Source organism: Lactuca serriola, chromosome 4, assembly GCF_051521515.1.
Source record: "Lactuca serriola cultivar US96UC23 chromosome 4, Lser_US96UC23_V15, whole genome shotgun sequence".
In the NCBI taxonomy this organism is placed as follows: Eukaryota; Viridiplantae; Streptophyta; class Magnoliopsida; order Asterales; family Asteraceae; genus Lactuca; species Lactuca serriola.
The window spans coordinates 270,368,099-270,440,187 of record NC_136411.1 but is presented as its reverse complement, the minus strand read 5'-3'; the positions used below and the strand labels follow the sequence as shown (position 1 = coordinate 270,440,187).

Here is a 72,089-nt window from a genome sequence, read left to right as displayed (position 1 = left end):
GGGCGAAATTCCCTTTAACGGGGGGATGATATGACAACCCGAAAATTTCTAACTTGCATTCTTCATTTCTTATCAATAATAGACTCGTTTTGCTATCTTGTAGTACCATTTGGGGTCTATTGGAGCGTTCTAAACGTGTTATAATCAAGGTTAGAGTGTGGAAATGGGTTAACTCAAAGTGTAGGGATCAAAAAGAGGCCAAACACTCCAACACATGGTAGAAGACTACATTGAGAACAGTTAAAGTCTTGGTAGAAGACTCCTTTTGTTACTAATAGGAATCATAGGGATTTCTAGGACTTTTCAAACGTTTACAGTTGTTTTACAAACATTTTTACATTTACAGTTCATATACATTTTCAATACTTACAATTCGTATACATACAAATACTTACATTTCAAATACATACAAGTATTTACAAACAAATTAAGACACTAAAATACTTATGATTTCACCAGCTTCAAAGTTGATACTCGCTTTCAAAATTACTTGTATCCTCAGGTCATCATAGATAGGTACCGATGCAAGGACTAGGGAAGATGGAGCTCGTTGAAGACTCATCTTTCATTTTGCTTTATGCTTTAGTGTTTATCAAAATTTAACAGAACACACTTGTATAATAATTCTATTATTAATGCAATGGATGATGTTGTTGCTTGTTTACTACTTTACATTGTTGTGATACTATACATGACGTCCTCCGCCCCAGAACGTTTCCGCTGTTCTTGGTTTTGGGGTGTGACACTATACAGAGAGCACATACAGGCTAGACAGAGGGAGAACATACAATATAGCTAGCATACATTACATATACATTACTACAGTTATATGGGCCATTAAATGGGGCATGACACTACATGCCTTGACTGTTTTTGTATTCAGAATCTCCTTAATTGGGGAGCGTATGAGTTTGCGTATAGATCTATACTGGATTGACTATCCTACACCTTGCTGCTCGCTACAGTTGGACTTGCAAGTCTATGGGTGCCAAATGTCATTTCTTGTGGCGTCTTACATCGTTGTTTTACTAGAGTCGGTAGCAGGATACAGGCCGATCACATGTTACTTTAAATTAGAATTGGTTTAAGGTAGTTAGTACAGTAGTAGTTACTTATTAAAATACTACACTACTATATTATTTGCCCATTACATTCACTTCGTGAACATTCACATGATGTACGATAATGTAAAAGCTGTGTTTTTGGTTAACGATAGTCGGATTTGGGAAAATACACACTCATACAAGAGACACACACAGACACTAGATGCCTTGGTAGAAGGCTACTTTTAGTAGGAAACATAGGGTTTCTAGGAGGTTCAAAACTTTTACATACTTACACTTCACATACTTAAAAATACTTTCTTACAAATTCAGACACTAAAATACTTATGATCTCACCAGCTTTAAAGCTAATACTCTCTTTCAAAATAACTTGTATCCTCAGGTCAACAGTAGACAGGTACATATGCAAGGTTTAGAGAAGATGGAGCTCGTTCAAGACTCATATTTCATTTTCATTTATATTTTAGTGTCTATTAGACATATCAGAGCACTTGTATTAAAATTATATTATTAATGCAATGGATGATGTTGTTGTTTGTTTACTACTATTCATTGTTGTGATACTGTACATGACGTCCTTCGCCTCAGAACGTTTCCGTCGTTCCTGGTTTTGGGGAGTGACACAAAGCCATATTGAATTCCATTGACACATCTTCCCAAGAACGAATAGGAACCGGCAAAGGAGTGTAAACACCATGCTTGAAAGTCTTTTTCGTCATCCGACATATAACACACTTGCCCGCTATGTTGGTAACATCCCCAATATCTTTAGGCCAGAAGAAATGTTCTTAAACCACCTCCAAAGTTTTGGTAATGGAAAAATGACCCGCCTAACCACCACCATAAGCTTCACGAATCAGCAACTCCCGTATTGCATGTTTAGGGACACAAAGGTGATTGCCTTTTGATGCATTTATGGGCTTGATTAAGTGAGTAGGGTTGTGTTTAGGTAAATTAAGTTAGAATAACAACCACAAATGATAGGTGTATGGGAAGAAATGGATAGATTAGTAACAAATCAAGACCTACTAAGTTGTATACCGGTGAAAACTATCCAAGACATAATATTTGATTGAATGCGTATCAAGTCAAGAGCACATCTCGACTACGACAAGTAGTGAACTATCACTATAATTCAAAGTGAACAAAGGTTCTTTTGATTAAAATTTCATCTATCTCTTTTTCAATGCATATGTGGCTTATATGAAGCCTTTATTACAAAGTTGGTAGTTACAAGCCACCCACCCAACAACTCAGTAAAACTAATAATGAAAACTAAAGTAACTCACGAATCCACACAAAAAAACGTCTGACACACAAATGAATGAAAAAGGTGTCCATGATCCATTAAGGAGCCACAAGAAGCATCAAAGTGTAACCCTAATCCACCAAAGAGTATCCAAAAAGGCTAGGAGGCTTGATGAAGCAAAAATTAATGGTTTTGAGCACTTATGAAGCCTTTAAAATGTTGCCCTAGCCTTCATGCGACCCTAATTCAATTCGTAGGTTACCATGCACAACCCAACCATTAAGGCCAAACCACCTTCTAGCCTACTAGTAATCACTAATCCATCACCTTTTGGGCATTCATGATCCATGCGTCGATCATCCCCTCCCCCTTTGATAGGAAATGACCTCAATTCATCAAGGCCATCCTCAACAAGATACAGTCAAAGGTCTCCCACATTAAAGGTAGCATGCACTCCATGGTATCCTCCTAAATCCACCTTATAAGCATTATCATTGACATGCGACACCACTTTGTAAGGACCTTCAGCTCTTAGCATCAACTTTTGTTCTTCCTTTCGTTAGGAAAATGTTCTTTCCTCATATGCACCTAAACCAAGTCACCATCTTAAAAGTCACGTGGTTTCCTATGCATGTTGGAATTTTGTCTGTACACCTCATTCACAGCTTCAATCATCACATGAACTTGATGGTGTAGTTTCGTCATGGCCTTCAACTTGTCATTAGCATCCTTGTGAACCAAATCATCCATTGACAATGGAATCAAATCCAAAGGCATGTAAGGATTCACACCATACACCACTTATAAAGGAGAGTGGCCTGTAGCATAAGTAGGATAACGATTACAGGTAAACACAGCATGTGCAAGTTTGATGTTTAAATGTTTTTGAGTTTTGCTAACCAACCCCCTCAACAACGTACCCAAAGTTCTATTAGTCACCTCGTTTGCCCATCAGTTTGTGGATGATGGGATGTACTAAAAAGTAACTTAGTACCAACTTTCCTCCACAAAGTGTTCCAAAAGTAACTCAAAAACATGTAATCCCTATCAGAAACAATGGTTTTAGGAATAATATGCAAGCGAACCACCTTTTGAAAGTAAAAATCAGACACATTAGATGTGTCATTGGTTTTATGACATGGCCCAAAGTGAGCCATTTTGAAAACCTATCCACCACCACTATAATGGAATCCTTCCCCCTTTGAGTTCTCGGAAAAGCCATATTGAATTCCATTTACACATCTTCCCAAGGACGAATAGGAACCGGAAAAGGAGTGTATACACCATATAACACACTTGGCTACTCTGTTGGTTACATACCCAACATCTTTAGGCCAGAAGAAATGTTCTTAAAGCACCTCCAAAGTTTTGGTAATGAAAAAATGACCCGCCTAACCATCACTATGAGCTTCACGAATCAGCAACTCCCGTATTGCATGTTGAGGGACACAAAGGTAATTGCCTTTTGATGCCTTTATGGGCCTTATTAAGTGAGTAGGGTTGTGTTTAGGTAAATTAAGCTAGAATAACAACCACAAATGATAGGTGTTTGGGAAGAAATGGATATATTAGTAACAAATCAAGACCTACTAAGTTGTATAACGGTGAAAACTGTCCAAGACATAATATTTGATTGAATGTGTATCAAGTCAAGAACACATCTCAACTATGACAAGTAGTGAACTATAACTATAATTCAAAGTGAACAAAGGTTCTTTTGATTAAAATTTCATCTATCTCCTTTTTCCATGCATATGTGGCTTATATGAAGCCTTTATTACAAAGTTTGTAGTTACAAGCCACCCACCCAACAACTCAGTAAAACTAATAATGAAAATTAAAGTCACTCATAAAACCACACAAAAAAACATCTGACACACAAATGAATGAAAAAGGCATCCTTCATCCATTAAGGAGCCACAAGAAGCATTAAAGTGTAACCCTAATCCACCAAAGAGTATCAAATAAAGGCTAGGAGGCTTGATGAAGCAAAAAGTAATGGTTTTGAGCACTTATGAAGCCTTTAAAATGTTGCCCTAGCCTTCATGCAACCCTAATTCAATTCGTAGGTTACCATCCACAACCCAACCATTGAGGCCAAACCACCTTCTAGCCTACTAGTAATCACTAATCCATCACCTTTTGGGCTTTCATGATCCATGTGTCGATCATCCCCTCCCCCTTTGAAAGGAAATGACCTCAATTCATCAAGACCATCCTCAACGAGATACGGTTAAAGGTCTCCCACATTAAAGGTAGCATACACTCCATGGTCTCCTCACAAATCCACCTTATAAGCATTATCATTGACATGTGACACCACTTTGTAATGACCTTCAGCTCTTTGCATCAACTTTTGTTCTTCCTTTTGTTAGGAAAACGTTCTTTCCTCATATGCACCTAAACCAACTCACCATCTTAAAAGACACGTGGTGTCCAATGCATGTTGGAATTATGTCTGTACACCTCATTCACGGCTTCAATCATCACACGAACTTGATGGTGTAGTTTCATCATGGCCTTCAACTTGTCATTAGCATACTTGTGAACCAATTCATCAATTGGGAATGGAATCAAATCTAAATGCATGTAAGGATTCACACCAAACACCACTTATAAAGGAGAGTGACCTGTAGCATAAGTAGGATAACGATTACAGGCAAATACAACATGTGCAAGTTTGATGTCTAAATGTTTTTGAGTTTTGCTAACCAACCCCCTCAACAACGTACCCAAAGTTCTATTAGTCACCTCGTTTGCCCATCAGTTTGTGGATGATGGGATGTACTAAAAAGTAACTTAGTACCAACTTTCCTCCATAAACTGTTCCAAAAGTAACTCAAAAACATGTAACCCCTATCAGAAACAATGGTTTTAGGAATAATATGCAAGCAAAACACCTCTTGAAAGTACAAATCTGACACCTTAGATGCATCATTGGTTTTATGACATGGCCCAAAGTGAGCCATTTTGAAAACCTATCCACCACCACTATAATGGAATCGATCCCCCTTTGAGTTCTAGGCAAAGCCATATTGAATTCCATTGACACATCTTCCCAAGGACGAATAGGAACCGGCAAAGGAGTGTAAACACCAAGCTTGCACGTTTTTTTCGTCATCCGACATGTAACACACTTGCCCACTATGTTGGTTAAATCCCCAAAATCTTTAGGCCAGAAGAAATGTTCTTAAAGCACCTCCAAAGTTTTGGTAATGGAAAAATGACCCGCCTAACCACCACCATGAGCTTCACGAATCAGCAACTCCCGTATTGCATGTTTAGGGACACAAAGGTGATTGCCTTTTGATGCCTTTATGGGCCTTATTAAGTGAGTAGGGTTGTATTTAGGTAAACTAAGCTAGAATAACAACCACAAATGATAGGTGTATGGGAAGAAATGGATATATTAGTAACAAATCAAGACCTACTAAGTTGTATACCGGTGAAAACTATCCAAGACATAATATTTGATTGAATGCGTATCAAGTCAAGAACACATCTCGACTATGACAAGTGGTGAACTATAACTATAATTCAAAGTGAACAAAGGTTCTTTTGATTAAAATTTCATCTATCTCTTTTTTCCATGCATATGTGGCTTATATGAAGCCTTTATTACAAAGTTGGTAGTTGCAAGCCACCCACCCAACAACTCAGTAAATCTAATAATGAAAATTAAAGTAACTCATGAAACCACACAAAAAAACGTCTGACACACAAATGAATGAAAAAGGCGTCCATGGTCCATTAAGGAGCCACAAGAAGCATTAAAGTGTAAACCTAATCCACCAAAGAGTATCAAAAAGGGCTAGGAGGCTTGATGAAGCAAAAAGTAACAGTTTTGAGCACTTATAAAGCCTTTAAAATGTTGCCCTAGCCTTCATGAAACCCTAATTCAATTCGTAGGTTACCATCCACAACCCAACCATTGAGGCCAAACCACCTTCTAGCCTACTAGTAATCACTAATCCATTAGCTTTTGGGCTTTCATGATCCATGCGTCGATCATCCCCTCCCCCTTTGAAAGGAAATGATCTCAATTCATCAAGGCCATCCTCAACGAGATACGGTCAAAGGTCTCCAAAATTAAAGGTAGCATACACTCCATGGTCTCCTCACAAATCCACCTTATAAGCATTATCATTGACATGTGACACCACTTTGTAAGGACCTTCAGCTCTTTGCATCAACTTTGTTCTTCCTTTTGATAGGAAAACGTTCTTTCCTCATATGCACCTAAACCAACTCACCATCTTGAGAGACACGTGGTTTCCTATGCATGTTGGAATTCTGTCTGTACACCTCATTCACGGCTTCAATCATCACACGAACTTGATGGTGTAGTTTCATCATGGCCTTCAACTTGTCCTTAGCATCCTTATGAACCAATTCATCCATTGGCAATGGAATCAAATCCAAAGGCATGTAAGGATTCACACCATACACCACTTATAAAGGAGAGTGGCCTATAGCATAAGTAGGAGAATGATTACATTTAAACTCAGCATGTGCAAGTTTGATGTCCAAATGTTTTTGAGTTTTTCTAACCAACCCCTCAACAACGTACCCAAAGTTCTGTTAGTCACCTTCTTTTGCCCATCTGTTTGTGGATCATGGGATGTACTAAAAAGTAACTTAGTGCCAACTTTCCTCCGAAAAGTGTTCCAAAAGTAACTCAAAAACATGGAATCCCTATCATAATCAATAGTTTTAGGAATAATATGCAAGCAAACGACCTCTTTAAAGTACAAATCAGACACATTAGATAAACCATTGGTTTTATGACATAGCCCAAAGTGAGCCATTTTTGAAAACCTATCTACTACCACTATAATGGAATCCTTCCCCCTTTGAGTTCTAGTCAAATTCATACTGAATTCCATTGACACGTCTTCCCAAGGACGAATTGGAACCGGAAAAGGAGTGTAAACACCATGCTTGAAAGGTTTTTCGTCATCCGACATGCAACTCACTTGCCCACTATGTTGGTTACATCCCCAAAATCTTTACGCCGGAAGAAATGTTCTTAAAGCACCTCCAAAGTTTTGGTAATGGAAAAATGACCTGCCAAACCACCACCATGAGCTTCACGAATCAGCAACTCCCATATTGCATGTTTAGGGACACAAAGGTGATTGCCTTTTGATGCCTTTATGGGCGTGATTAAGTGAGTAGGGTTGTGTTTAGGTAAATTAAGCTAGAATAAAAACCACAAATGATTGGTGTATGGGAAGAATTGGATAGATTAGTATCAAATCAAGACCTACTAAGTTGTATACCGGTGAAAACAATCCAATACATAATATTGGATTGAATACGTATCAAGTCAAGAACACATCTCGACTATGACAAGTAGTGAACTATAACTATAATTCAAAGTGAACAAAGGTTTTTTGATTAAAATTTCATCGATCTCTTTTTTCCATGCATACTTGGCTTATATGAAGCCTTTATTACAAAGTTGGTGGTTACAAGCCACCCAACCAACAACTCAGTAAAACGAATAATGAAAATTAAAGTAACTCATGAAACCACACAAAAAAAAAATGTTTGACACACAAATGAATGAAATAGGCATCCATGATCCATTAAGGAGCCACAAGAAGCATTAAAGTGTAACCCAAATCTACCAAAGAGTATCGAAAATGGCTAGGAGGCTTGATGAAGCAAAAAGTAACGGTTTTAAGCACTTATGAAGTCTTTAAAATGTTGCCCTAGCCTTTATGCAACCCTAATTCAATTCGTAGGTTACCATGCACAACCCAACCATTGAGGCCAAACCACCTTCTTGCCTACTAGTAATCACTAATTGTGACAACTCGAGCCTTTTTCCGTTACCGTTAGCCAATTTCCGTTAATAAAAATTTGAAATTTTATTGAGTTCCATCAAGTTCATTTGGTTTGGGAAATCATTTAATTATATAGTTAAATTTTAGATATACGAGTCGAAACCAATATCACGCGAAAAACCCAAGAGTTCTTTTTGTTTTCGGCCTGAGCGACGTTTGCGGCCGTAAACTTGTGTACGGTCGTACAACTGTTTACGACCAACGACAGGTGGCCCCACCACCGACTATACCCCCCCAGCCTATATATATGAGACGCCCACCTTCATTTGAACTTTCTTAGCTGAAAAATCTCTCATTCTCTCTCTCTCTCTACCTCTCGACCGTAAACCCCAAAACACCCTTATTTCTTTCGAAAATTATCGAGAATCACCTCTGGAGGTTGTCTTGGAGCATCTAAAACACGTTTTTCATCGAATCCAACATATTTGTTCTTGAGTTTATGACCATACACACTTCAAACCTTCAAAGGCCATAAACCCTTCAAGAGGTTGTTCACGGCCGTAAACCCCCTTCACGACCGCAAACCCTCCCTAAGTGGTGAATTAGACTGAAAATTCGTTTTCCCCGATTCAATCAAATCTCGGTAACATTCCTTAACCGAAAGCAAGTGTTTTTCTAACACTTTATCTAATGAAATTGCTAATTTAGATACATATATGTATTTAATTGTTATTAGGATTCCATTAAGTGCCACATAACTCGAGGGTCTTCATTTCCAGTTCGTTGATTTGACACTTCCACGCAACCAACTGTGAGTTCATACCCCTATGCTTTTATGATTTTTAACATTTTCAGGGGGGATATAAGCCAAACACAAATGATTTTGTGAACCAAAAAAAGGATTTCAACAAGTTTAAAACTGATGCAGTTGATACAACCATACAATTTCCGCATTTTTATAAAATATTTAGATACTTTATCCCTTTTGTAACATGCTGAGCATAAGGGGCGTTTTCAACTTACAACCAAAATTGCATGGTTTTAGATCAATACATAAACCAAGTACGTATCATACAGACAAACTATAATAGGTATAGTTTTGGGATCTCAATACACAAGTTTTACGAATTCAAAGTTATACATTGACAAACATATAAACTATGACAGACTTAGTTTATGATATGCATTACTACTTTTGAACTTCAAGAGTACAACATTAAATAATTATTTAAGTATAATTATTATTACTCTACTGGGTATTCAAACGGATTCAAATACAATAGAACAATACAGAAGCTACACGTAAACTAGATTATATAGAATTGTGAGACTCTACTTCAACATTGTACCCTTTGGTGTACTGAACTAAATCCTATGATAGTATAACCAGAGTCTCCTGGAGGGAGAGCGTGAGATTTGTGAATAGATCTATTCGGGACTGACAATCCCACACCTGGCTGCTAGCTACAATCATACCGGCAGGTCTACAGGTGACAAATGTCATATAACCGACACTTGAAGAACGTCGTAAAGATCACTAGGTCATATCAAGCATGGTTATACGACTCACAATAGTATAAAGTAACCTTTTGTTTACGAGATTTCATTCTTCTTTAGTTTTATTATAAATAATAGAACTACCACACTGTCACACCCCCAAACCAGAATGGCGGAAACGTTCGGGGGCGGATGACTTCTTGGGCAGTATCATAACAATGAATATAAAAGTGAAGAAAGCAAACGCAACCATCATCAATATAATTGAAAAAGTTACATCGTAGTATGTGTTTACATGTTTTAGAAATCAATTACATCATGATGACAAAATATGTTTTAAACTTAATGTCTTAGCGTCCCTGTCTTCAAAGCTGAGCATTACCTGCTCACTGAAATCCTGAGAATACAAGTAGTTTTGAAAAAGTGTCAACAATTAATTTGGTGAGTTCATAAGAGTTTTATCTTGAAACGAAATTGTTCTCCTTTGTAAAAGCGATAAATTTGTTCCAGAAAATCCGATATTTTCCTTAAAGAGTGAATTGAAAGTTTCTATGTTATGAAATAGTGCATCCTAGAATTTCTTATAGTTTCCTTCTATAATTTCTAAGTGTATATAAGTTATATAAAATTAAAGTTAAATAGACCTTCGAATGTAATGGGTCTGCCCTAGGCCCACAACCAAACAAGGAACAGGAAATAAAGCGGACCCACCAATTCTAAGTCGATCACGACTAAATTCTATATAACTCTAGCATATGCACTTGGTAATTATGGCTGAAAGCTAACAATTCTAGATAGACTGTAGTCTTAAAAACCAAAGACCGAGACTATGCCTATCATAGTTCTTCAAGTAGTAATAGTGGTAGTGAACATAAACTATACATATCATAGTTCATCAAATAGTGGTAGTGATAGTGAACATGAGCTATGCATATTATAGTTTATCAAATAGAGGTGGTGGTAGAGAACATAAACTATATATATCATAATTCACCAAATAGTGGTAGTGATAGTGAACATGAATTATGCATATAATAGTTTATCCAAAAGTGGTGGTGGTAGAGAACATAAACTATACCTATTATAGCTTATCATATTGTTTGTAATGTAATGCGACCTAACTATACCTACTATAGTTAGCGAATTTGTTGGTAGTATATACTTATTATAGTTTATTGTAATTACTTGTAGTAGTGGAAAACCTTGGTATATGATTCATACCTTAAAGATAAGGTAAATAATATGTATTATCATTTACATGTATTCAATTGGTACTATCCTTGTCATGGTTTACCAAATGTTTGTATGTAACGGATGTAAACTTTGTTTATGACAATTTACTATTTCACCATACTTAATATAGGAAAAACCCATTTGTTTTCTGATGTATGTCTACATACCTTGCTCAATAAGTTACAAGGTGTGAATGAAATTGATGGCATTTTTCTAGTGATAACATTTCTATTCCTGTTCTTAGAAAATTTATAGAAAATTCATCAAAGGTCCAAACCAGAATCCGTAAATTCTGAGAGTTTGGAAAATGTGTCTAGTTTGTTCATAATTTTTATTATGATTTTTAGTGACATCCAACTTGAGTGAAAAAGTCCATAATCACAGACTGGTCCGGATTTGTTCTTGAAAAGATAGGCAGTTTTGTAAAAATCACCATAAATTGTATAAAAATCGTATGGAGATGTGCAAGTATTCATTTTAAAGGTATTAACCTGAAATATTTTCACCTTGTACAGTTTTGAAAACTAAAATGTTTAAGTTGTCCAAAACAGTTCGTGAATGGAGTTAAACTTTCCTGATGAAAGTTGTTGGAAAAGTTTAGTTGAGTTCTTGGTGTTTTAACTTGTATCCCCCCCCCCCCTTAAAACTTAAGAAAACATGAAAAGATAAGGGTATGAACTCACCTTGTGTGATTTCAGTAGATGGATGATGAAGAAAAGGAGTGTTCTACTCAAGAACACTTAGAAGATGCCTTGAAGGTTCGAAGATTTAACATGAAAGTGATGATGTTTGTGTAAGATATCTATGATTTGAGTATAAGGAAGTGAAATAATCATATGGAGGATGATAATACTTACCAAAAGTAGAAGAAAAACTTGGAGAATAGCCTTGAATCTCGAAATGTAGAGAGAGAATTGAGAGAGAAAGGTGTTTGTCTTTTGGAGGAAAATGAGAGGAATGAGAGAAATGTGAGGAGAGAGGAGGGTTTTCCAGCCCTTGACCAAGTGTGTGGCTAGAAAATGGTGGGAAAAGTACTATGGAATGACTAGGTATAGTGGAAGGACAAGGGTGGGTCATGGAGTGGGCATGGGGTGGTTGCTTGTGTCATATACTAAAGTAAAGTCAACACTCCACCAATAAATCTTACCTACTAGATTTTATTCTTAGGCAAGGATTTTTCCCCAAAATAAAATTAAAATATGCATATTTAGGGTTTATTATGTTAAAATACGAGTTTGGGTGAAAATCCCGCGTTAAAATCATGAAAAACGAGCTGAAAACAAAGTTTGGGTCAAAAACCGGCAATATAGACCGAACCTGCGAGGTTCGGCTCTAAGGGAGTAAGAACCGAGAGAAGGGAAGGAAGGAACTGAGAGTAGAGAAGGGGACCAAAGCTGCGAGGGGGGACGGACCGAAGGTCCAAGGTTCGGTTCGGTCTACTAAGCTTCGGTCTGAGAGGGTGTAGTTCACTTCTGACAAGTTTGGTTCGGTTCGCAAGGCTTCGGGTTCGGTTCGCAGGGCTTTAGGTTCGGTCCTCATGGTTTCGCTTCTAAGAGGCTTCGCTTCTAATAGGAGGGTTTCGGTTCCTTAAGGGTATTTTACCCGCTTTTACCCTGTTTCAAGCGGTTTTTGACCCGGTTAAGGGTTGGGATGACCTAAATGATCACAAAAACTTAAAGGAATTTTTTAGAGAGATTTTCATTAGAGTGAAAGAGATTGGGAGAGGCTTCTTTTGGGACCTCTTTGAGTGTTTGGCTTCACAATGCAAGGTTCGTACACCCCGTTAAGCCTCGTTTAAGGATCTTTCACACCCCCGATGGGTATGCAACAGTGTTTTACCACATTTACCCCGATTAGGGTTACAGAAATCTAAAGATACGAACTTTCCAAGTGATGGTTTCTTATTAAAATAGTGAGTTGTACAATAAATATATAACGTAAATCCTAGTGTACGAGGGTTAGTTGAGTTGACCGGTTTGACTTGTTGACTTTGTTTAACTTTGACTTGACCAGAATTTGACGGTTGTCACACACACACATACTTTATACTGGAGGATTCCAAATGATAAAATACATGGTTTTATTTTAAACAATGAAACTACTATACATACTGGTGGTAACCAGTGTGTTCCAACAGAACGTTTATACATACCATTGATGACCTGGGTTTTCATACTTACGAATACATTGTAACAAACTCATACATTAGAAAATATTGGATTTTCTTAGAAAGCATACAAACATTTTATAAATTTAAAGGACATGTTTTCACTTCATTAACATGGTTATGAACTCGCCAGCTTTTATGTTGATACTCTCTTTTCAAAACCGCTTGTATTCTCAGGAAATTAGTAGACAGGTACCTCAACAGACTTTTGAGAAGATGGAGCATATAGAGACACGTCTTTTACTTTTGATATACTTTTGATGTGTATAAAACATGAATCAAACAGATGTAAATTTCTATATAATCCATGTAATGGTTGTGTTTACTTTGATTACTATGATTCAATTGTTGTGATACTACGCATGACGTCATCCACCCCCGAACGATTCCGCCGTTCTGGTTTAGGGGTGTGACAGATTGGTATCAGACCTCTTGTTTATAGTGAACTAAGTATACCGAATCTTACATGGTATACAACTATAGACACCAAGGGGCCGAAGTGCTCTGAACTAAAAGTATAGTTTCAAAAATAAAACTATTTTTACAAGAAGTATACAAGAATATATATATATATATATATATATATATATATATATATATATATATATATAAACATACCAGAAACCGTGTCGCAAATAGAAAAGAACAAAAGTATTAAGATTGTTGAGCAGCACAAGTAGGCCTGGGGATGTATAATTAGGTTTGGGAATGACATAGCCTGATCAACTATGTCTATCCGAGAAGTGATTAGCATATGCCCAGGAATGGTTGTGGTGTTGAAACAAGTCTAAAACTTACCAACTCTATCTACAAAGAAATATCGAGAGAAAAAAGTATACAACTTAAAATACTGTAGGAGTATTTTAGCTAGAGTCGAATTCAGTGTAGAGCTTCATTTCAAGTGTTACTACTTATCCTTTTCCCAGTATTAGGTTACTTGTATGGGTAGTGTTTCCTTGTATATCACTTAGTAGAACACATTATCTATCAAGGTATGATATGTATGGTTCCATATCACTTGATTCTAAAATCTATGGGATTTACCATCCTCTTCTTCTTGGTTATTTTAAGAGAAAGATGCCTCCCAAGAAGAGACCGGCAAAAAGAACAACAACCCTCCGTCAGATGCTCCACCACCACCTCCCCAGTTCGATCATGTGATGTTCCAAGCAGCGGTTACAGCCACTGTGGTTGTCGCTATGTCACAGATAAATCCTGGTGGCACAAGTGGGTCAGGAAGTGGCACCCATCTCCTCAACCTTGATGATGGTCAGGGACACCCGAAGGAGTGTTCCTACAAAGATTTAATGAATGCGAAGCCCAAATCCTTCGACGGCAACGGAGGAGTCATTGCCCTAACCTGGTGGTTCGAGAAGATCGAATCGATATTCGAGATTTGTGCATGCTCTGAGGCTAGCAAGGTGAAGTTTGCCGCCTGCACCTTCACTGATAGAGTGTTGACTTGGTGGAATAGTCGGGTCAAATCCCTAACTCTGCTGGTAGCTAATGTCGTGGGTTGGTAGAGTTTAAAGGAGCTCATGCTTGCTGAGTACTGCCCAAGCGACGAGATGCCGAAGTTGGAACACGATCTTTGGAACCTGAAGATGAAAGGTTCCGAAATTGCTACCTATACAGCTAGATTTTGTGATCTGGCTCTTCTCTATCCGGGAATGGTCACCCCGGAAAGCAAAAAGATAGAGAGATATATTTGGGGATTGACGCCCCCAACTCAAGGAAATGTCTTGGCTGCTAAGCCCTCCACTTTTGACAGCACCAAGTACCTGGCGCATACCCTAATAATAGATCACGGGGTTGAGCTTGATGAATTTACAACCGTTCCTGAACCACCAATGGCGGGTGGTGGGAAGAAAAAGTTTTGGAACAAGCGTAAGGGACAGTCTTCGCAGGAGCCGTCCAGGAAACAACAAATGGTGGCAGTTCATGCCGCTACCACTCCTGCCGCTGCCCCTACCACTCAAACACCTACCAGTAGATATGCTGGAACCCTTCCAAGGTGTGACAAGTGTAACTTTCATCATCACGGACCCTGCCATGATTTGCAATGCAACAACTGTGGAAAAAAGGGCCACACAACTCGTTTATGCAAGACACCAGTTCAACCATCTAATCAGGCCTCTAGAGCTGGAGTGAGTCAAGGATGTTATGGTTGTAGAGAAACTGGGTACTTCAAGAGGAATTTCCCAAAAGCGACAACTACAAACAGCACAGGGAAAGTTTTAGTTATGGGCCAGGAGGAGGCAGTCGCTGATCCCACCGTAGTTACGAGTACGTTCCTCCTCGACAACTCTTATGCATGCATTCTTTTCGATTCTGGTACGGAGAGAAGTTTTGTTATCCATGCATTTAAGCATCTTCTCAAGCATAAATCCCAACCTTTAACCGAAACATTTACCATCGAGATGGCTAACGGAAAGAAAGAGAGCACTAACGACGTATTCATATGTTCTACCCTTACCCTAAACGAACATTCTTTTCCAATCGACCTTATGCCAGTTTCCATAAAAAGCTTCGATGTCATCATCGGCATGGATTGGTTGAGCCCCAATCGTGTTGATATCCTTTGTTATGAAAAAACCATACGTATCAATCTGCCATCTGGCGAAGCCCTTATTATATATGGTGATAAACTTAGCTCCAACCTTTGTATCATTCATGCATCAAAGCCCAGAAATATCTGCGAAAGGAGTACAATGCATTCCTAGCTCATGTCATTAACAGAAAATAAGAAATTAAAGACCTCAAGAGCATCCCCGAAGACTGCAACTTTCCTGATGTTTTCCCCGAAGATCTTCCCAGAATTCCTCCCGAACGCCAAGTCAAGTTCTGAATCGACCTAATCCCCGGAGCGACCCCCGTAGCCAAATCCCCTTATCGTTTAACGCCAGCAGAAATGCAAGAGTTATCCAGTCAGCTTAATGAACTACTCAGCAAGGGATTCATTAGACCAAGTTCCTCGCCTTGGGGAGCCCCGATCTTATTTGTAAAAAAGAAGGACGAATCCTTTTGAATGTGCATAGATTATCGCAAACTGAACAAGCTTACCATCACAAATCGTTACCCTCTTCCCCGAATCGATGACCTTTTCGATCAATTGCAAGGATCCAGCTACTTCTCTAAGATAGACCTGAGATCAGGGCACCATCAATTGAGAGTCCATGAGGGAGATATCCTTAAGACAGCCTTTCGGACTCGGTATGGTCACTATGAGTTTGTAGTGATGCCCTTTGGTCTAACCAATACACCGGTAGTATTCATGGATATGATCAATCGGGTGTGTCACCCTTTCCTAGACAATTCCATGATAATATTCATTGATGATATACTTTTCTACTCTCGGAGTGAGGAAGATCACAAACAACACTTGAGGCTAGTATTGGAAACATTAAGGTCGGAGAGACTATACATAAAATTTTCTAAGTGTGAATTCTGGATCAGAAAAGTAATTTTCCTTGGTCACGTGGTTAGCGAGGAAGGAATATATGTGGACCCTTCCAAAATCAAGGCGATTGAGAATTGGTCAGTGCCGAAGACACCCACAGAAATCCGTCAATTCTTGGGTTTCACTGGCTATTATCACAGGTTTATCCAGAACTTCTCCAAGATTGCTAAGCCCTTAACCACCCTGACTCAGAAAGGTGTATCCTTTAGTTAAGGAGAAAAGCACGACATTGCGTTTCAAACATTGAAGCAGGCCTTATGTAGCGCACCTATCCTGTCTCTGCCTGAAAGGACGGAGGACTTCGTTGTCTACTATGATGCATCCAATCAGGGTCTAGGCTATGTACTCATGCAACGAGAAAAGGTTATTGCTTATGCCTCGAGACAGCTGAAAACACACGAAGTCAATTACACAACTCACGACTTGGAGTTGGGAGCAGTGGTCTTCGCTTTAAAATTTTGGAGACATCACCTTTACGGGACCAAGTGTTCTTTAAGCACCTCCAAAGTTTTGGTAATGGAAAAATGACCAGCCAAACCACCACTATGAGCTTCACGAATCAGCAACTCCCATATTGCATGATTTGGGACACAAAGGTGATTGCCTTTTGATTCCTTTATGGGCTTGATTTAGTTAGTAGGGTTGTGTTTAGGTAAATTAAGCTAGAATACCAACCATAAATGATACGTGTATGGGAAGATATGGACAGATTAGTAACAAATCAAGATCTATTAAGTTGTATACCGGCCAAAACAATCCAATAGATATTTGATTGAATTTGTATCAAGTCAAGAACACGTCTCAACTATGACAAGTGGTGAACTATAACATTCTTTTGATTAAAATTTCATCTATCTCTTTTTTCCATGAACAAAATTGGCTTATATGAAAATTAAAGAAATTAAAGAAACTCATAAAACCACACATAAAAACATCTGACACACTAATGAATGAAAAAAAATGTCCATTCTCCATTAAAGAGCCATAAGAAGCATTAAAGTGTAACCCTAATAAACCAAAGAGTATCAAAAATGGCTAGGAGGCTTTATGAAGCCAAAACTAACGATTTTGAGCATTTATGAAGCCTTTAAAATGTTGTCCTAGCCTTCATGCGACCCTAATTCAATTTGTGGGTTACCATGTACAACCTAACCATTTAGCCCAAACCACCTTCTAGCCTACTAGTAATCACTAATCCATCACATTTTGGGCTTTCATGATCCATGCATGGATTATCTCCTCCCCCTTTGAAAGGAAATGACCTCAATCCATCAAGGCCATCCTCAACAACATAAGGTAAAAGGTCTCCCACCTTAAAGGTCGCATGCACTCCATGGTCTCATCCCAATTCCACCTTATAAGAGTTATCATTGACACGTGACACCACTTTGTAAGTACCTTCAGATCTTGGCATCAAATATTGTTCTTCCTTTTGTTAAGAAAACGTTCTTTCCTCATATGTACCTACACTAAGTCACCATCTTGAAAGACACGTGGTTTCCTATGCTTATTGGACTTTTGTTTGTAAACCTCATTCACGGCTTCAATCTTCACACAAACTTGTTGGTGTACTTTCATCATGGCCTTCAACTTTTCATTAGCATCCTTGTGAGCCAATTCATACTTTGGCAAGGGAATCAAATCCAAAGGCATGTAAGGAATCACACCATACACCAATTCAAAAGGAGAGTGACCTATAGCATAAGTAGGAGAACGATTACAGGCAAACTTAGCATGTGCAATTTTGATGTCCAAATGTTTTTGAGTTTTGCTAACCAACCCCCTCAACAACGTAGCCAAAGTTCTATTAGTCACCTTCGTTTTCCCATCAGTTTGTGGATGATGGGATGTACTGAAAAGTAACTTACTACCAACTTTCCTCAACAAAGTGTTCAAAAAGTAACTCAAAAACATGGAATACCTATCAGAAACAATAGTTTTAGGATTAACATGTAAGCGAACCACCTCTTTAAAGTACAAATCAACCACATTAGATGTATCATTGGTATTATGACATGGCACAAAGTGAGCCATTTTTGAAAACCTATCCACCACCAATATAATGGAATCCTTCCCCCTTTGAGTTCTAGGAAAAGCGACAAGGAACAAATTGATACATCTTCCCTAGGACGAATAGGAACTGGCAAAGGAGTGTAAACACCATGCCTGAAAGTTTTTTCCGTCATGTAACATGTAACACACTTGCCGACTATGTTGGTTACATCCCCAACATCTTAGGCTAAAGAAATGTTCTTTAAGCACCTCCAAAGTTTTGGTAATGGAAAAATGACAGACCAAACCACCACCATGAGCTTCATGAATCAGCAACTCCCGTATTGCTTGTTGTGGGACACAAAGGTGATTTCCTTTTGACATCTTTATGGGCTTGATTTAGTGAATAGGGTTGTGTATAGGTAAATTAAGATAGAATAAAAACCACAAATGATACGTGTATGCGAAGAAATGGATAGATTTGTAACAAGTCAAAACCTATTAAGTTGTATACCGGTGAAAACAATCCAAGACATATTTGATTGAATTCGTATCAAGTGAAGAACACGTCTCGACTATGACAAGTAGTGAAGTATAACAATAGTTCAAAGTGAACAAAGGTTTTTTTTATTAAAATTTCATCTATCTCTTTTTTCCATGCATAAACTAGGCTTATATGAAGCCTTTATTACAAAGTTGGTGGTTACAAGCCCACCAACCAACTACTCAATAAAACTAATAATGAAAATCAAAGAAACTCAAGAAACCACACAAAAAAAACGTCTGACACACTAATGAATGAAAAAAAACACGTACATGCTCCATTAAAAAGCCATAAAAAGCATTAAAGTGTAACCATAATCAACCAAAGAGTATCAAAAATGGCTATGAGGCTTTATGTAGCTAAAAGTAGTGGTTTTGAGCACTTATGAAGCCTTTAAAATGTTGCCCTAGCCTTCATGCGACCCTAATTTAATTTGTGGGTTACCATGAACAACCCAACCTTTGATCCCAAACCACCTTCTAGCCTACTAGTACTCACTAATCCATCACATTTTGGGCTTTCTAGATCCATTCATGGATCATCCCCTCCCCTTTTTAAAGTAAATGACCTCAATTCATCATGGCCATCCTCAACAAGATAAGGTGAAAGGTCTCCTCCCAAATCCATGCATGGATCATCCCCTCCCCCTTTTAAAGGAAATGACCTCAATTCATCATGGCCATCCTCAACAAGATAAGGTGAAAGGTCTCCTCCCACATCCATATTATAAGCATTATCATTGACACCTGACACCACTTTGTAAGTACCTTGAGCTCTTCGCATCAACTTTTTTACTTCCTTTTGTTAGGAAAATGTTCTTTCCTCATATGCACCTACACGAAGTCCCCATCTTGAAGGACACATGGTTTCCTGTGCATGTTTGACTTCTGTTTTTACACCTCATTCACGGCTTCAATCTTCACACGAACTTGTTGGTGTAGTTACATTGTGTCCTTCAACTTGTCATTAACATTCTTGTAAACCAATTTATCATTTGGCAATGGAATCAATTTCAAAGGAATGAAATGATTCACACCATACACCACTTCAAAAGGAGTATGACATGTTGCATAAGTATGAAAACGATTACAGGCAAACTCAGCATGTGCAAGTTTGATGTCCAAATGTTTTAGAGTTTTGCTAAACAACTCCCTCAACAACGTACGCAAGGTTCTATTAGTCACCTTCGTTTTCCCATCAGTTTGTGGATGATGGGATGTACTAAAAAGTAACTTAGTACCAACTCTCTTCCACAAAGTGTTCCAAAAGTAACTTAAAAACATGGAATCCCTATCAAAAACAATAGTTTTAGGAATAACATGCAAGCGAACCACCTCTTTAAAGTACAAATCAGCTACACTAGATGCATTATTGGTTTTATGACATGGCACAAAGTGAGTCGTTTTTGATAACCTATCCACCACCACCATAATGGAATCCTTCTCCTTTGAGTTCTAGGCAAAGTGTGACAACCGTCAAAATTCGAGTCGGTTCTAGATTTGACTAAACTTAGTTGCACATATGGGCACGACACATACTAGACTTTGTAACTAGATGCTAAGTTATAATCTACTAAAAACTATGAAACAATTAGAATGATGGATAGTGTACGTAGATTTCACATTGATATGTGAGTTCTACAACTACTTAACTATAGTGACTATCCATATTCGGGTCACTCTTTGACTCGAACACCTTTTCATGAATCATATACACACATCATGCACTTGAACTAGTGGTATAAATTAGGTTCAAGTCTCATAGAAACTTAAGTCAATGTTGAAAACTAGGACTAGTATACTTGATTCCTCAATCTTGCTTGAATCTCGAAATCACTGCAAAGAATGCCAATAAATCAATAAAAATAAATTACAAGCATTATTTCTAACATTAATAAGATTTGGGAAACACAAAAATAATTTGAAGTCTCAAAGGTTCAATTTATGACATACAAAGACTTACAGACTCCTCAAAACCCTAAAAAGCCCTAAAAACTCAAATTTATAAATTTGAACACCCAAAATTACATAAAATTTGTTATGAACCACATAATATCCATTTAATATAACTAAATTAAAGAAAATATAATAAATGGAAAATAAAATTTAGATCATTAATATCTAACCTTATTCTATAAGCCCAAAACCCAAGTGCCATAATCAAATTATTATTTAAAATGTATATTTTAGAAAAAATTGGGAAACAGTTTATAAAAATAAGAGGGAAATGATTTAAATGAATAAAAGAGGAGAGAATGTCCCTAATCTCTCACCTAAAGTCGGCCATACTCTTCCCAACACTCACATAATCACTTTCACTCTTTCACACATTCCACCTCCCACTTCTCTCTCTAAAAACTTCTCTCCTACTTCTCTCTAGAAATGACGAACTTAGAAGTACAATTTGTGTGAGAGATTTAGCCATACCATTATTCGTAAGTTGATATACGTTTATGTAGATTGGCGGCTAATTTTGGTTGTGTATAACCCCAAAGAGATGACGAGGGAGATGAGCTATCCAGAGAGATAGAATCTCTCTTTTCTCTCTTTTCTGCTCTCTAAAACCCCCACACATTTTCTCTCTTCCTCTCTCTATGAACCATGAAATTTTCTAGAAAATAAGTCCAAGAACACTCAAGATACTCAAAATCTTCATCATCTAGTGGTGTTCATTAAGGTAAAACACGATTTTCCTTCATTTTCCTTCAAGTTTTCATGGATTTTCTTGCATTTCCTTCTTCTTCTACACCTTTCTCTTAGAAAATTTGTGTGCATGTTCATGAACTTCAGTTTTGATGATCATGGTGGTAGGATTTCACCCAAAAAGCAACATGCATGTTGCAAATGGTGAAGTCTCATGACCCAAATCTATGTCAAACTCAAAATAACTCATTTTGATGCTAGTTTTCATGAAGAAACCACAATATGAACCTAAGTTTTCTTTCGAAAACGATTTTAGACCATTTCAAACTTATGAATGGCCTTCAAAACATCATGCATGTGATGATCTTCAAGCTTAGATGCTAGATGGTCAAAGTTTGTTGTTAAAAGCTTTCAAATAGGTTCATAAAGGATTTATTCCCAAATAAATATCCAAAACTTCTTTTTTGATCAAATCCGATGCTTTTATAGAATTCCATCAACAAAATGAGAAGTTCTACCAATTTTCAGAAAATAATTCATTTTTCTCGAATTACTATAATTATTGCAAGAAAATAGGGAAATAATTCATATAAAATACTTTCTGAGGTCTATAAATCTTATATAACCTCATGGATGACCCCTAAAGTAAATGATGACATCTCATTAGGTTTCATCGATTTTTGTTACTGTTTGGTATGGTTTTCAATTTTCTTTTTGTTTAATTCAAATAAATCATAAAACCACATTAAGGAATTTGAAAAGACTATCTAACATTTTTCACAGATCCTATCTTATGTGGAATACTCAGAAAAATATTTTTAGATTTTTCATTATGCGTACCTATTTTTCCCTGATTTTTGTATTTAGAATGGACTAATAATGGGAAAAACAGTTCTAATTGTCCAAAATTCATGAAAACTTACCAGAAGACCTTGTAATACATTATACCTCTAAATTAAAATTTGGATGGTTTTTCTTTTCAGTATGCTATTTTTCTTCTATTTTCTAAGACTAAACACACTTAAATCCACAAAATTGGATTATAGTACATAAAAATCACCATTGATAGTTTTTCCAGATTAAGTACAATGTAAATGACGTTTAAAAATATTTTAGTAATTTACTTTAACTTTTTGATAATTATTCACCAATTAATGATTATTCAAGAGAATAAAACAAAGAAAAATACCAAAACTAATTGAAAAATATCTTTTATATTTTTCACAACTTTTATATGTATAATAACAATATTACAAAAAGTTTAGGCAATTTTGGAAACTGTCTTCTATTTAGTTCCATTTTTGTTAGAATAAATGCACAAAAATCATAATATCGGGTTAGACTGTTTAGAAACCCATTTTTTATATTTTTCCCAGCTTAAGTATATTTAATGGCAGTATTATAAAAGGTTTAGAAATTTTTATCATCTGGATACTATTTTTCATGAATGTATATTGTTATGAAGACTTAAAAATCTAGAAAAATAGTTAATCACATCAAAAATTCAAGGGAAAATTTTTGGAAGACTTCTACTCTATTTGGAATGAAAATTTAAAATTTGATGAATTTTGGAAACTGTTTGATAATATTTTTAGATTTTTAGGAGTTTAAAACACCTTTAAATGTATTGAAATACCCTCAATTAATATTACAAAAATCTGGAAAATAATATTGAAAATTATCTTAATCACACGAGTTATAAAATTTCACCATTTCAGAAAAATGTTTATAACTTAACAATATTAAATTTTGATGCAATATTGGCATAAATCTATTTTAGTAGTAAATATATTAGTGTTAGATTTTGATTAGAGGCTCACTAGTATATACCATTATTGTAGGAATCGGTAGTGGAACGTGGTTCAAGGCACCATTTGCATCATCTCAATGCATTGTGAGTATTCACGACTCCCCCTATTTTCGGTTTTTATGTTTTGGGGTGGAAAAGCATGTCCGAAAAGCTGTTCAACATCCTGTTTCCTGTCATTTCTAGGCCGTCGGCCGGAAGTCAATTGTGTAAGGCTTTGGGCCTTAAGGAGGCAAAGTTCAATCCTTGTGGAAGGAGGTAATGTTAGTTAAGAGATTTTATCCTTGAATTGTGTTTTAGGCCGAAGGGTAGAAAAGGAAAAGTCATAGGTCGGGTTCTTGCATGAAATATATAATTTTATTCGAGAAGTTTTTAGTCCAAGATATTTAGATAATATTGTAGAGATCTTCTATACCTTTTCGTGGATATAAAGAACGTTGAAAATGAAGTTAAAACAAAGAAGTTACGACCGTTTGAAGTTAGATAATGTGACAACCTGAAATCTTAACTTTGTAAGTCAAGCAAATCAATTGAAAGTCAGACATGTTTCTGCTATCTGTTTACAACGATTAGGGTCAGTTTGAGAGTCTCCAAGCCTAATATACTCGAGGATTTATGTTAGTAAGTGTTAGCTTGAGATCAGTAGTGTTGGGTCAAAAATATGGTTTATACTTTACTTTTCTAGGCAATTATTTTTATGTAATATTTTATTAATTTATGGCCATGTTTACGGCTATAAACACCTTACGGCCGTAAACTCATTTACGGCCCATGTGTGTCCGGCCCATATTCAAGTATAAATAGAGGTGTTAGGGTGAGGAGTAGAGATTGATGATTTGATGAACCCTAGAGAGTTTAAGGCCAAAGAGAAAGGAACGTTTGTGTGTGTGAATCTTGTGTAAGGAATTTCATTCATATCATTAATACATTCAAGATTCATAATATTCTTCTTCTTCTTCTCTTCTAATTTTATCTAACATCATCCGTTTGATTGGGATTCCGCACCATCAAACGGATCTGACTGATACACGGGCAGTTTAGGGACTTACAATTGGTATCAGAGCCAAGTTGTATCAGTCAAAAGGTTTACTGTTTCATCCAAAAATCGAATATTCTGTGTTTACGGTCCAAGCTTACGGCCGTAAACACCGAGTTCTTGGGCCGTAAACTCTATTTGGGGCAATATTTGATCTTATTTTCGAAATATTTTTGCGTTTTTGGATAGATCTCGCAAAAATAAGGGGGGGGGGGGGGGGTTGTTCTTTGTGTTTTTCATAAAAAAGGGTTTTTGATTGAGTTTTGGAGCTTCAAAGTCGAATTTTCACGTAATCTTAAACTGTTTTCGGCCGGAGCTTACTGCCGGAAACAGTTCACGGCCGGCGGCGGATTCCCGTTTACGGCTAGGGTTTCCGGAAGTATACGGCTCGGAACTTACGGCTCGGCTCGGCAGATTGGCTCGGTATATCAGCTCGGTGGAAGACGGCTCGGCTCGGACGTGGCGGCTCGGTTTGGTGAATCGCGGCTCGGCTAGGGAAGCCGGCTAAGCAAGCTGCACAGCGCTTCAGTAAAAATTGAAGCGGTTTTGGGGGTTGCCGGGGTTCAAACATAGGACCTCTAGTTCACAAGGCAGCGGACTTAACCAACTCAGCAAGGCAACATCTTATGATCTAACTTCGATTTTTTGAACTTAACCCATCCCTGTCGATTCCAACTTTCGAATTTTGACATTTTTAACCCAAAAACTCAATTTCTTTTAATTTTAAATTCCTTTTTCATCCATAATAAAAAAAAAATTTAATTTTTGAATTTTATTTTTGACTTTTTAATTCAAGTTTTGATTTTGACTTCCAAGTTTGACCTTTGACTTTAAACTTTGACTTTTTTGTTTAACTTTTAAAATTTCAAATTTAGCTTTTCGGTTTGACTTTTAAGTTTGACTTTTAAGTTTGACTTTTTAAGTTTGACTTTTGAGTTTGATTTTTTTTTAATTTGACTTTTAAGGTTGACTTTAAAATTAAAAAAAAGGGCATTTTAAATTTGACGTTTAATTTTTATTTTAGCTTCTAATTTTTTTAATTGATTTTAAGGTCTACGAGGGAGTTGAAAATATGAAAGAGAGTCGTCAGGATATGTTAAGACAAAATTTCAACTTTTTCGATTATGTCCTTGGAGAAACGCTCGAAACTCAGTTGCAGCGGTTTACTACACTTACTACTGAGATGAATATAGTCGGGATCTTCTTGTCTAAATCTGAGACAAACAAAAAGCTATTGAATTCACTTCCAAAATCGTGGGATATGGACGTGGCTGACATCAAGAAGACAAAAGATCTCAATCGTCTTAGTCTGGCTGATATAATTGAAGAACTTAACGCTTTGAATTGTCGAAAAACAATGAGTTCAGCAAACCTTCCGGTCAATGAAGAGTCGTGTTCTCATTCATGTGAAGTTTCATGTTCTCAATCATGTGAAGATACGATTAAATTTCTTCGGGAACAAATTGATTTATTTAAAAGAGAAGTTGAGGACCTGAGATATGAAGGATATCAACTCAGGAAACGACAGAAACCCCTGAAGGCTGAGTTAGAAGCTAAAACCAAGGACTTTAGGAAACTTCAGGAAGAGTACAGCAACAAGTGTGAAAATTATGATTATGTTAAGAGTCAACTTGCTGCTGTAACTGAAGAACTTGACGCTTTAAAAATTAAGTGTGGAAAAACTGATGTCGGTTTCAAAAATTATACCGCGTCAAGTCAGACAGTCGAGTCCTTATATGAGACCCAGTTAAAATTCAAAGAAAATCAAAGCAAGGGTCTAGGGTATGATAGTGTACCTCCTCCTTACAATCATAACTACACATCCATCCCTATGAAACAAGAAGAAATTGACAGGGAGGCACATCTTAAATACGGAAAACCAGCTGGAGTTGTGTCAGGAGGGGTTATTAATGTTGAAGATACTAATGTTGCTACTTCATGTGCAGGTAAAGTAGCAGAAGATGAGAACAAGGAGAACACTATTGAACAAAAAAATGTCTCTTTAAGCTCTGAGTCTGTTGCCTCGAACTCAACTGCTTCTGATCAACCTGCTGTTGAGAAATACAGGCCTCCAATTCCAGCGCAACAAAGTGCCTGTTGTAAGTGTGCATATGGGAACAACAAGAGACAAGGCAAGGATACGCCACCAGGGGCAGGAAGAAATAACTTCACAGTGAAGAAAAAGACATGTTTTCACTGTGGAACACCTGGACACATTGCCTGAAACTGCCCAAATCGCGCATACGTTCCCTACTATGCACAAGGCTGGCAGAACGCGCCAAGAGGGAGATTTTTCAAAAGAAACCCCTCAAAGTCATGTTCAGACCATGATGACTGGAACGCGCAGAAGGCCAAGAATCTGAATGCCAAGGGAAAGAAGGAAACGTCGGCCCAGAAGTCTAGTTCAAGACATGCTCCTGTGAAGCCAAGACCGGTTAGGTCAAAGTCATCTCGGCAGTCGGCTTCTAGTTCCAAATCAAGTACTGAGCCACCCATAGGATCGAAAAAGAAATGGGTTAAACCCAACTACAAATGGGTTCCAAAGGCTCACTCTCCCAAATCTCCCAATGCTTCTAACGTTTCTACATCTTCTGTTTGTGATAAACAGGATATGTCATGGGAGAGAGTATCGTGCGTTGATGACAAAGGTCGACCCAGTTTCAAAATGGACTGGGTTCCAAAGACCAATTGATCCAACTCTGTGTCGGAGCAGCTATGGAGGCATATCATCAGACTTCGGTTTGTTGGTAATGGCTGCTCCTGGCATATGATTGGGGACATCTCTCAACTGTATAACATTCAGACCTTTGTTTGAGAGTATGTGTCCTTGCGGGAAAGGAAGAAAGGAAGGGATCACTTGGGGTTAGTGCTTAATGACATGAAGAATTTTCGGATCTGTTCTGAGATTATGCTTGCTGTTCTCAGACCTTCTGAATGCATATTCAATCGGTGATTTATGGTTTGCGTTTTCTTCTCTATACTCCTGTGTTTTTCTTAAGTTGATTCTCTTTAAAGACTAATTTTTGTTTTAGGATAGTTTAAATTTGCGCATTTACTTTCGTTTCTCTCCTATGCACAAATTTAGGGGGAGAAATAAAAACAAAACAAAAATTAGAAAATTAAAAATAAATCCAAAAACATCAGAAAATCAGAAAATAAAAAATATATTGGTTATGAAATGTACTTGTAAGAGATGTTTTGGGAAGTGATATTATCAAGTGATAACAGGCAACCTGAGTCTGCGTAACGTACCCAAAGTTGAAGGGTCTATGCTCTGACTTGATGTGTCGGTAGGCACGAAAAATTTTAAAATGGACTTGACTAGGCAGATTTGAACTTAGGAAATTTATAGACTTGACAAATCTTGACCTAGTTAGATCCATTCAGCCTGACAATACGACGCTCAGATAGGTTGAGCAGGGAGATATATATGGGAATCTACTTGTCACATTAATTGAACCCGTACTTGGAACCGTGGTTTAACTTTTCCTCGATGTGTGGATTCTGTCCTTAATTCCGGTTGGATGGGGCGACTGGTAAATTCCGATAAATTAGGTCTGTAGAATATCATTTTCTTTCTTTCCTTCTGTTAGTCATATGTTGTCTCCTTTGCGTGACTTCTAATCCGACCTGGTACACAACATATGCAACTCTATTTCTCTGCAGGATATATATATATATATATATATATATATATATATATATATATATATATGTGTGTGTGTGTGTGTGTGTGAAATACTTCTCATATGTTAGCCATATGCTGTCTCCTTTGCGCGACTTCTAATCCGACCTGGTACACAGCATATGCAACCTTCTTCTTCTCAACCCCTCTGAAGTAGTTAGCAATAGAATTCTGAATCTCTTCTCTCTCTGAATGGTTGTCTGCTTACCCGGTGTAAGGAGTACTCTGGAAGTTCTTGATGGCTGGGGCATATCAGGAAGCGGGAAACACGTTCCAGTACAATTAAAATTGAACACTCAAAGATTGTCTATAGATCTCGCTGCTCAATTTAGGTGGACAACAATATCCCTGGTCGTCGTCAGATGAATGGACCTTAAGATATAGTATCTAAGAAATTAGGATCAAATATAAATTTTAGGTTTTTAAGTTCACCTTGTCTTGTAACAAATAGTATGTCCTAAATCTGTCACAAATTTTTCGTGTTTAAGTGGACCACAATACCGACGATCGACCAGACAAAGATGTGAATATCGAAGGTACCGACAAGTGGATAAAGGTTGTCTAAAAACTTTGATCTCAAATCTCTCTTAAAGTTAGATATCATTTTTATTTTTGTTAAACTTGTCATAATTTCTTTAAATATTAGGGGAGAATTAAAATTTAAAATTAATTAAAAAAACAAAAAAAATTAATTAAAAAAAAACAAAAAAACAAAAAAAAACAAAAATTAAAAATCCAAAAATAGTGTTATTTCCATTTTATTTCTTGTTCAGAAAAATCAAAAAATCCAAAAATATTTTTGTTTCTATTTTAATTTTTGTGCTAAGTTTTCTTTTAGTTTTGTTTTGTCTTGGAAAGTGATTTCAGGTATAGATAAGACTCATGGAGTTTGTGTTGAAGATTTCTGAGCCAAAGGTTTCGTCCGTGAGCATCGAAGAATTCTCATTCGAAGGAGCAAGAAATGAAGATTATTCTTTCAACATTCAATCCTTCAACCCCAGAAGCAAGGTGAAGCTGAAATTGAAGATTATATGACGGATTGCATTGAAGCCTCCTCAATCAGTCTGCTGCTATCTATGAACCTGCTGAAGTGATCTAGAAGTTTAGTTCTCTTTGATGTTCTCTCTGAAGATTCTCAAGCTGAAAGCGCCATCTTTCAAGAATCAGTACGTCAAGCCTCCTCACCCAACGTGCGTTCAATGCCAAATTCTGAAGAAAAGCCCAACTGCTCAAGATGAAGTCATTCATTGAAGATTCATCAAGTTCATCTTGAAGTCGTGAAGAATTTGAAGATTATTGTTGAAGCCAAGTTCCCAATGAAGATTATCAAGAAACCAAGGGGGAGATTGTTGGGTCAAAAATATGGTTTATACTTTACTTTTCTAGGCAATTATTTTTATGTAATATTTTATTAATTTATGGCCATGTTTACGGCTGAGTTTACGGCTGTAAACACCTTACGGCCGTAAACTCATTTACGGCCCATGTGTGTCCGACCCATATTCAAGTATAAATAGAGGTGTTAGGGTGAGGAGTAGAGATTGATGATTTGATGAACCCTAGAGAGTTTACGGCCAAAGAGAAAGGAACGTTTGTGTGTGTGAATCTTGTGTAAGGAATTTCATTCATATCATTAATACATTCAAGATTCATAATATTCTTCTTCTCCTTCTCTTCTAATTTTATCTATCCGTTTGATTGGGATTCCACACCATCAAACGGGTATGACTGATACACGGGCAGTTTAGGGACTTACAAGTAGATTGCATTCGAACCAGGAACCTCTTCCAAGGAGGTTCGCGGCAGCAAACATGGTTCACGCCTCACTGCCATGAACCCTTCTTAGGGCCGAGAACTCATGCTATATATATAAAGTTCACTTCATTTTCCTTCATTTTCTTCTCCCTTGGCCGTGAACCACCTCTATTCTCTCTCAAGAATCATCAAGTGAAGGCTTCTTTTCTCCTCAAAAACATAAGTGTTCATTCCCTATACTTGTTCATACTTGAAACCCCTTACTTCCCTCCTTTGATTCATCACTTTCATCATCTTTTCAAGACCTTCAAAGAGTTCACGTCCGTGAACCCTTCATATAGGTCCGTGAACCCTTCACGTAGGGCCGTGAACACTCATGTGTTCATGGGCCGTAAACCCTTATTAGGGCCGTGAACTCCTCTTATATGGTCATGATCATCTTTCAGCCTCCCATTTGTGGTCCTAACACTTCATTGAAAGTGTTTCCTACTCTCTATGCTTGTATTCCTTACATGTTAGCTAGTTAAGGCACTAATTGTACGTGTATATATATGTTATTATGTGCTAAATAGGATCCATTTGAGCTCGAGACTTCATTTAGAGAAGCAAACATCCTATATCAATCTTTCATTCGAGTTACTCACAGCAGGTGAGTTCATACCCCTACGCTTTTATTATTTTAACGTTTTCAGGGGGATACAAGCCAAACACAAATATTATTTGTGAACTTATACAATGATTTCAATAAGTTAAAGTACTATGAAATTGATACAACCAAAATATTTCCATATTTCATAAAACAGTAGACATTTAATCTCTTTTGTAACATGTTAAGCATAAAAGAAGTTTATTACTTTCAACTATAATTGCACAGTTTTCAGAACCGTACATGATTTGAATACATAACAAACATATGAACTATAATAGGTATAGTTTATGGAAGAATTACCTTTTCAATGCACAAAACATAGATTCAATGCGAACAAACATATAAGCTATATAGGGTATAGTTTATGAATCATGATAAACGGTCATTTGAATCAAGAAATTCATTTTATTCTACACTTGATCATTAGTATAGCATTTTATGAGTGAGCATCTTCACGTACTTACTTAAGTACCAACAAAAGTCATGAGATTATAACCAGAGTCTCCTGGAGGGAGAACGTGAGTTTGTGTATAGATCTATACGGGATTGACAATCCCGCACCATGACTGTTAGCTACAGTTAGGCCGACAGGCCTGGGTGACAAAGTCATTTCGATTCTGGCGCCTGAAGAACGCCGTTCAGGCAAATCAATGGTAAAGTATGGTTATAACAACTCATATATTTGGTACTAAATAATACGATTAACATATGAATGGGAACATCTTCGATTAGTTTCATTTACTTTCACATTATTTTGGTGGTAACCAGGCAAACAAACTAATACTTTGTAGAACATCGTAACGAACACTCATGTTAGAAAATATTGGATTTTCTTGGAAACATACCAAGATTTTACTGAATCATTTAATAGATTTTCCATACGAAAACATGCTTATGAACTCACCAACTTTATGCTGATACTCTTCTAAAATCGTTTGTATTCTCAGGAAATCAATAAACAGGTACTCCCGCAGACTTTTGAGAAGACGGAGCGTATAGAGTCACGTCTTTTATATTTTGTTATAGCTTTTGATGTATACAATCCATGACTTAAACAGATGTAAATACCTATATATTCAATGTAATGGTTATGTTTACTTGATTTCTATGATGCAATTATTGTGGTACCGTACATGACGTCCTCCACTCCCGAACGTTTCCGTCGTCTCGGTTTGGGGGTGTGAAAAATAATATATGTGTATGCAGGGCGTACTGGGAGTATGCAGGGTGTACTAGGGCATCTCTAGTACGTTAGGTGAACTCAACATATACGTTGGGCGTACTAGGGCATCCCTAGTATGCTGGGTGTAAATTGAGTACGCATGGCGTACACAATCAATGCCCAAACCTTATTTTCGTGGTTTGAACCCTATTTAAGCTCCTTACCTGACTTTGACCAAATTTGACCTGGGGTTATTTTGAGTATTTTTGGATTGTGTTTGAGAATTATTCATTTAGATGGATAGGTGACATTTAGAACTGAGATTCGGAGTCGGGATCTCATCAACTATGGTTCAGAATGAGAGGTGGGTTTCCTCACTGTGTTAGCGGCTTGAATGACCAATGACAGCCCATGGTTTGTTATGTTTAGGATGCTAGATGCTTGCATGACTCTCACATATGTTGTGTGTTTGCATGTTTACCGGGCGGGGCCTGATGTCGAGCGGGGGACCCAATGACCATTCTATATGCTACTTATCTTTATGATTATTGCATGTATATGTGTTTATATGCTTATATGTTTATATGTATATTTAGCGGGGCCCAATGACTGATAGATATTGTGACAACCTGTTATTTCGAGTCAAAAGAAGTCTAGACTACAACTATGTACAGGTAAACCTACAACATAAATTGATGAAATAAGAAATTTGAATGCCTTGTGTGCATGCTTATTTAACTTATATGTAAGTATCTTTGCAAAACCATGATAATATGAACAAATACAAGCCTAATACTTAGATAAAATCATATAAATGCAATGTGTAATTGTGTTTTCGGTAAAGGGAATTAAATCCCTTAAATGAAACCGAATTCCCCTTTCTTTTTTACTTGAAATCGAATTCCCTTCATCCATTTGACTTGAAACCGAATTCATTGATTTTTTTGACACCATGACCAAATTCTCCTTTTATGCTTTGACTAGAAACCAAATTCTAGGTAAATTCGGTCATATAGGACCGAACACACCCATTTGGAGGCCCATTAAGACCGAACACAACCTTTATATATAAGGGAAAAACTGAGAACACAAATCATTTCTCACATTTCTCACCCAACACTCCTTCATTTATCTTTCAAGTATCATCCGAAGTCACTTCATTTTCTCTCAAGTATCATCCAAGATCTTCAAACCTTCATATCATTACCCAGAAAACCCTTGAAGATTCATACAAAACACCAAGAACACCCTCGATTATCCTAAGAAATTATTGAAAGTATTTCTTACAAAATTTAGTGTTGTCTAACACTTTAAATTAATATATTTATTAATTTAGCTTCAATATCGTGCATAATTATTATTAGAATACGACTTCTCGCACGGGTTTCTAAACTAGAGGATCCTTACTACTGCGATGCATCTTCACTCGAACACTCATTTAAGGTGAGTTCATACCCCTACATTTTACCATTTTGTAATGCTTTTAGGGGGAGAATACAAGCAAAACACAAAGTAGTTGTGTTAACACTTAATTACAATTTCAAATAATCAAAAGAAACTTATTGCTTTATAAACTTAGTCAAAACCATTTTAAACTGCTTTTTTCAACTACTTAAACTATTGTTTTTATCCAGATGATTATTCATGTGTATATTTATGTATAATTAGGCATTAACAAACTTAGGACTAGTGTTATTGCCTTGACTCATGTTCCTTGTTTGGTTGTGGGCTTAAGGTAGGATCACTTGTCTGACTGTCAGTTAATTCTTAATTATACATGCCAAGTATATATATATATATATATATATATATATATATATATATATATATATATATATATATATATGAGTATTAAAGTTATTTCAATAACATGGTCAATCACTTCAGTACAAAGATAACATTTGTAAACTATAATAGGTATAGTTTTAAGATCCATTCACACTATTATCTAGCTCAATAATACATTACATGTATCAATACATGAATACAAATTACTTCTCATTGCAAGTACATTATTCATTTACAAGAACAAGAAGACATATACATACTATACGTAAACGAGTTAATACTAGAATGTGAGATACTACTTCATGGTACTTAGTAAAATCCTTGCTAAGTCATGTTTTATAACCAGAATCTCCTGGAGGGAGAGCATGAATTTGTGTATAGATCTATACGGGACTGACAATCCCGCACCTTGGCTGTTAGCTACAGTTGGGACCGGCAGGTCTACGGGTGACAAATGTCATAACTTTTTCGACGCCTAAAGAACGTCGTGTAGTATACTATTCAATTAAGTATGGTTATAATCTCATTCACATTAAGCATTAACTAAACAATTCGGTTTACAAGACAAACATTACTTCAGTGGTTTAATTTTAAACGAGACTACTGCAAATCATTATTTTCCATTATATGCATACTATGACGTTCTTACGAGAACGGTATACTATTTTTCTAGTAAAAATAGTCTACAATTATGGAAAACATACATTTACATTATTTCAAAGTACAAACATACATTTGCACTATTTCAGAATACAAACATACAACCATTTGGGTCTTAAGGTCGAAGACTACTTTTCATTTATTATAGAAAATATGGGATTTTCTGCGAAACATACTAACATTTTTATAGAACAAACACAAACTTTAAATACTAAATACTTATGAATTCACCAACTTAAATGTTGAAACTCTCTTTCAAAATAACTTGTATTCTCAAGGAACCAATAGACATGTACACTTCCACAGGTTTTGAGAAGACGTAGCATATTCAAGACTCGTCTTTTATTTTGCTATACATTTTGGTGTCATACAAAGTATACAAAGAACATGCGTGTATTAACTATAATATTAATGCAATGGATGTTGTTGCTTGTTTTACTATTTCGCATTGTTGTGATACTGTACATGACGTCCTCCACCCCCGAATGTTTCCACCATCTCGGTTTGGGGGTGTGACAGGTATGTATACCGAGCTGGGCTCAATGTCAGGTGGGGCCTGATGACAGGCAGGTCCCAATATATGTTGATATTTATGGTATGTGGTATTTTAGGGAGCTCACTAAGCTTCGTGCTTACGGTTTTTCGGATTTTTGTTTCAGGTATTTCCGGATTTAAAAGGGAAAGGCCCGGCTTTATCGTAGCGCATCCACCCATGTTTTCGCACTATGATGATTTTGGTATTTCACTCTGATAACTATTTTATTTTGAACTACTTTTAATGTTTAAAATAAAGATAATTGGTGTCTTGATTGAATTATAAATGAAATTTTTACCTTGTGGTTTTCAGGATGTTACAATTGACAACGCCATTAGTGTATGGGTTCAAAAAATTATTTGAATCATGGTTAGGTAATAGGAACATCCGAGTGTTGGAACTATGGTTTAAGTCATGGTTAGGTAATAGGGGAATCCACATAATCAGCAAAGATTTCTCCTTTCTTTATTTGGAGAATGAAAGATGATCGTAGAGTTGTGAATGGATGATTTTGGAAAATCGATGGAGTTAACGGTGCTTGTGAGTGATTTTTTGTTTTTGGGTTTGAAGACGATGAAAACACATAGTGAGACTAGAAAGAGCGCAAGAAAGAAGACAAGGAATGGTCCATATGTACTTAGATCATATAATATATATTGCTGTAAATGTAATCTTCAAAAAAGTCCAAATATTTTGGTTTATTGGTAAAAAATAATGAAAAAAACCCTAAAATTTTGATTAATTAATGGAAAAGCCCAAAATTTTGGATCAATTAACGAAAAAAGACGAGATATCGGCTAAATCTGTGAAACCGGTCACGAAGGGTTATTCTAAAGTTTTAGCCGGTAATCTGTCCTTTTTTGTAAACAAAATTTAATTTTGGACTAGATCATAAGCTGACCTAAAATATTAGGACTTTATTGGAGATTTCCCTTAATATTAATACATGCATAATAAAATTAAAATATAACTATAATTAACAAAACAATGGTAAATGAAACTATGTTTCTTTGTTATTATAGTTATGTTTGGTTACAAATAGTTGTAGTTATACCTTTTTGTTTTTACTTGATATTAATAATAATAATAATTAAAAAAAACAAACCTTAGTCCCACAAATATAATGAATATCATAATATTACTATTTGTGTATAGAGAGATTAACCAGGGGCGTATTTATGTATTGTGAAGGTGGGTCCTAGGACCCACCTATTTTCTAAAAAAAATAGTATAAATTATACATGAAAAAAAATAGGAACTACCTTATAATTTTTCAATGACCTACCTTATAAACTTTGTCAAAAAGAAAATAGATCAAAATATATGAAGCCTATGGTTTATATTTCAATCCACTTAAAATAGTTCAATGCATCAATCCACTTAAAATGTAATAATTAGGCAATAGTCCATCAATTTAAAATTAAACAAAAACGGAAAAAAATAGCAAAATAGGCTTGAAATATGAAACGCCGCTTGGGTTGAGGCGTGATCAACATCTCTGAAGCATCATACAATGTCGCCCTAATGATTGCTCTCACCCAGCCACCGGTTCCGGTCCTTGTCATTTGTCGTCTGACCATTGCTATCGGCTTAATGCCGCCCCTCCGCCAGTTCCACCCTATGTCATTCACTGCCCAACCATCACTACCACCCAACACCGCCCCTCCGTCAGGCGCTAGCCCACCACTAGTACATTTTTCGTTTTCACTTACATAAGGAACCACGTGGTTTTTTGTTCTAGATTCGCCACTGAGATTAACCAACTAGGTGCGGCGAGAACAACCACCTATCGTGTATGGAATAATAATAGATTAATGCGAGCGTACTCAAATATTGAAAATAAAGAGAAAAAAATATTAATACAATACTAAGCAAGCATAAATAAAAAACAACAATTATGATAGATTATGACAAATATATTTTTTATTATAAGAAAAATTAATTTTAATATTATTATTATTATTATTATTATTATTATTATTATATATATATATAGATATAGATATATATATATATATATATATATATATATATAGAGAGAGAGAGAGAGAGAGAGAGAGAGAGAGTAAGGATCATTTGAGAACCTATATATTCATGAGAACCCGAGAACTAAACAATGATCGTTAGATCAAAATAATAGAAGGTCAGAATGTTTTGTGGCATAAGTGTAAATACTTCAAATAACTTAAACACAGGGGTATCTTTTCGAAATAAATCAAGGGACAATTTAGGTATAACAATCCTATTATCAGATTGGATTGAATTCACGTTTCACATCAAACCCAAACCTCTCTCTCTCTCTCTCTCTCTCTCTCTCTATATAGGGTTAGGATTAAATGTGAATCACAAATATTGTGTGAATGTATGACTAAATTATGATCACTAGATTAAATATAATGAATGGATATGATCATTGGATGCATGTTATTAACATGGACTAGCATGTACTATATATTACACTTAATTATATATAATGATATATATGACATTTTATTAAGAGAGATAAATATAATTTCCTACATTTTAGCAAATAAGTCAAAGTAATTAATTCAAATCTTATATTTGTTTCAGCACATCAAATTAAATAAGATTTTTATAATACGGCTTCCTTCAACATAATTAACACATATTTTCATTCTTTCATTCTTAAAGAACACTATTGCATTTAATTTTTTTTTAGAATTAACATTCTTAAAGAACACATAATACATATATTCTTAAGAACAACATGTTCTATACAAATAATAAACATTCTTTTTTCACATTACACAAATTAGAAATCCAAATCTCACATTCTCATGAGAATGAAATTAAATTAAACTAGCAAACAAATATCTTTAATGATTCTCAGAGAATGTGTGAATACATTTTTTTGATAATTTCATTATGTGAGAATGCTTGCCATGAAATCAAACTCTAGGTCTTCTTTCTTTGCATTTGTGTTTTGATGGCAGCCCAAGAAAAAATCAAACCCCGTGAAATCTAACTTCGACTTTCATACTATAATCTTAATCATTCTCATAGAATACATGAGAATCACATTCTTAAAGAATACTTTCCTTGCAATATGTTGTCATCTTCTTCTTGTCGTCGTGTTCTTCTCCAGGTGCTACTTACTGACCAGGCCTAAAAAATAGAGAGAGACAAGAGGAAACGAGTGAAAACAAGAAACAAATCATCAAAAAACTGATTATAGAAAATAAATTAAATGTGCATTATAAATTATTACACATTAGATATTGATTTGAGAAACCAATTGTTATGTGAATACCATTACTCGGTGGCAATAACTAGACCACTAGTTATAAACTTTAATCATATCAAATAAATTCTATTATAGTATTTTCCATTCCTTGGTTTATTTAATTGGAATATCATATGATTTTACCACTACCTCAAAAATGTTTTAGATCACATTGTTTGTCATCAAGGAGATCATAGAGGGATATGTTATTTTATGGTAAATATGTTAAAATCCACAAAGCTTACCTACATATGATTCATTAGAGATAGACCCAAAAATTTAATTTAACACAAAATAAATGCAACAATCCTAAATTTATGTGTATCACCTACAGGTATAAGATACAACTTATTAACAAAGGCAAAAAAAAATGTTTGACAAGGAAACATAAAAACAATTTACGGCATCAAATCAAAAAGAGAACAAATTATGAATTAGATATACTAGTAGCATGTTTTGTAGTCAAAGAAGGATGAAGGTGATGAAGATGGTGATTCGAATTTGGAGTAGAGAAGATGATGAACATCATCTTGTTGGTGGTGTCGATTATGGTACATGGTGATGGCGATATGTTGGTAGTGAAGAAAGGAATGGCTGTTTGATTGTGAGATTAATAAGAATAGAAAACTAAAACAATGGATTTTTTATATTAATGATGATGATCAAGTTTCCTAAATTGTTGGGATTTAAATTAGTTAATAGTTAATTAAATTAATTGAATAATTATAATACTTTTATCAAATGATTGGACCATATTTGGTCATACATTCACACAATAATTATGCTTTATATATGATCCTAACTATATATATAGATATATATATATATATATATATATATATATATATATATATATATATATATATATATATATATCTCACATCCCGCTTCCAGCTATCGATGCTCTCTGATCTCTAAATCGTCGACGAAGACCCGACGCATGGATCCTTTCCCCCCTCACCTCCCTATGTATAAGCTCAAATAGAACATGAAGCATAATCAAAAGTAGCAGGAGAAGGAGAGACATCACATGGCTCACCAACGTTAGGAGGCGCACCATGAAGGGAGCGCATAAAAAGTTCATGTGACTCGGCCTGAATAAGAAGATCTCGAAATAGAGGTGCGGGACGAGTGGTACGGACAGCGGTTGAGAAGCCTTCAAAGGAGGGACCTAACCCACACAAAAACCAATGAAGTTTGTCAGAATCATCAACCGGTTGTCCGACAGCAGTGAGTTGATCGCACAGTCCCTTAAACTTCCGGCCAAAATCAGAGACGGACATGGATCCCTTGGTAGTGTGGCGTAGCTGATCTCGTAAGTTCTGAATACGCTCCACAGAGGAGTTGTTGTAGGCAGACTCAAGGGTCAACCAGATTTGGTGAGCAGTGGGCAAGCCGATGATTTTTGCCACAGCCTCTTCGGTTAAAGAGGCATGGAGGATGATTATTGCACATTGGTCAGCAGCAACCCAAGGGGCGTAAAGGGGATTGACCTACGGTTTGCCATCAACGAGAATTTTGGATGTCGGGGGATCGACGGAACCATCAATTTGAGGTAGTAGGTTTTGATAAGAAAAAAGAGGGAGCATCTGATTCTTCCATATAAGGTAATTGGAAGAGGAGAGCTTGATTGTTATCATGTGCAAGAGAGTAGACATCGGCAAAGAGTTATCAGAGGAAGACGAGGAAGACATGGAGAAAGGGAAGAAGAAACGAGACAGAAGGGGAAAAGAATGGTCTCAGGAAACCAATGAAGCGACTGATACCATGAATTGATTTAACTTTTTCTATCCCACACCAAAGGATAGGCATTACTTTTATAAATGTAAAAGTTACATATTACATACACCAAGAATAGGAGAAATACACAAAAGGCACAACAAAAGTTACAAAGACATATTAACAGATCTGTTATCGGATTTGTCCTGAGCTAGGATAATGTTGTTGACGTTGTGTCGACGGTGAACAAGTATAATAGGAATCAAAAGATTTGCATATAATATCTTGGGGGCTTCGTCTTCGAATCACTCTTGGAATCGCTGGAGCTTTGAAGTAAGCATCTCACAAATTCCGATTTTCCTTTTCCTTTGTTCTAGGGTTGATTCGGTAATTTTGAATGTCAATTCTGTTGCTGTTTAATTCAGCTACTTGCATACGACATGCGCGCCCTCATAGAAAATTGAAGGTTGTTAATGTTTTACTTGATGAAGATCTAACGCCTCGGATCTCCGATTGCTATCTTGTTGTTTTGAAGCCCCTAACAATCAGCAGTGCTAGAGCTCAGGTACATGTTTCTGGCTCCCACAATAATTCTTCTCCCTTTTTATTCTTCTGATTATGTTACTTAATGGTGATGATGATTTAATTAGGCTTCAGAAACAGATACTGGTGGCATTTCTTATGAACACATGAAACCTGGAACTGGTAACCAAAAGGACGATGTTTATGCGTTTGGAGTGCTGCTTTTGGAGATTTTGACTGGAAGGAAGCCTTTCGATGGGTACGTTATTCAATTACAACGTTATTTTGCTGCCGAATTTTGCTCTGATTTAGGGTTGTTTGGCATATCTGATCTTGTCATATCTTTTTCCTTCTCAAGATTACGAATTTGAGATCTAAAACTTTCTAATTCTTCCTTCACGGATGACAAATCTTTTAGAAGTTTCTGATTATCAAAAACTTGTACTTTTAAAAGACTTTCAACTTCAAGTTTTTCAGCAGAAACAATTTCATGTTTGCTTTTATAAACTCTATACTCCATAACCAACGCTTCACAATCAGTAATCTTTTCCATGAGCAAAAAGTTTTCCTTTGAAACATTTCCTAAATCCATTTCCAACATCTGATTTTGCAATTGCAAATCATTAAACTTTCAAGACAAAATTGCAAAAATGGTCCCTGTGGTATGCATTTTTTTGGGGTTTTAGTCCAAACCCCGACTTTTTTGGCTTTGTGGTCCTTTTGGCCATGTTTGTATGCATATTTGGTCCCTCGTAAAATTGAAATGACTAAATTGCCCTTGTTAGATTTATTTTCCATTTTCTTTTTTTGTATAAGTATTTTTATATATTAAATAAAGATATGGGCCCTCTCTCTCTCTCTCTCTCCATTCGTCTTCCACCTCCACAGCCAAAATAAATTTGGCCTCCAATCAGAAATGTGTTCCTCTCGCTGGAAACCCCTACTCATAAGAATCCGACAATATTCAACGCCTCCCCACTCCGCCACCATCACCTTCGTTTATACAGTCGAAGATGGAGGGGAATCTGCATCTGATTCAACTCAGCGATGAAAAATCCATTAGTGACCTGTGTTTCTCCATCGATGGAGTGAGTTGAAGTTTGGTTTGGCTGATGAAGGATGATCGACTGATGTTCCAAAAATCACAAGATCCAAAATCACACCAGCCACCAGCACCTTCATCCACCTCTATCTCCATACACACAAAATCAGAAAGCCCGATATAACCCATCTACCACTAAAATCAATGCAATCCAGGTGAAATCAATGAAAATCCAGGTGAAATTGGACATAGAAATCGACCAAATCGAACATAGAAATCGACAAACTAGAGCCATCTTGACAGAAAACCTTACCCACTTCAGTTTGCTGGAGGTGGAGGTGAGGATTCAGGTCTTTGAACGTTTGAGAAGAAAGTCTTGGATGCCCTTCTAGTGGCTTGGAATTTAAATCAACAGATAGGGGATTATTGACGAGGATTATGGTTGGAAGATTAAACCAGGTGTTGAAATTGATTTTAGAGAAGGAGGAGGTTCACCAGCAGAGGGAAGGGAGAGGGACTTCTTGATAGTCACTGAAATGGGTCTTCTTCACCTCGATCTAGTATGTGTATGTGTGTTCATAGTGAAAGTTGGTGAAGATCTTTAAGTTTTTTGTGGGTTAATCCAAGTTGCTAGAATCTGATGTTTAAATGGATTATGAACGATGTTTAGATCGCTGGTGGGTTTATAGAGAGAGAGAGAGAGAGAGAGAGACCCAAATTAATTATTTATTTTCTTTTTCATTTAAATTAAATAGAAAAAAAAATAAAAAATTATAACAGAAGGGCATTATAGTCATTTCAATTTTACGAGGGACCAAATATGCGTACAAACATGGCCAAAAGGACCACAAAGCCAAAAAAGTCGGGGTTTGGACTAAAACCCCAAAAAAATGCATACCACAGGGACCATTTTTGTAGTTTTGTCAACTTTCAAAGATATTAACTTTTGGTGTAAACAAAATTTCTCATAACAGTACCGTCTTTAATTTTTGTACCTTATTTAACTTGAACATTGAATGTGATCACGTCTTGCTGCACAAGTGTGATGTTCATGATTTTATTTTAGATAAATAAAATTTCATGAAGAAACCTAAAGTTGATGATGAAATGTTTAGAAAATACGACACCATAAACTTTATACAACTTTTGTTATTTGTATAACGTATTTTTCTTACAAGTATTTCGTAATTGGACCAATAAGCCTTGGTTGGGGCCCAATAGAGGCCCGATCAAATTATTCATAATTTGAATTTTGCTCTGATACTCACTGTTTGAAAAAACAAATAGAGATCTACTGAGAGACGAGAGTTCATTATTTTGCTACCGAATTTTGCTCTGATTTAGGGTTGTTTGGCATCCTGTTTCTGTTATCTTTGGTGCTATCTACTAGTAATTTAGGCCATTACTTGTTTTGAATGTCGGTGTTACTTTCGTTCATCAACTGTAATTTTTTTAATGAGGAATCTATGAATTACATGTGATTCAAATGTAATTCACATATGAATCACATGTGATTCACACGTGATTCACATGTAAATCGCATATGAATCACATGTGATTCACATGTAAATCACAATTACACGTAATTCACATGTAAATTACATGTAATTCACATATGAATAACCTGTAATTCACATGTACATCACAAGTTGGTCACATATGATTCACATGTAAATCACATTTACACGTGATTCACATGTAAATCACATTTAATTCACATATGAATTACATGTGATTCATATGTAAATCACATATGAATTACATGTAATTCACATATAAATTACATTCGATTCACATGTAAATCATATATAAATCACATATAAATTACATGCGATTCATATGTAAATCACATATGAATTACATGTGATTCATATGTAATTCACATATAAATTACATGTGATTCACATATAAATCACATGTGATTCACATGTAAATCATATGTGAATCACATTTGATTCACATGTCATTCACATGTGATTCATATATAAATCACATGTGATTTACATATGGTGTCATATGTAAATGTGATTCATATGTGAATTGCATGTGATTCATATGTTAATCACATGAAAATCACATATGTATTTTTGTTTGTGCTTTCGCATCAATAATTTTTTTTTTAATTTTCTTGTAGATTTGGAAGAAATTGTGGTGAATACTGAAGATGTGAAAATGACAAATTGAAGAAAAAAGGAAATATTGACACGAAGACATGAAAACACTTTGAAATTTGTAGCATTTTTTATTTTTTATATTTTATTTTGTATCGCATAAAATATTTGTACTATTATGTTTATAGATTAATTAATAAATATGAGATTTGTTGTGATTTACTTACGGATATTATAATATAAGAAATATACATATGTGCATTTGAAAAAATATGCAAATATACACCTAAAAATTGGTTTTTTTTTATAAAAAAAATGCAGATTTTTTAAATACAATTTTTTCTGAAAAAAATGTAACTTTCTTTAAAAAAAAACTGTAGTTTTTTTATTTAAAAATGCAGTTTTTTTTAAAAAAAAATTGTAGTTTTCTTTTAAAAAAATGCAGTTTTTTCAAAAAAAAAATTGCAGTTTTTTGAAAAAATTGCAGTTTTTTAAAAAAAATATTTTTTCAATTTTTTTTTCAAAAATTCATGTTTTCTATATAAAAAATTAAAAAAATCTGCATTTAAAAAAAACGAAAAATATTATTTTTAAAAAATATGAAAATTTGATTTATGATGTAAATTTTTAGACATTTATATTATTATGTTCAATAACACAAAAAAAAAATTAAATATTAAATGAAATTAGTAAGATGACGATCATATCCTTAATGAATTACTTTTGATCCAACGTTCCACTTTTAGTTCTAAGAAAACTATGAGTTCTCAATCGATCTCAACTATATATATATATATATATATATATATATATATATATATATATATATATATATATATAGGAATGAGTTATATGGAAAACAAATAACTAGGGCAACAACTACCAGAACCAATAATCAAATGACACGTGTCCATTTCTTTCTTCACAAGTAATGTATTGTGGAAGTGATTTGTTGTCATGTTTTCATTGGTTCAAATACGTGTTGCCCTAATCATTTATTTACCATATAACTCTTCCCTATATATATATATATATATATATATATATATATATATATATATATATATATATATATATATATATATATATATATATATATATATATATATATATATATAGGTTCAAATGTTTTCACTATCTATTGTGTGCATGTATGATTAATTCTGGACCAATCATTTTAGATATTTTAAGAAAGTAATTAATGTATATTAAATACTGAAGATATAATTAATATCCATTATATCTTCAAAATGTAATATACATTAATTACTTTCTTAAAATAACTAAAATGATTGGTCCAGAATCAATCATACATGCACACAATAGATAGTGAAAACAAAATAACCTAACCCTATATATATATATATATATATATATATATATATATATATATATATATATATATATATATATATAACAACTGAAATTATAATATTATAAACATTTATATAAAAAAGAATATTTTAAATAAATGGTGAAAATAGTTTAAAAGAAGCGGAAGCGATCCTATATTTCATTAAACCATAATTATTTATTTTTTAATAGTTTTTTGTTGACTTAATTAGAAATGGTATTGACTCATTCGTTAGTGGTTTTATTTATGGATCCTTCCTTTTAGAGTATGGCTTGATAATGTAGGGAAAAAGTGGTGGTTTTAAACTTTTTGTCATTCATTGCAAACAAACACACAACTCTTTCCAACGTAACATTTGTACAACTATATATATATATATATATATATATATATATATATATATATATATAAGCTACCAGCTGGTGGATTTCCCGGCACTTAAAAACTAATACATATTATCCCCAGAAATTTGCTAAAAAGGTGCAGAATGGATGGGGTGGCGTTCAGCGTTGATGGTTCATGGTGATGTATATGCATCCAAAATTTAATAACAAGTTTTCATTTCATCTTTGGGTTTGGGGTGTTGGAACCACAAAGGGTGCAGCGGTTGGAGGGTCTTTGAGAACACCAGTCATCAGGGACACTGAAAAAGTGGGTGTCAATGAACTTTCGGAATCTTTTTTTGTATTCTTTTGGAGAGATTATGGTAGGCAACTGGTTTTTGGGGACCACAAAGGACTTCACCCAGTTCTCCAGCTGTTTGTCCCAAGTATATTGCCGCACGTAATCGATTATGCCGCATACCAGCTCCTTTTCTTCCACGTCCACTCCAACCAATAATGAATAGTCCATCACATTGATCGACTGAATATATCAAAAACAATAAAATATCATTTATTATTAATCAATTCTAAGCTTCTGTTACTTTTTTCCTTGATCAACATCTATTCTATATCTACATATCACATATGAGTAATGCAGAAAGTTTTATTTAATGCAGAAAGTCATGGGTCTAATTCTCACACATTTTTCACACAAACCACTTTATCCAGACCACACTTAACTGGAAGAAAAATTACACGGCCTAATTCCTACTCTGTATTGCGACTGCTGCGGTCCAACTTTTGTCACATATTAACAGTGGATAGAAATAGCAACGTATTTTACACTTTTTGTCAATATAAGCAACATACTTTATTTTTTTAACCAAAATAGCAACTACTTATGTTTCTTTTTTCATAATAGCAAAATCTACGTACATTTTTTAACAATAATAGCAATGCACTTTTTTAATAGCAATATATAAATCAACAATAACAACATACTTATATTACTTTGCACATAAAATATATATAATCCTATAATAGCAACATACTTACGTTACTTTACACATATTAGCAATGTACTTAGAACTTCTTATCCATAATAGCAACGTACTTACATTCCTTAATTTGTAAATTGAAACTATTAAGCATTTTTCAGGTTTTGGGTTGAATATTGATTAGATTGGTAAAAATGTAAGTACGTTCTTATTATAGGTGTTGCTATTGTGGGTTAAAAATAAAGCACATTGCCTGTATAAGTATTACAAATAAACTGGTGACCAATATTTTCCTATACTTTGTATTATCTAAATCTTTTAGTTTAGATATTTGACAAATAGCAAAAACGGTCTCCATCAGCCATGTTTCAAGTCAAAAGCATGAAATACTTTTCAGATTCAACTGCCACAATGACTTCTAAGAGAAGACTGGTAACAGATATTTTAAAAAGTATGGTGCCTGCTCATCATATTATATTACTGGCAAAACAATATTCTTAATGATGGGAAAGGGAAGCAGTAAATTATGTTGTTTAGAAGAAAACGAAAAAAAAAAAAAAAAAAAGAAGCAGTTTCTGTGTAGGTGTGTGCATGACTAGTGTTAAAAAAATATTTGAGAAAATGGACACAAACTTTGGAAATGCAAGGAAAAGAAATAATGAGGGTAAAATTGCAAAAAGCTAGGACTTAGTGGGGATGAGTCTTTTTGTATTAAGTCAAAAAGAAACAGCTCGTGCTCTTTCTTTTTGACTTAATGCGGAGGAAACTTAATCCATGAAGGTATATAGAGAGAGGTTGCAAATTTTTTGGTCACTTCCATTTCCCCAATTGGAAGTGGGCCATCTAAAATACATTTTTATGGAGATAAACAAGGCCTAAGTGGCATAAATGAAAAAGTAAGGGGATACTGACTGACATTGAGGAAGGCAGTATCGTTCCACACAGCGCGTTGCAGATTCCGCTTTGCTTTTGTATTAACGTATAAAGGAGACACATTCATGTCATTTACAAAGTTTTGGTCCAAAAGAACGTCTCCTGTACCATCAACAACAGCATTGAAACGGGCATACAGAGCTCCTTTCAGATCATACTGCCGCGTAATTTTTCTCCCATAACTAATGTTCTCCATCACCATTAGATCATGTTTAGCCCCACTCTTTCTTTTCTTTACCTGCATTCCATATATCATATAACCCCCCATTTCCATCCACAAAGAATACCACTACCTACTTATCATCTACTTTCCACACTATAAACTATTTACTTTCAAAATATTTCAATGGTTTAAAAGCAACAGCTTCATCAAAGTAGGTTGTTCATTGTTGATTTGTTTATTATAACATACTATTTTCACTTGTTCCTATTACATCATTGCACTTTAAAGTTGTACCCAAATATAGCAGTGTCATCCATGTACAAAGCAATTTTAACAAAGTATAATTTCAGATATGAAAAAACAAATGCTATAGTTGGATAGATTTTCAAAGTACAATGCCTAGATAAGAAAATAGAAAGAACTGAAAAAAGGCAAACGGCCATCTCTTGCATTTAGCCCAAATAACTAAAAGTAGAAAACCTGGAAGAAGAAGAAGAAAAAAAAAAAACAAACCTGATAAATACCAAGAATTTTGGCGAGGCATGTCTGATTTCCAAGTTTAAAACACTGATTCATGTACCCAAAATAGTGAGAAGCAAATTCAAGAAAGGAGTAAAACTCGGTTTTCTTAATTTCCTTAATAATGAAGCGGTCATCAAGAGTTTTAGCAAAGAAAGATTTACTCTTTCCACCTTTGGCATCCCAATGCTTACAACGGCTTAATGAAGAAATGTAATCAAGCTCAGATAAACCACATTGACCACGAAGATCGAGAAAATCTTTGGCAAATAAACAAGCTACCGAATATTTAGATCTGTTGGCTAATCTTCCCATGGAAATCACAGGGTGAAGATACCTGGAATTAGCAGCAACAGAATCCAGCAATTCCAACCCATCAAAGCTCGAAAAACGGGAGTCTTCTACATCGGAATCCATGGAGGTAAAGGAAGACCAATTTGGGGAACTCAAAGACAACATTTTTGGTAAACTTTCATATGATTTTGAATCGTCACTTACAAATTCCAATGATGTATTACTATTTCCGTCCTTTAGAAAAGCCAACGCACATGCTATCATACTTGATAACTCGTCTTCATAATCCGATACCATAAGAAGATTTTCTGTACCCAATCCCAATGGGAAATGAATCTTTGAGCCCTCTTCGCCTTGGGACTGGGTAATCATTTTGTGTATTCTGCTGGATCCGGAAGCTTCATATTTGGGCAAGTACCCTCTGTGGAGATCCTTCACATAAATGCTTTCAATATGCGAGAATGGTGTCCACATCCACCCTTTGGGATCAGCTGATTTCGATGAAAAAGCCGAAGAAACTCCACCATTTTCATCATCAACAACAGCTTCGGTTGTGATTGGTTGAACTGATAAGCCATTTGCTTCTCTGGGTTCAGGTGTATGTGTATAGATTTTGATATTATCAGAAACCGGTTCACCATTTTCAGTGATGCTGATGGTGGTGGTATCTTTCTCCTGAAGATGAGGCCGCTGTGATTCACGGACGGTTTGGGGGTCAACAGTTACTCTAATAAGATTGGATGAAAGGAGTGAATGGATGCGCTCATCCCAGATGTATGAACGAAGTAAAACCTCCCATTGTATGTAATTCAAGTGCAGAGGCTTGTACAGCCATTTAGTCATGCTCGTGCTTTCACTCAACTTCTTCATGTTAACCTATAGTATTAGATGGACGATTCAAACAACGTAAAAATAAAAAAAATAAAAAAAAAAAACATTTCTCTCTATCACAACACTGTAATTTCATATTTTCTTAGCAAGACATTGATTGTAGTTGTACTCTACCCAATTATTATTAGACTTTGGAAAATCTACTCTAATACAGCAGTGAAAATTTTCCTTGTATTTGGATGGCGTTGCTACAATTGGGTAGATTTATAATTAAATTAAGTGGTTAAGCTTTTTTTAGTTTTTTGTCATTGGCAAAAAACTCTAATGACAAGAGTCTTTCTTATTCAGCATGACTTCTAAACAGAAGGAACAAATGCGTATGCAATAGGAAAAGTATGCGCTTAAGTATATATAACGGGATACATATTGGTGTTAATATTCCTCATAGGAAGACTTTGGGAGCATGATTACTGGATAATAGCACGTCTTAGTGTCAGAACATCTACATTGTATTATTCTTCTAGCAACACCCACATGCGCCTGCCATTTGAGATGTAAATCATGTACATAGCAAGGAGCCCAATTCACATTGGAATTTTTGTGATCATGATTTTCTTATTACTTATAAGGACTTGAGGTTGATGCTTCAAAAACTCCTCCTTTGGTTTTTGGGGATACATTATGATTGTAGAGATGATATGGTTTTCTTCAAGTACCAGATTTTTCATGAGATAACTTGTCACACTTTCCTTGAAAAGGTGGTTGGTGCTTCTCACAAGCCATGACTTTGGGTTTAGATATGTGTGTTATATATATCCAATTCTGTCCAGTGTAACAAGTGCAGCCTTTGTAGGGCTTAGATAGAGTAACAAAACACCCAATGAAATGAGATCTATCATTTATCTATGAGTGATGAGAAAGTAACCAACCTCATATTCATCTTGCTCTTTATTCAACATCTCTTTGATGTCAGAGAATCTTTTACATGATCCTTGAATGTTCAGTGTTGATCCACCAAACTTGTCTTCCATCTTCTTCAGGGAGTTCTCAACCTCAGCAAACACTGATTGCCCTTCCTGGTACACCTTCACACCCCAACAAGTTAAATTTTATTAAATGACTGCAGATAATATAAGCCAAAATACAGTAAAGCACAACGTAATTTCATCATTTAATCTATCTAGCCATTTAACTACTTCACGCAATGATTCAACCTTTTTACTCTTTTAACCGTTGAAGAAAATCAATTTTAAAAGGTCAAAGAAAAAAAACACAACGTACTTTCACTATTTTATCAAATTGAGCTATTAGTTTTTATGATTATATAATAACAGTTCAGTGGCTAAATCGATGAAAAAGTAATAGTTCAATGGCTAGACTGATAGAATGATGAAAGTATGTTGTGCTTTTCTGTATTATTTTTTCTCCCATTATATCAAAACCATGTAACTGGGAAAACTGATTTTTGAAGGTCAAAATAAGTATAATGGTTTAATCGCTATTAACAAGTTATTAACTGGCTAGACCAAAGCTAAAAAAAAAAAAATTACATATGCAACTTTCAACACTAAGCCAATAAACTACTTATGAATATACATACATCCGCAACTTCTTCTTTAAGAAAATCTCTTTCTATTGAATTGGTAAACTCGACCTTCCAATGCGGCAGAGATACAGAGTAAGTAGCCACTGTTGAGTATCTAAACATTGCAACCATGGAGCCTGATCTGCAAGTTTCACAACCATCTTATCAGAAAATATAAATATATGCATATATACATATACATAAACATGTATATGCATATGGATATCTATATGTATATATGTATATGTACATATACTTTTTAGAATGCCAAATCTACTCTACTCCTACCTAAGTTACTCCTAAATCCACCTATGTCCCTAACAGACCACAAGGAAGGAGGGCAATACCTGATACCGCTGGGCAAAAAGCCCTTACAGAATATGGACATGGACATGTATGTATGTATGTGTGTGTGTGTGTATATATATATATATATATATTCCCCGAGTTAGTCAGTTAGGTTAGTTCTAATTGCAAAAAAGTAATGGTTTAAGGTGTACCATAGATAACTTCCTAGTTTTAGAATAATGACATTTTCAAACCACTATTTCACTATATGATTATCTATTGCATACGCTTGGTTGCCCCAGAAGTAAAGAGGTGAGAATCTATTAAGTGTGGTCTCAGCTTCAAGCATAGTATGTTCCATGCACTAGGTACATTATGATTTTCCTTCCCCATTACCAGAGAGAGCACTAGGGCTCAGCGGTGACCTTTACCCTTCTTTGTATCGCGTATGAGACAAAAAATTGAATTTCTGTCAAATCAGCATATTATGGTAAGAACTCTACACAATAAAAATAGGGTATCCCATAGAGGAGACAAATTACAATGTCCCCATAGCAAGGAAGGAAGGTGATGCCTCACATATGGATTTTCACATGTATACCGCTAAGGCGAGCATGCATGAGGGACATAGCATACATTTTCATCGCCCCTAAAATGGAGAATGTTCATAGAACTCGAATTCCTAGTAAGGATCAAACAAACATAGTCGAAAAATGGACAAGTGCATACCCAAAGAAGTGAAAATAGTCAGCATAAGAGGAATGTCCGCAGCTAGATGGTATTTCCCATGAAGAGTGGTTGGAGAAGCCAAGTTCTAAGAACTTCCCAAAGGATAACCCACGGGCAGCAACGGAGACCAATACTCTTTTGGTAGACTTTAAGCTTCCATTGGAGGGTTTACATTGGCCACAACAACTCCACATCCAAAGCTTTCCTTCATTTTCACCAGGCAACTGCTTATCTGAAGGAAGACGTTTAACTTGAATTGTGAGTTGCTTGTTCTGATGTGCATAGTACGAAAGATGAGCTTCTGGTAGTTCATTACATGTTCCACACAAAAGCTTCTGCATAGGTTCACAGCTGTCAGTGCCAACTATAAAATTATGGTATGATATATTCAGCTAAATAAAATGCAAGAGATAACAACATACTTTCACTCATATGTGTATTATAACATCCTACTTCCATTTCTTTCTATTACAATATTGTAGTTTTAATTTTCCTTTTTCTTATCAAGGCACTGAACTTCAACAAATCTACCCAATTATAGCATTGTAGCTTCAATTGCTTTCTTATTAGAACATTGTACTTCAAAATATGTACTCAATTACAGCAGTGAAAACTACTTTTATTTCTATTATTGGGTAGATTTTACAAAGTAGGATTTAGTAATATGAAAGAAACAAAGATAAGAAATATAATAAACAAATGAATGGAAGTACTTTGCTATTTATTGCATTTAGCCCCAACATATTTAGGAGAGAAGATAGAATACTCGAAAGTAAGCAGAAGAAAACAAAGTATTATTTGTAAAAGCATGAAGCTTGTGAACTAAGGCACAGAGAAAATGATAGAATAGAAAAGGTTGTACTGCCTTTGGCATGCACCAGGCTGATGTCATTGGGACGGAAAATTGCAATTTTTGTCACACCTGAAAAGATGGGACAGGAACTCGCCCTCGATCTCTCTTACGTGCAAAAGACATCCAATCCATGTAACAAACGCAGCCAAAAAGGAAGAGAATAGATATATATATATATATATATATATATATATATATATATATATATATATATATATATATATGGTGTTTAAAGCAACCTGATTGAGTAAGTTATCCTGCAAAAACTTTCCAAGGGGCACATCGAAATTCCGGTAGAACTTGATACATGAAAAGCTACTTTGCTTACACGTAGTCCCTCTTGTGACATTCCTTCTAGACATCAAAACTAATATGCTCTCGGAATCCAAAACCGCAGTAATGTCATCCTTACGTTGCATACGCTCTTCAGAATCTTTTGTTTCTAAGGACAAGTTTCTTCGAAGCAACTCTGTTTCCGTATCTGGAGAGCTGGTTTCGGTGCGGTCAAGGGGGGTGTTATAGCCAAGGTATGTCTCCTCCTCCTCCTCCTCCTCCTCATGGTCTTGGTCTTGGGGGGTAGCATTGAAAAGAGGGTACCCTACAACTTCCTGTAAAGAGGCCGAGAGTGAAGATAACCCTGAGAGAACAATTGGGTCATATGGCTCATAAGATGATAAACTATGCCCTTCTAGACCCAAGTTGTCGGGCCCATTTTCTTGAAGAAATCCATTGGAGATGGGGATATCAATGGTGGTGATCAAATTATCACTAGTTGTAGTTTCCATACTCGACTCACTGGCTACAGGAATATCAAGACCTTTATACACAAACACAGGTTTAGTTGATAATATAGCCATTCCATTCGGGGCAGTCGTGGATAACATTGCCCGTTGATTCACAAGGAATGAACTTTCAAGGATCAAATGGTATGCCATTACAACCGCAAACTGAACAACACATTTTATGGTTTTAAGTTCATCACTGTGAGATCCCATCAGCAGAATCTGTATGTATGTATGTATGTGTGGATTAGTCAGTCGGATCAACAGCAACAGTAACAGTGTATATATATATATATATATATATATATAGAGAGAGAGAGAGAGAGAGTATATAAAACTGACCGTAAATCCCATTCGTGTGGGACAGCCTTGGAGAAACATTAATGTCTTCTTAGGGCGTTTTCCATTATCACAAAGAGCAGCATGTTCTTCTACAATCTTTTCAAAATAAAAGGATTCGCACTGCCTCAGCTTTTGGTCATTCAGCAGCAGCATATCAGAGGACAAGATTGGTGACCCAGTACAACGAGCAACTCTCTCCAACCGGTGTAGTTTCATTTCCAATACCAATGTCATCCCTTTTGCAAGGATAGACTCTTGAATATCTCGTGAAACGGTTTTCTCAACTAGTACGACATTTGGATTCAACTTCTCTATCATCCCAATTAGATAATCTAGCCTCTCATTCTCCTGTTTCATCGACTCAAAGGATGATAGTCCATCTGAAGAAACACTAAGTGCACCCTTGATCAATAGCAACTTGGGTTTTCTATACTTTGTTGGCATGTGTTTGTGAGCTGCATGTTTCTTGAAGACTAAGCCCTTGAAAACTTTACTGCAAAACATAAAACCAAATATAATTCACAACTCACAATCAACAAGACAGAAATTACCAGTACTAGTACTACTAACCTTTGGGTCCGAGAACCAGTCGCAAAACATTTGATCTTCACATATCCATCAGGATCCATTGCTTTTCCCTCAAAAGCATCTGGCTTCAGATATGAAGCAGCTTCCCATGATAAAGCTGTGACTGTATCCACCCACGTATCCGTATCCGTATCCATATCATTCCCAGAACAAGAAATGCCCATTGATGTAAGAAGATGCTCCACAAGTGCCTTAAACTTCCCATTCATAACCTCATCCATTGCCTTTTTTGTTTCTTCTCTAAACCTAAAGCTCCCACATCCTTCTTCTCTAAGGCTGCTCAGATTACTTGGCTTTCCCCATTTCATGCCATCACCGTACTCTTCATCGTCATCATCGTCCTCATAATTGCCAATACTACCCTCCATGTCAGCCTCTCGGTCTTCTGGTTCAGGGGGAAACCAAATATGAGAATCAATACCCCCATTTCCATCACATGATTCATGCTCCTGTTGTAAGATACGAATTCCGCTGCTTGATTCCTCTCTCAGGGACCTAAAAGTAAACAATTATATGATTATGCAATAGATACATGATCCATCTAACTTTTTTTTATTTTATTTTAAAGGAGATTGGTGAGGTGTGGCCATCAGCTTACCTATCATTTGAGGGCACATCCACAAGATAATCATCTGAAACAGTACAATCAAACAGATTATTTATGACTTAAAAAGAAAATGTTACTTGTGATGTAATCAAGGGAAAGGTGTTTTTCAACAATTGTCTGTATTTGTTTTTTTTTCTTTCATCAGTGATGTATGGATAACTATTCCTTTTTTGGACTGAAAAAGATTGTCTGAATGAAGTTTCCCCATCGAGTCCTTTTTGTATTAAGTCAAAAAGACACATCTATATATCTGACTGAACTAAGTTGTGCCTCCAGTATGTCAAAAAAAACAGGCACTTACTGTAATATGAAACGGAGCTATCAGTTTTTGCCAGAGACACAGCTGGGCTGATTGATGAAGCTGATGGAATAATCAAACTATCATGCGTCATTACCTCTAACTCTTCCCCTTCACCAGAAAATTGGCATCACAAAGTAACTCTTTAAAGATGAAGGGTCCTGCAACATAAGAAATAATCATTACAAATGACCGGAAGCCCTAGCAAAATGTGAATTCTATGGAAGTTTAACTTAGTCATCTATCAATTACTAAGTTAAAACCTAGATCAATACTCAAAGTCACCTAGGGAACAAAATCACAAGTAGTTTGGATAACAATTATGCAAATCCTCTTACAGAGAAAAAGAAATATAATAGTTCTCTTACTAAGTCAACTTGAAATTGCAAATTATATTTGACAAGAAGGGTTAGCTGTAAGCTCCGTAATTTGGAAAACATGAAGTCAATGTTCAAAAGAATCACTAAGATTGAAGAAGACGAGCCTACCTGATACAACCAAAATACCACCAGGAATCAAATTACTGTTTCATTTCCAGTAGCAATGTGAAATCATTAACAAACATATACCAGAATCAATATCACAACTCTTGACTGAAATACACAAAACAAATTAGAAAAGAACGACAACACAACATCAACCCGAATCAGATGAACGGCCGATCACTATCTGAACTAGGATGTAACTGATTAATCGAGGCGAGATTAAAGATGATGAAGTTGATCTGTTGACTTGTTGGTCGACAATTAAACGTTCTTGCCCGAAATATACTCAAATTCAAACATACAAACAGGAAACTGAAAGAAAATTTAGGAGAAACTCTGAAACATTGTACAATATCATGCCATCGTGACAAACAATATGGTAAATATTGAAAATTGTTTTGAAGGTTAACCTGCCAGTATTAAATAGAAACCCAATTAACACGTAAGGATGAGATAGTGACCTCTCTCCGTCTGTAAGTCGATCCCTAGCATTACATCAAACAAATACCCCAAGTCCCCAACTGCTTATCTATGGATTTCTTCTTGGCTTAACTTTCTGTTCAAGAGAGAGAATGAGGAGAAAGGAAGTTAGAATATGGAAGAATGGCGGATGTGGACCCACATAAGAACAGTTCTACAAACCCCGAAGAAAGAATTTTCAAAATCAGAATCAATGGCAGGTTAACATATGCTATGGGTGGTTGGTGAAAAATATAAATATACAATACAACTTCCGAAAATTGTAAAAATTTAGTCAAAAATCTTAATTATTTTATGGAAAATAGCAAAGAAAAAAAACAAAAACAAAAAAACAAAATTGAATTTTTAGCCATCAGAATCGCAGATAGATTAAACTTATCTGCGGTTCTGATATGTACAAGTCGCTAAAGCACACGTATGAGGTCAATCCAAAAGGACCCTATTATTATTAGAAATATTAGCAAAACAGTTAATGACTGGACACTATTTCTAGCAATAGAGCTGTACATCTTCATTTTCACGGTCAGAAAAGACCGATTTTGTTTATGATTTATAAAAATCAGAGTACCTCTTTTAATAAAAATATTACGAAATTTGTTCCCAGAAAAACATGATAAATACGTTATCATAGCATTTTCTGAAAAAATATATTTTTATTTAGTTTAAAACATTTGGGATGTCACTGTCAATACATAAACATAAGCATAAACATAACTTACATTCATTTACACTAGTGATCTACATCTTTTTTAAATCTCTCGGTGTAGAGTAACTTCGTATCGGCACCTGTGATACAAATAAGCTTGAGTGGGTCAAGTTGGGAAACTTGGTGAGTACACAGGGTTTTCAACCCACAATAATATAATTATTATGTTTAAACATCAAACAATCAACCCAATTACACATCCTCATTATCTTCTTAAGGATCTACCCTAAGAATCAGCTATTCTTCGTTCATTTATTCCTAAGGATCATCCTAAGGAAACGGCACAAAGTCCATCGTTGCCAATGACACAGCTGTCAAGCACAGCTGCTAATATTATCATTAAGGCGTAGCTGCCAGAATTGTAACATTCTCTATGAGACGCATTTACCGGTATTGTCTTTTAGACGCTACTGTCAGGGTTATAATGTTCTCTATTAGGCGCAGCTGTCGATACTATCCTTAGAGCGCAACTGCTAGGATGTTTATCGTAGATCAAAAACATCTACAGGTTGTGGCGCAGCTGTCAATGCTCATCTATAGGGTACTAGGTCCATTGTTGCCAATGTTCACCTATAGGGCAATGTCAATACTGCTAATGTTCCTCTATTTCAGCTTTCATCCCTCATCATTCATCTACTCATGTTTTACCTAACATATTTTGTAGATATAAAATCCATATACAACTTAATTCATTTAAAACATGTATAAAATTATTCATCCAGCATAGACAGCAAGTATACAGATAATATGCACACATAACACATAATTTATATAAAATACTTCATATCTATGTGTAAGATGAAAAATACTATGCACTCACCTGATAAGGTGGTGACTATGTACTCGGACAGCGCTCCGTTTACTTAAAACAATTTCCTTCGACAAAACCCAGTATCATTACCACTAGAGTTTAGTCTAATGTTCAACGAGACTAATTAATAGTCTAGCTATTATTACTATTATATAAGAGTTAGACAATACTCTTTACCCACTATGTACAGACAGGGGCCAGACATGGAACACCGAAGGGCAACCCAAGTGGCCCTCGAAACTGTAACACCATAAATTTCAAAACAATTTTTCGCATTTTATAAATACATAATTCATTTAATATTCATAAGAACATAAATGTTTGAAATTCAATCCATGCCATATAAAAATCCCAAGATCTCATAACATAAAAATCCCGTGTGTGTGTATTGATCAAGCCGACGCCTTCCCACGGTCATCACTAGTACCTGAAACAAATAACACCAAACACTGTAAGCACAAAGCTTAGTGAGTTCCCCAAAATACCACACATAACACATATTAGCCACTCGAGGCTATAACGATGTGGGTCCGTGGACCCTACTCTGTGAACCCTCTGGTTCTATCTATGTGAACCTTCCGGTTCCAACTCTATAAACATGCACAGCATAAATCACATAGAAATAATGCGGTACAACACATAACATACATAAACCATACAAATACTCTGTCACATAACTCTGATTACCTACTCGAGGTCAAGTATAGTGAGAAGACTCACCTCGCGTATCTCGATAACTCACAAATCCCGGAAATCACTCGCGCTCGATCCCCTGAGCTATAATCCTCCTATAACACAACATATCTCTAAGTAACACTTTCACAACTAAGGTTGACTAACCCTATCAAGTCAACACTGGTCAACTCTGGTCAATGGTCAACGGTCAACTTTGACCGGACTCGACGAGTGCACTAGAGCGACTTGGCGAGTCTATATGTGTTCACTGACTCCCTCGGGTCCTCTATTGACACGTCGAGTACTTCCCTAACTCGACGAGTTCCACCTGGCATGAATTGCAGAGCCACCACGACTCACCTCGCCGAGTCTGAAGAACAACTCGGCGAGTTCCAACTTGACTCAGCCCCCTATCGACTCTCCCTGACTCACTGGGTCATCCCCCAACCCGGCGAGTCTACTCGCTGAACAATTTACGTGAAACCCCAACCCTACTCGCCGAGTCTCAAGAACAACTCGGTGAGTTCATGCCATGCACAAACTCTATTGACCTTCTGAGGTCATATCTGCTTCCCCAAACCATAGATCTGGCCTTCCCAAGCATGAATGTCACGTAAAGTTCGAAACTTGATGCTTGTATAACCCCCACAAGGCATCAAAAGGAGATTTGGTCCCAAAAATGACAACCTAGGTCCAATAACTCCATAATAACCCAAAAATCTCCAAGGGTTAAGGTCTCTGGACCTCTTTGAGTCCAGATCCAAGGAACAAACTCGAAGAGGGACCATTTGCTTCACATAATTATTCTCCAAAGGGGGTTAGAAAACCCTAATTCTAAAGATCAACCCTAAAACTGAAGGAGGTTCGAACTATTACCTCAAAATGAAGCCTCTGGACTCTGGATCTGCTGGAATCTCACCTCCTCCTTGCTCTTGCCACCTTCTTCTTGCTAAACAAGGAATACAAAGGCCCAAAAGTGACTTCCTCTCTCCCAAAACGATTTAGCTCTCTTAGGGTTCTCTCAAGGGACTGGTAGCCACAATGGGAGGCTATAAGTGCCCTTAAATAGGCTCCAAACCCAGGGAATTAGGGTTTCATTAAACAGCGTGGACTCGCCGAGTCCAGACGCGAACCCGTGCCCATAGTCGCGATCATACTCGGCGAGTTTGAGCTCCAACTCGCCGAGTCTCCTCACAAATCACCAAAATTAGAAGAATAAATAATACCTGGAAATCCGGGTTGTTATAATTATCCCCCACTAGAACTAGACTTCGCCCTCGAAGTCTCACTCTGCAAATAACTTCGGATGCTGCTCACGCATCTCACACTCTGGCTCCCAAGTCATCTCGGACCCCTTCCGATGCTGCCACTGAACCAAAACCAAGGGTACCTCCTTGTTCCTCAGAACCTTGATTTTCCGATCTCTGATTGCCACTGGTCTCTCAGCATAATTCAGGCTCGCATCCACCTGAATATCCTCTAATGGAACCACTACCGACTCATCGGCTATACACTTCCGCAATTGTGACACGTGGAAAGTGTCGTGAATCTGCCCCAACTCTGCTGGCAATTCCAAATGATAGGCTACCCTGCCTACCCTCGCGACCACCCGGAATGGACCAATATATCGGGGTCCCAACTTGCCCCTCTTCCTGAATCGAATCACTCCTTTCCAAGGAGAGACCTTCAGGAGCACAAAGTCGCCGACCTGAAACTCAAGCTCGGACCGGCGTCTGTCCGCATAACTCTTCTGATGACTCTGAGCGGTCAACAACCTCTGTCTGACCTGTTGGATCTGCTCTGTCGTCTGAAGCACGATCTATGTACTGCCCATCACACGTTGTCCGACCTCTCCCTAGCAAATGGGGGTCTGACACCTCCTCCCATACAACAGCTCAAAGGGCGACATACCAATGCTCGAATGATGGCTGTTGTTGTAGGAAAACTCTGCCAAGGGCAAGTACGTATCCCAACTCCCCCCGAAATCCAACACACATGCCCGGAGCATGTCCTCGAGCGTCTGAATCGTCCGCTCACTCTGTCTGTCTGTCTGGGGGTGGTATGCGGTACTAAAATGCAGCTTAGTACCCAACTCCTCATGAAACTTCTTCCAGAATCTGGAAGTGAAACGTACATCCCGGTCTGAGACAATCGATATCGGCATCCCATGCCGAGATACCACTTCCCTCACGTACATCTCCGCTAACTTCTCTGCGGAGGAGCTCTCACTAATAGCAAGGAAGTGGGCGCTCTTCGTCAACCTGTCCATAATCACCCAAATTGCATCGACTCCCCTAGCAGTCCTTGGCAATTTGGTGATAAAATCCATTGTGATCTGTTCCCACTTCCATTCGGGAACCTCCAACGGCTGCAACTTACCATGCGGTCTCTGGTGCTCGGCCTTAACCCTACGGCAGGTTAAGCACCTCTCAACAAACCACGCAACATCCCTCTTCATACAGGGCCACCAATACTCCCTCCTCAGGTCCAAATACATCTTAGTGGCCCCAGGATGGATCGAGAATTTCGACCGATGAGCCTCTTCCATCAAAATGGTATGCGCCCCTCCCACAAACGGTACCCAAATACGCCCCTGAAAAGTCATAAGCCCCCGACCATCGGTAACAAACTCCGATACCAACCCAACAACACGCTCCCTCTTCTGGTTCTCCGATCTCACGGCCTCAGCCTGTGCTCCACGAATGGTGTCCAACACCGGAGCCATCACGGTCAATCGCAAACATACACCTCGCAATGGGGCGCTCTCCGCCCTGCGACTCAGGGCGTCGGCTACCACATTAGCCTTGCCCGGATGGTACAGAATCTCACAATCATAATCCTTGACCACATCCAACCACCTCCTCTGCCGCATATTTAGGTTGGGTTGATCCATCAAATACTTCAGGCTCTTATGGTCCGTGTATATCGTGCACCGAACCCCATACAGATAGTGACGCCAAATCTTGAGGGCGAACACCACTGCCCCCAACTCTAGATCATGGGTGGGATACCTCGCCTCATGAGGTTTCAGCTGCCTCGATGCGTATGCTATCACATGCCCTCTCTGCTTCAGCATCGCTCCCAACCCCAAGATCGATGCATCACAGTATACCACAAAGTCCTCCATCCCCTCTGGGAGGGCTAACACCGGGGCTTCGCATAACCTTTGGCGAAGTGTCTCAAAGGAGGCCTGCTGCTCGGGGCCCCATGAAAAAGCGACACCCTTCCGGGTCAACCTGGTGAGTGGTACTGCGATCTTAGAGAAATCCTTGATGAATCTCCGATAATAACCTGCCAACCCTAGGAAACTCCTGATCTCGGAGGGTGACCTCGGCACCTCCCAACTCATCACTGCCTCAACTTTGGCCGGGTCGACCAATATCCCTTTCTAGTTAACGAGATGACCCAGGAACTGGACCTCTCGCAACTAGAAATCACACTTGGAGAATTTGGCATAAAGCCTCTCCGATCTCAGAACTCCGAGGATCTCCCTCAAATGCTCCTCATGTTGCTCTCTAGATCTCGAATATACCAAAATGTCGTCGATGAATACAATCACCGACCGATCCAACATCGGCCTGCACACTCGGTTCATGAGATCCATGAACACTGTCGGGGCATTGGTGAGCTCGAAAGGCATCACCACAAACTCGTAATGCCCATAACGCGTCCTGAATATTGTCTTCTGGATGTCCTCATCTCGCACCCTCACCTGATGATACCCAGACCTCAAATCGATCTTGGAGAACCAAGATGCTCCCTGTAACTGATCGAACAAATCGTCGATCCTCGGCAATGGGTAACAGTTCTTGACCGTCAGCTTGTTCAACTCCCGGTAATCAATGCACATCAGGTGTGAACCATCCTTCTTCTTGACAAACAGAATAGGCGCTCCCCACGGCAAGCTGCTCGGCCGAATAAACCCCTTTCCCAGCAGCTCCTGAAGCTGCGAGGATAACACTTGCATCTCTAGAGGTGCAAGGCGATAAGGCACCTTAGCGATAGGCGCAGCCCCCGGGACCAAATCGATACTGAACTCCACTTGCCTCACAGGAGGCACACCCGACAACTCCTCTGGAAATACATCCGGGAACTCACACACTATCGGAACCTCCTCAACTGACCTCGGCCTTTCGGAATCCACTCGTGTATCCATCACATACGCCACAAAACCCTTACAGCCCTGCTGAAGACACTGCGTCGCCCTAGCGGCCGAACAAAATGCTGACCCAGAACGTGTACCTAGGAGTGTTCATTTGGATAGATCGGTTTAATCCGATCCGATCAAGTGAATCCAAATTAATTTCGGTTTTCATAACGTAGATCCAAATAGTCCAAAATAAATTTGAATCCGATCCGATCCAACCAAATTATAATTCGGTTGGATCGGTTTTTTACAATTCGGTTTTCAAGAATCAAGACATTTCAACAAATATATAACTTTAGTATTAACTTACTCTATAATATAAACTAAAAAATATTGTTTAATTAGTTGTAAACTAAAACTTATAAATAACTATCAAGAAAAATATATTATAGTTTACTACTTTATAGACAATTTTTTTTTATAAGAAGTACATATTAAAGTATTATAAATTTATAATTGATGAAAAATTTTAATATATTAAAAGAATAACTTAGTAAATTTATAATTTATTAAAGATATATATTAAAAAGAACAAAATAATAAATTGTAATTCGGTTTTTTTGGACTATTCGGTTTTTATTTTATAAACCAAAACCAATCCGAAATCCAAAATAATAATTCGGTTTTGCTAAAAACCAATCCAAAAATCCGAATATCCGAACCAAATAGTCTGATCCAAATTGTCCAATTGGACAATTTGGTTTTATCCAAATAGTGAACAGTCATACGTGTACCCTCGCCGTATACCGAAAGAACTCCCCCACTAGGGTCTCGTATGGTCACTAGCTGTCGCTCGCAGTCGATAACCGCACTAAATCTGCTCAACCAGTCCATGCCCACAATGACACAGACATCACCCATCGCAATAGGAACCAAATCAATCGGGAACTCAACATCGAAAATCTCGAACACGCACCCCCGGAGAACCTCCGTGGCATATATCACCCTCTCGTCAGCTATGGAAACTCTTAGAGGCCGACTCAACGCCTCACGACTAACACTGATATGCTGACTAAAAGCCAAAGATACAAAAGACCGACTCGCACCCGAGTCAAATAACACCAAGGCAGGTACATAATTCACAAGAAAAGTACCTACGCATAACATAATATAAGCATAATATCTCAACATCAAAATAAATACACGAAATAATACATACCAGCCACGACATCGGGCGCTGCGCGGACCTCCTCCGCGGTCAACTGAAAGGCTCTCCCTCGTGCCCTCGGCGCCTCGGCCTTCACTGGCTGACTCTCGGTAGCTCTGATGGCGGCAGGGGCAGATCCCTGAGGTGCTCCCTGAGCTGATCCCCGCAACTGTGGACACTCCGCCTTCTGGTGTCTGGTCTGGTTGCAGTGAAAACACACTGCAAACCCCTTGGGGCAGTCCTTGGCCATATTCCCCTCCTTGCCTCATTTGCAGCAAGATCCAGCTCTACATACTCCATCATGACCCTTGCCGCACTTTCCATAAGTGCGGCCCTTCTGGCTCCCCGATTTGGGATCAGCGGGCTTGGCCCACTTGGCTGCCGGCTGGGATTGTGTCGGTCGTCGATCCCTCCCCTGAGACTCCGCCTCCTCCCTGGCCTGAGTCTCTAGCTCAATCTCCCTCTTCTGAGCATTTTCCTGAAGCTCGGAAAATGTCCGGTACGAGGAGTTCGCCACGAACTCCCGAATGTCTCGCCTCAAAATATTCAAATATCGGCTCATACGTGCCTGCTCGGTGGACACGTGCTCAGGGCAGAACATCGCCCTCTCGTGGAACATCCTGGTAATCACCGTAACAGACTCAGTACCCTGCTTGAGGGTTAGAAACTCCTGGGCCAAACGCTCCCTCTCCACCTGGGGAACGTACTCATCTCGGAACATGGCAGTGAACCTCTCCCAGGTCACCGCCGCAAGCTCAGCAGGCGTAAAGTGCGCCGTCACAAACTTCCACCAGTCCTTCGCTCCCAAGCGAAGCTGGTTCAGCGCGAACCGAACTCTCAAATGCTCAGGAGATGAGCAAGTGAAGAAACACCCCTCTATGTCAGAAATCCATCTCATAGCCGCCATCAGGTCCTGGGTCCCATCAAACTCCGGCGGTTTTGTGTTGCTGAACTCTCGGAATAGCAACGCATCACCACCCTGCGGCCTCGTGGCAGCAATAGCCGCGGTGGCCGCTGCAACAGCAGCCTCAGAAAGAGCAGCATAACGCTCGGCAAAAGTCTCAATCAACGTGGTCTTAATAGACCCGAACATCTCTGGTATCTCTGCCCTGATGGCCGCAGCCACCTCCTCATGGATGATCCGACGAATCTCCTCATCACTGGCCCCACTGCTCTCAGGCATAAGACGTGTCCTCACCATGATCTACCTCTGAAATACAACATACGATGAATTAGAATCCATTCGAGCATACTCATACTCGACAACCCATTCCTCCTTGATCCTTGGCATTCCAAAGATTCTTACATGGGTTGTACACCGCCCTGGTGCTTTTAGTAGTACGGGCCCAATACTACTGTCCGCACCGTATCAGAATACACCCCAAGTCCTCCTCTTTGGATCCCAAGTTCCAAGTACTCTATTATACATAATCCACTCTCTAACAGATCTCTCATAAGCCCCTCGCTGCTACCTACTCACTCTCAAGCATCTCATAGCAGCTCACCTCTCCCTAGGCTAAGGCATCACAAATCAGGCCACTCTAGTCCTAATAGGAGTACCTAGCCTACTCTAGCATGAGAATACACCATATCAATATCAATATCACATAACATGAGGGTATTTTAGGAAATCACCGTTTGGGTGCAGACTGATCGTACACACAACTCTGCTCTGCGTTTTTCCAAAAATCTTTTACTCTTTTTGAAAATACTTCTCAAATTCTCAGTTTGAGTTCAAATACGCCCGAAGGTGTACTCGAATCCCTCAAACCAAGGCTTTGATACCAACTTGTAACACCGTAAATTTCAAAACAATTTTTCGCATTTTATAAATACATAATTCATTTAATATTCATAAGAACATAAATGTTTGAAATTCAATCCATGCCATATAAAAATCCCAATATCTCATAACATAAAAATCCCGTGTGTGTGTACTGATCAAGCCGACGCCTTCCCACGGTCATCACTAGTACCTGAAACAAATAACACCAAACACTGTAAGCACAAAGCTTAGTGAGTTCCCCAAAATACCACACATAACACATATTAGCCACTCGAGGCTATAACGATGTGGGTCCGTGGACCCTACTCTGTGAACCCTCTGGTTCTATCTATGTGAACCTTCCGGTTCCAACTCTATAAACATGCACAGCATAAATCACATAGAAATAATGCGGTACAACACATAACATACATAAACCATACAAATAATCTATCACATAACTCTGATTACCTACTCGAGGTCAAGTATAGTGAGAAGACTCACCTCGCGTATCTCGATAACTCGCAAATCCCGAAAATCACTCGCGCTCGATCCCCCGAGCTATAATCCTCCTATAACACAACATATCTCTAAGTAACACTTTCACAACTAAGGTTGACTAACCCTATCAAGTCAACACTGGTCAACTCTGGTCAATGGTCAACGGTCAACTTTGACTGGACTCAGCGAGTGCACTAGAGTGACTCGGCGAGTCTATACGTGTTCACTGACTCCCTCGGGTCCTCTATTGACACGTCGAGTACTTCCCTAACTCGACGAGTTCCACCTGGCATGAATCGCGGAGCCACCACGATCAACTCGCCGAGTCTGAAGAACAACTCGACGAGTTCCGACTTGACTCAGCCCCCTATCGACTCTCCCAGACTCACTGGGTCATCCCCCAACCCGACGAGTCTACTCGCTGAACAATTTACGTGAAACCCCAACCCTACTCGCCGAGTCTCAAGAACAACTCGGTGAGTTCATGCCATGCACAAACTCTATTGACCTTCTGAGGTCATATCTGCTTCCCCAAACCATAGATCTGGCCTTCCCAAGCATGAATGTCACGTAAAGTTCGAAACTTGATGCTTGTATAACCCCCACAAGGCATCAAAAGGAGATTTGGTCCCAAAAATGACAACCTAGGTCCAATAACTCCATAATAACCCAAAAATCTCCAAGGGTTAAGGTCTCTGGACCTCTTTGAGTCCAGATCCAAGGAACAAACTCGAAGAGGGACCATTTGCTTCACATAATTATTCTCCAAAGGGGGTTAGAAAACCCTAATTCTAAAGATCAACCCTAAAACTGAAGGAGGTTCGAACTATTACCTCAAAATGAAGCCTCTGGACTCTGGATCTGCTGGAATCTCACCTCCTCCTTGCTCTTGCCACCTTCTTCTTGCTAAACAAGGAATACAAAGGCCCAAAAGTGACTTCCTCTCTCCCAAAACGATTTAGCTCTCTTAGGGTTCTCTCAAAGGACTGGTAGCCGCAATGGGAGGCTATAAGTGCCCTTAAATAGGCTCCAAACCCAGGGAATTAGGGTTTCATTAAACAGCGTGGACTCGCCGAGTCCAGACGCGAACCCGTGCCCATAGTCGCGATCATACTCGACGAGTTTGAGCTCCAACTCGCCGAGTCTCCTCACAAATCACGAAAATTATAAGAATGAATAATACCTGGGAATCCGGGTTGCTACACAAACTAGATTCACCGTACCGCGAGTGGTTAAAAAGATATTATAACGACACTTATATAACTCATAATAATAGTTCAATTAATTATTATAAGGTCCTAATAACGTTACTATAATTATATAAAAGCTATATTAAAAATTAGGTAGGCGTAGCTCACTTACAACGGGTTTTTTCTCAAAAACTAGGTTTCGCCGAAGCGGCGTTTTCGAGCCGAAAGGCTCTTTTCTCGGGGCTCCGGGAGCCTCGGGGCTTCCTTCGGGTGCTAGGGGGTTTACCTAGGCTCTTAGGGGGTTAGGGTAGGCTAGAGAGAGAAAGTAATGAGAGAGAGAAGGTTTTGGAGTGATTTTTCTGGGAAATCTCGCACCCTATTTATAGGTCGGAGGTCCTCAATCTACGCAGCGCGTAGCCTCGGATAGAGTGCGTTCGTACGCTGAGGTGTCGCCTCGCTTGTGGTGCATCGTGGCCGCATTCGGAACCGTAGGAGCTTCGGTGTACGCGCAACGTTCCTTCGGATGCAGGGCGCTCCTCTTGAACGCGTGGCATAGTGAGGCCATGTGTCCGAATCCGAAGGCTAATCCGTGATCAGCAAGCGACGGCCTAGATCGAGCCACGTCATCACCCCCTCGCAGATTCGCAATTTTCCTTCCCGACTTCAAAAATTCATAACTCTCGCATACGAGCTCCGTTTTTCGACGTTCTATATATCCACGCGTAGGCGGGACCGTACTCTATAATTTTTTTTAGACTCATCGGCTAATTTTGACTTTTTATTTTAATGTTATATTTTTAACAGGCCGAGACAGGAGTGGTCCGTTAAAAATCCATAACTTCTTCATCCGACGTCCGTTTTCGTCTATCTTTTTACAGTTACACTACTACTAACGAGACCTTCGATTCTCTTTTAGGTTGTGTCGGCTAATAACCGCTCGATCTAATACTCAAACTCCAAGCTGCATACCACTAAGTCAAAACTTCAAAAAATCATAACTTTCTCATACGATGTCAGATTTGGGCTTTCTTTTTATGCACACTCTCGGTTTAATGAACACTACGACTTTCGTTTAGATCACTAAGGCTAAAAATCGCTCTATCGTAAATTCATTATTTACATCGCGCAGTGTCGTGTCGGTTCTGTCGCGAAACTTCAACGGACCATAACTTATTCGTTATAACTCGGATTTCGGCGTTCTTTATATGTACTGAACCCTTGTGACATATTCTTCAACTTGGTTAAGATTACTCCTTCTAAATAATCTTCCATCAAAAACGCATTTTTGATGCTTATTGTCTCTAAATTGACTGACCCGGATCTACGGGCGTTACAGGAGCCAAGAAATGGGGGCCTCTTGTAACCCTAAAGGAACACTAAAATTAATAAATTATTGGCCTCTTCCTCTTGTCTCTGCATGGTGTGACAACCCGGAACTTCTATCTTGTACATCTTGTCAATTCAATCAATGTTAAGCTTGTTCTTTTAACTTCTTTTATTGTTTAAGGGTTCATTGAAGCGTTCTAAGCATGAGTATAACCAAGGCTAAGGTTAGGAATGAATCAACAAGTCGTATAGTAACAAAATCGGGCCATACACACTCTTAGGAGGAGTGTACGGCAATACACATGTGTGTGCGGCCGCACACCCACCTCTTGGCAGCACACTCACCCTTATATACAGGGTAGACCCCTTTTCCTTCATTCCTTTCACTCCTTAGCTGTACACTACACCATTCTCTCAAGCTTCTTCAACCGTGAACCCTCCAAAGCATCAAGAACATGAGTAATTCATCCTCTAACTTGTTAACCATAGAAGGCCACTCTATCTAAGCTTTAAGTCAGCAAAGTTCGTCATGTTCCTCATGTTTAGAAGAGAGTGCGGCTGCATACCCCATAAGGTGGTCGCACACTCCTAAAAGGCCCTCCAAAGTGAGAGTTTGACTGCTATCTTCAAGTTAGACATGACCCTAGCTTTGTCGCACCTTAAAGTTGGCATTTTGGACACAAACATGAGGTGTGTACGGCCGCACACACCCCTGTGTACAGCCGCACACACACATGTACGGCAACACACTCCTTGTGCGACTACACACACACCTTAGGGCCGCAAACCCACATCTAAGACACTTAACTTGCACTACAACTAAGTATGGACCTAGAACACTTCATGGATGCAAGTATGGACCTTGAAAACACCTCAAACACACCTTCCATCATGAGTGTACGGCTGCACACACATGGCCGCACACACCTTTAAGGTGGCCATACACTCCCCTTACTCAATTCTATGAGGTTCTAACACTTAGTGTAAGTGGTTCCAAGTCCCTAGAGTGATTTTCTATCGTATCTAGTAGTGAAATACGAAGGTATTTGACTCCTATATGTGTCATTACATGTTATTAGGATCAAATTGAGTTCAAGGTTTCACATGACATTCAACATCTTGTACCGATCTTTCATACAAATCACTCGCTCAAGGTGAGTTCATGCCCCTACGCTTTTACTGGTTTTTAAAACGTTTTCAGGGGGGATACAAGCCAAACATAAATGCTTTTGTGAACTAATACAAAGAGTTTTTAACAAGTATAAAACTCATGCAATTCTCATATTTTACCCCTTTTGTACTATATCGAGCATAAGGGGCGTTTTACAACATATAACCAAAATTGCATAGTTTCTCGGGTTCGATTTTCACATCAAATATGCTACACATGCAAACTATAATAGGTATAGCTTAGGAATTCATACATATTCATACACACAAACTATAATAGGTATAGTTTGGGATTTTCGAAACGTAACAAGTACAAAGACTTTCACTACTAAACATATAAACTACAACATATTTAGTTTATGATATAGAAAACTACCTTGAACATGGAATTTCATAACTATTTAAGCATAATTGTCACTGCATACTGTATACATACTGATTTCATTATGGTATAGCGCTACAACATTACATGTAAACTAGATTGTACAACATGATGAGGCACTACTTCAAAATTGTACCCTTAGGCATACATGGCTAAATCCTAACGTATTATAACCAGAGTCTCCTGGAGGGAGAGTGTGAGATTTGTGAATATATATATATATATATATATATATATATATATATATATATATATATATATATATATATATATATATATATATATTCGGGACTGACAATCCCACACCCGAACTGCTAGCTACAGTTAGGTAGGCATGCCTAGGGTGACAAATGTCATTTAACCAATGCCCGAGGAACATTGTAAAGGTCGCTAGTCATATCAAGTATGGTTATACGACTCACAATATGTATTAACTACTTTTGGTTTACCAATTGTCACTTTTCAACAGTTTTATTTTCACTAAATAAAATTACTACACACTACAACTGGAGGATTTCAGGGATTTCACTACATGGTTTTATTTTAAGTAATAAAACATAATACGTATACTAGTGATAGCCAGGGTTTTCAAACAGAACCATTTATACAATGATTTTCATACAAAATACCTACATATTATAGTTGGCAATAGATAGTCACAAAAGATGTATTTTCACATACCACAATAGTTTTCAGTAACGAACACTCATGGTTTCACCTGAAGATGGTAACATTTTGCTCCCACTAAAGAAAATATTGGATTTCCTTGGAAACATACAAACATTTTTTTTACAAACTCATCAATAAGTTTTCATTACAAAATATCGCTTATGAACTCACCAGCTTTATGCTGATATTCTTTCAAACTGCTTTTATTCTCAGGAAATCAGTAGACAGGTACCTTATAGATTTTTGAGAAGTTGGAACAATAAGAGTCTTATGCTTATATTTTACATACTTTTGATGTATTACAAACAAGTTTCAAACTGATGTAAACATTTTTCATATATGTATCCATTTTGTTGGTTGTGTTGCTATGATTACTATTATACACTGGTTGTGATGCTAAACATGACGTCCTCCACCCCGGAACGATTCCGCCATTCCGGTTTCGGGGTGTGACAGATTGGTATCAGAGCCCTTGTTTATAGCGAACTAAGTATACTGAACCTTACATGGTATACAACTATAAACATTAAGGGGCCTAACTGCTCTAAACTAAAAGTATACTTTCAAAAATAAAAGTATTTTTATAAAAAGTATACAAGTATACATGAGTACCAGAACCAGAGTCATGGATAGAATGAAACAAAAGTATTTGGATGTTGGGACACTACGGTTAAACATGGGCAGTTATGTAATCATGCCTAGGGTCAATATAGCATGATCAACTATATTCATTCGAGACATGACCAACATGTTCTTGGGAGTGACTGTGGTATTACAACAAGCCTAAAACTTACCAAGAACAAAAACACTCAACATAAAATACTATAGGAGTATTTTAGCTAGAGCCAAACTCAGTATATAGATTCATTCCAAGTGGTGCTACCTCTTCTTTCATAAGCGATAACTTACTTGTATTAGTAACCTTCTTTCAATTATCTCTTGGTAGAACACTTTTATTTATCAGGAAGATATATATCTTTTTCATATATCTCGAGGACTTACCATCCTCTTCTTCCTAATTGTTTCTATAAAACGATGCCTCCACGACCAAGACCCATCAGAAGAAACGACACCACCCCACCACCACCACCACCACCCCCTCAGTTCGATCCCGTCATGTTCCAGGCAGTAGTTACCGCCACTATAACCGCATCAATGACACAAGTGAACTCTGGTAGGGCTGGAGGTGGAACCGACCCCCAACAACAAGACGGAAGTCAGGGACATCAAAAGGAGTGTTCCTACAAGGACTTCATGACCGCAAAACCCAAGTCCTTCGATGGAAATGGAAGATCGAATCCATCTTCGAAATTTGCGTCTGTTCTGAAGCCAACAAGGTGAAGTTCACCGCCTGCACTTTCACTGACAGAGCTTTGACCTGGTGGAATGGTCAAGTCAAATCCCTGACTCTGCCAGTGGCTAATTCCATGGGTTGGGAAAGACTAAAGAAACTCATGCTTGCGGAATACTGCATGAGGGGGAGGTGCAAAAGTTGGAGCACGAACTCTGGAACTTGAAGATGAAAGGTTCCGACATTGTTGCCTACACCGCTAGATTCTTTGATCTGGCTCTCCTCTGTCCGGGAATGGTCACCCCAGAAAGTGAGAAAATAGAGAGGTACATCTGGGGACTGACAGTCCCAAACAAAGGAAATGTCTTGGCTGCTAGACCGACTACATTTGAAAGTGCCAAGGATCTGGCGCAAACTCTGATCGATCGTGGAGTCGATCTTGATGAGGTGGCAGCCATCCCCGAGCCACAAAAGGAGAGTGGTGGGAAGAAGAAGAAGTTCG

The 72,089-nt window shown here is 37.4% G+C and overlaps 2 protein-coding genes across 7 annotated transcripts; one reads left to right on the top strand and one right to left on the bottom strand.

Moving 5' to 3' along the window:
- The first annotated feature begins 39,903 nt into the window (after positions 1-39,903).
- Positions 39,904-43,575, top strand: LOC145097031 (protein STRUBBELIG-RECEPTOR FAMILY 2-like). Of its 2 annotated transcripts, XR_013704203.1 has the most exons (4): positions 39,904-40,013; positions 40,106-40,245; positions 40,331-40,461; positions 43,379-43,575. XR_013704203.1 is itself a non-coding variant. In XM_079034505.1 (3 exons), exons 1-3 carry the CDS (start codon positions 40,078-40,080, stop codon positions 43,404-43,406), a joined length of 327 nt encoding a protein of 108 aa, XP_078890631.1. In that variant the 5' UTR covers positions 39,926-40,077; the 3' UTR covers positions 43,407-43,575. The 2 variants fall into 2 exon arrangements, 1 of the variants encoding a protein (XP_078890631.1); XM_079034505.1 differs by having other exon boundaries at positions 39,926-40,245.
- Positions 43,576-45,004: 1,429 nt separating this feature from the next.
- Positions 45,005-56,011, bottom strand: LOC145097029 (putative 1-phosphatidylinositol-3-phosphate 5-kinase FAB1D). 5 transcript variants are annotated; one of them, XM_079034500.1, is made up of 13 exons: positions 55,738-56,011; positions 55,331-55,639; positions 54,846-55,003; positions 54,536-54,569; positions 53,920-54,432; positions 53,350-53,842; positions 52,465-53,229; positions 51,373-51,707; positions 50,371-50,497; positions 49,700-49,855; positions 47,640-48,815; positions 46,947-47,201; positions 45,005-45,573 (listed from the first exon to the last, which is right to left on the bottom strand). In XM_079034500.1, exons 3-13 carry the CDS (start codon positions 54,934-54,936, stop codon positions 45,268-45,270), a joined length of 4,251 nt encoding a protein of 1,416 aa, XP_078890626.1. In that variant the 5' UTR covers positions 54,937-55,003; positions 55,331-55,639; positions 55,738-56,011; the 3' UTR covers positions 45,005-45,267. The 5 variants fall into 5 exon arrangements, with proteins under 5 accessions (XP_078890626.1, XP_078890630.1, XP_078890629.1 ...); XM_079034504.1 differs by having other exon boundaries at positions 50,425-50,497; XM_079034503.1 differs by lacking the exon at positions 55,331-55,639 and adding an exon at positions 55,211-55,330 and having other exon boundaries at positions 55,789-56,011.
- Positions 56,012-72,089: the final 16,078 nt, after the last annotated feature.

What these genes read in the sequence shown, in the direction of transcription:
- LOC145097031 (XM_079034505.1), top strand. Translation starts at nt 40,078, where the DNA reads ATGTCAATTCTGTTGCTGTTTAATTCAGCTACTTGCATACGACATGCG. An exon ending in TCAGCAGTGCTAGAGCTCAG is followed by an intron (nt 40,246 to 40,330) that starts GTACATGTTTCT and finishes TGATTTAATTAG; the next exon opens with GCTTCAGAAACAGATACTGG. An exon ending in GGAAGGAAGCCTTTCGATGG is followed by an intron (nt 40,462 to 43,378) that starts GTACGTTATTCA and finishes ATTTTCTTGTAG; the next exon opens with ATTTGGAAGAAATTGTGGTG.
- LOC145097029 (XM_079034500.1), bottom strand. Translation starts at nt 54,936, where the DNA reads ATGACGCATGATAGTTTGATTATTCCATCAGCTTCATCAATCAGCCCA. An exon ending in ACTGGTTCTCGGACCCAAAG is followed by an intron (nt 53,843 to 53,919) that starts GTTAGTAGTACT and finishes TATGTTTTGCAG; the next exon opens with TAAAGTTTTCAAGGGCTTAG. An exon ending in TTAAAGAAGAAGTTGCGGAT is followed by an intron (nt 49,856 to 50,370) that starts GTATGTATATTC and finishes TGGGGTGTGAAG; the next exon opens with GTGTACCAGGAAGGGCAATC.